General features: G+C 40.6%; 2 protein-coding genes across 3 annotated transcripts in view; one reads left to right on the top strand and one right to left on the bottom strand.

Annotated features, from left to right (window-relative positions):
• Positions 1-12,845: 12,845 nt before the first annotated feature.
• Positions 12,846-44,378, bottom strand: URH2 (uridine-ribohydrolase 2). 2 transcript variants are annotated; one of them, XM_078590997.1, is made up of 9 exons: positions 44,128-44,370; positions 43,923-44,038; positions 32,678-32,737; positions 27,720-27,905; positions 27,533-27,637; positions 23,679-23,775; positions 13,995-14,102; positions 13,554-13,689; positions 12,846-13,098 (listed from the first exon to the last, which is right to left on the bottom strand). In XM_078590997.1, exons 1-9 carry the CDS (start codon positions 44,180-44,182, stop codon positions 12,990-12,992), a joined length of 972 nt encoding a protein of 323 aa, XP_078447123.1. In that variant the 5' UTR covers positions 44,183-44,370; the 3' UTR covers positions 12,846-12,989. The 2 variants fall into 2 exon arrangements, with proteins under 2 accessions (XP_078447123.1, XP_078447124.1); XM_078590998.1 differs by lacking the exon at positions 27,720-27,905 and having other exon boundaries at positions 44,128-44,378.
• A 15,279-nt stretch (positions 44,379-59,657) lies between these two features.
• Positions 59,658-69,623, top strand: part of COS1 (6,7-dimethyl-8-ribityllumazine synthase / DMRL synthase / lumazine synthase / riboflavin synthase) — a 21,272-nt gene continuing 11,306 nt past the window's right edge. Inside the window, exons 1-3 of the mRNA XM_078591302.1 lie at positions 59,658-59,887; positions 59,989-60,104; positions 66,812-66,907. Of these exons, the coding sequence (XP_078447428.1) occupies positions 59,776-59,887; positions 59,989-60,104; positions 66,812-66,907 (324 nt within the window). The 5' untranslated portion in view covers positions 59,658-59,775. The remainder of the gene's footprint in view (positions 59,888-59,988; positions 60,105-66,811; positions 66,908-69,623) is intronic.

The raw sequence follows: 69,623 nt of genomic DNA, 5'->3' as shown, positions 1-69,623 counted from the left end.
GAATATCACATAAGAGTTCTTCAACAATTTTCAAATGCATCAGTACCAACTCGGATGATCTATTAGAATTTGACAGTTGATCATACCATAAGTCCTCCTAGCAATGTCAAGGGGATACAGAATTATATGTGCATAGTAACTGATGTTAGCTCCTCTCCCTTCTCGATATCATCAAGACGATGTAACAATGACGGTGGGACATGAATGGGGCTTGTTGAGGTGAAGGGGAAAATTCAACATGCTAAGGATTACATGGATATATCTACAAACTGTACCAAATAGGATACAATCCGCATTCTAGCCATTGAATAGGCTTCCAAGCCCCTACAAGGTGAGAACTACCATATCAATCAGCCACCGAGCTAAAGGCCCTGCCATGGTACCAGCTAGGTAGCTCCTAAGGATACTACTATAAGGAGCTCAACCAAGTCGAAAAGCTTATGTATAGTGGTTGTAACTTTGTGGGCATGTTCATGCATATCCTATGGATGTCCAGTATGGAGACCCATATTCATTATTTTCCCCCTATATCATCTGAATTTTTATCATAGTTAACAATGCCATTACTCTTAGGTACTGATAGCAATGATGATATCCAAGTGTTCATATGGGGAGAAACTTTTAGGAACTCACTAAAGATAATTGCTCAAAGGCTAGTGATAGAAATTAACTTCCATATCGGAAGTCTATGGTGATGGGATATTTCAACATGATTAAGCAATTAAACCTGTCTTGTGATTTGTGTCCAAATCAAAATAAGACAAACAAAGTGATATTGCATCAAATAAATAAATCACCATAATCACACTTTGAGGGATATAAATAAGTTTTTGGGTATAGGATCTTCATTGAGACAAAACTTCAATGAGTCACACAATGAAATACTTAAAATAAAGTCATAACAAACCTTTGAAACATGACGATCAAATCACCTTGGCATGTATCAAGTTTCCTCCATTTTAATGATACTTGTTATCACTTTACTTTCATTACCCTGTAGTAGCGCTTGAATCGGAAGTGAAGATGATCCATGGAGAGAAAGGAGAAGGGTATGCACAGAATTTTTTTCATGTTCTTCTCTTATTTATACATGATGGATATTTTCATAAACCCCTTTAACTTAAGAATCATTTATAATATCCAAAATACCATTGGTGTATGACCCTCTAGGCCCATTTATCAATCTCATTAATGATTAAAGTGGCCTACTAACTTGTATTGACCCTCTAAATTAATTCTATAAACTACCATATAGATCATTTAATAACGAGTTGATTTCACCCAATTGATTTTTGAGTTTCTAATCCCTTGGGTGTCGAGCTACACCTTTTGCTCCAAAAGATATAAAGGAGTATATTAACTCACTCATGGAACCTTTCTGTAATTCATTACTATGTACATCTAGTCTTCATCCACTTGGCACTCCAAGGATGGTCAACTATCAAATCCTAATCAGTCTATTAAGTTAGTATTGATGTGTTTGGAAATCATTAGAGAACTCTTCTCTAATGTCTACTATCTTGGACAAGGACCTAACTGCATCATCTTCCGTAAGATATGTCATCTGATACAGAGGGTGGAGGATGCCATCTTGACCACTAAATCATCTTCGTAAACTTCTTGATCATTGTAAGCTAAGATAATTTAGAATTCCATGAATAAGATAGCTCATTATTCTTAGTCAACGTAAACCACTTACAGAACCATGACATAATCAACATGATTTTCAGCTTGGTATAATATCATTCAGGAATTCATAAGGATAAATTCATTTAACCCTTTTTGCTGAAGAGCACCTACAATCTACTTTTGTGTTTCCACACTAATTGGTACTGGATCAGCCATACTCATCATATGAGTAGGACCAGATAGCGACATTTTATTTGAATACTTCAAAGTAGTTGTTGAGTAGTATTTGAATAAGGATATTTAGAACACATGCTTAAGAATTAACCATATCTATGTTGTGATCTCATCATGACTTATTAAGTTGGACCATATATTAATGGAGTCCACTAAAAGCATTATACATGCACTATAATCAATAGAATGTCTTAATGAACATCCAACGAGATATGGAACATGTGATTGGATTTATGGCAGCCCATATTTCCTTTAGAAATTATATGATGAAGTTAAATGGTCATTGATAAATGAGAAGTTATCAAACAACCTCATACTAAGATGATGGCACAACCTCATTCAACATAAGATGATGGCACAACCCACACACCTCATACACATGACTTATCAGTTGTGGAGTTTTTCCAACAAACAAAACCTCATAAGATAGCTTCATTAATATGCCTAGAGATAAGAAAACATGTTCAGCATTATCTCTCCATGAAAAGAGGTGATCCAAAAACATTAAAATCAATTAACACCCACTATGGGGTGTTGGTGTGAAATATGGTTTTGTTTGGATTGTTAAGTCTATTTGTGAAGATAATATGATTAATTATTAAAAAATATTAGTTTAAAGCATATAAAAACAAATGGATAAACTATATGTCTGAAAAATACACTACAATATAACTAGGTATTGGGTGAATTCTAACCTAGACTACTCTTCATGCTAATACCATGGATAGTGTGCTTGGTGATGATACTTTGTTACCTCTATATTCAACATCAAAAATGTTTTGAACGATCACCCTCACCAGAATTTATCATCAACATAAATTATTGTTGTCACCATTTTAACTAGTTTGGTATATACTACCTTTGATGTTGTTCACAAGCAGTAAATCAGTTTTATCTAAAAACATTTACATGTATTATATATTGTGGCCACACTAGTTTAACGACAAAGTGAGCCTTAAGATTATGATGGCGACCACGACAACGCACCATTACCAGACGTGCCTCCACCTTCTCATGAGACGTCTCGTGTCATGACACGTCACCAACGCCAACTTCAGAACCATCCTTTGACCTGACACGTCGCCAAAGTCGATTAATATTAGGTTTTTAAATTTACGGTTATCTTATTTTTCTTTCCTCCAAGGCCTATACATAGGCAAATCTTGTAAGAAAAACTTGGTGAATTTCTTTTGGAATTGAAGTTTCTTCTTCTAAAAGGAAGTTTGCCCTAGCCGTCTTTCGTCCGAGCTGCCGCCGTCGCCGTCGAGAGAAGGCCACCTGTCTTCCTACACCCGTGTGCACTGCCAACGATGCGGTCAAGAATTACCCACATTGCTATGGTGCATTGCTCTAGTGTCTTTTATGTGACAAGGTGTTCAATCTTTGCAATCTTCTCAAAGGCCACACTAGGGGCGATATGGTTGACATTGTTTGATAAATCCTAAGGTAACTTGGCTTCAAATTGCAGTCACATGTGAATGTATTTCTTAATTTTAAAGTTAATTAGAACATTTTTTCCAGGTCTATGCAATTACGACTGGAATTGGCTCTTGCAAGACAATTGACATGACTATTGGCACACAAAATGAAATAGAACATAACTGATGTTCATTTTTTTCCAATATGGCCTTCCCATGACAATAATCATTAGATACAAAGAAAAAAGAGAGAGTGGATGAACAAATTGATGATGCACCCACATGACATCCTTAAGTAAAGTTACTTCAACCATCTGTAGCCCACTTCATACAAGTGATTTATTTGATATGAAATTATAAATCATGGAAAATAAATTATCTACATGTGCAAAATATTGGATGCCTTGATAGAGAAACACATTGCTTTATTTCTCATTGCAATGGAATACCAGATTTGACTTGTTGGTCACTACACTAGAACAAGGGAAGTGTTTTCAGGTGTGTTGGTGGCTATGTGCCTAAACATGGTCACTAGAAAGGGTGGATGTTATGGTTTACTTTAAAGTCTTGTGTTCATTAGGTACTGACACTAATTTCTCTAGAAATATAGGTGCTTACTAGGACCAAGATCCTAGACATCTTGTGATAACAAATAAATTTACTAGTTGGGGGGTTGTACTCTTGGGAGATGTCATATTTTAAGGAAAGTAAAATGCTCACTTTTAGACGATGCAATGCAAAAAAAAAACTAGACAAGTATGTGGCCATAAAATCATGTTACCGAGCTGTCATAATATATGCCCAACTACATCCTAATGAAAACCTTATCTAGATAACTTATAACATGCATTTTCAGTACCTTAATCTAACCATGTTCACAAGTTTATTTGCATTAAATTAATTATATATGCATGTTATCAAGCTTAAAATGATTAAATATATTTTTAGAATGATATTCTGAATTTTCTGCACTTTTATGTACTTATGGGAATTTTTCTGACATCAAATTCTGAAACAATATAATTTTTGAATCAGAATATAATTTTTTTGAAAATTATCAACATTAATTTATAAAGATGTTATATTTCTAAGTCAAAAAATATATTTATTTACATTTTTTGGGCTTCTTATTTTATTTAATGTGAACTTTAGAACATATTTTAAGTCCTTTATTTTTGCGACGCCACATGTCACTGTTTGATTTGTGGAACACTACCAATCAAGAAAAAAAGGAGAATACTTGATGATGTGGCACGACAACGCGACATCACGTAATCAAATAATCCATTAAGGAATAAGAAGAAGAAAAACATCTTTTGTCATTTTCCTGCGATAGCTACACTTCGCGCCTTTGAAAGGCACATGCGTCGAAGACGATGCGATGAGGAATCTCAATAATTTGACAGTTCAATCGAAACGGAGAAAGAGGAAGTGTCAATGCCAATGACGAGGAGAGAGAAAAAATAAGTGCTAGGATTCCTCCGAACTCGAACCGCAATGTCTTATGATCTAGAGGTTCGACTGAGCTGAAATGTTCAGGATTGCTTCGTCTCCTCTCCTCTTTCCATAACCTATGATCTATAAAAAGAAGCATGGATCACTGTAACATTCATCCTTGAACTTACTTTCTACTTGTGTGGATTATTGAAAGATAGTGAGTTTTGAGATCCATCAAGTGTGTTCTTGGTGCCTTGGGTGTGTGGGAAGAAGCATTAGAGAAGAGGGGGAGCTGACCCGCCCTCGTAAATCACTATCATCCTGGAAAAACTTAAAGATATATGGTAAGTGTCTTCGCCTTACGTTGTTCTTTCCCGACACCATTGTTCCCATAATTAGAGTTTATTATCATCTTTTCACTATCACACCATCTCCTTATTTCCCCATAATCCCATCTCTCTATCATTATACCATTTAGACACTCGATCATTATCGTATCAAACATGTTCTCTACCTCATTCACATAATGCATCACGACATGTTCGCGACTTTCATGTCCTCTTTTCTTTGCCAATTTTAAGCTTAAATTTAAATTGTTTACAATCTTTGACTCAATATCACTATCTCAAATATTATATTATCGTCTTTATCTCTTTTCATATCGATAATCACTATAGTAAGAAAATTGAATCATTAATCATTGTTCCTTGTGGACACGATCCGTACTCATCACTAGCTAAATACTCATCTGTAAGTTCTCATATAAATTTATTGAATAATCTCAATTAGAGACGATGAGTTAAAACCCTAAATTGAGATTATCAATAATGTCAACTACCAACAGGAAGTTGTGACATTTACTTGGTCACTCCTATGAGCAACATCTGGTGACACGGTTGATGACAAAAAAGTCAAAGATGGAGAAACCAAGAAGCCATCACCACATGCTACAAGTCCTTGGCTGCTAAGTCCTTATAGAAGATGACTAAGTATCAACACTATCCTCTGTTTAGGAAACCATTGTCAACTAATGAAGTGGAGCATTACTAACAATACCAATGATTCATTTTCATGTTGAATGATAATGGAGAAAGGTTTTTTACAGATGGAAAATATTTTTAAAAATTTCCTCTCCATCAGCCATAGAATTCCACCATTAGAACATCTATTATTTATCCCAAGCAACATCATAGGAATTATTGGCTACAGAAAGAAAAAAATCATTCTACACATTTAAACTTGATAATTGAATACATAAATATTGCGCCAGGTTTAGTAGAGGGTAAACAAGTATGTCGACAATATTAACTATCCTTGCTTATGTGAAGCTGATATGTAAAAATGTAGCACTCTTTTCTCTTCATAGGTGATGATTAGGACAAACATAGATGTGGGAGATGGTAAAGACCATGCTCCATAAGTTTTAACAAACAATTACCTTGAATTATCATACAAATTGAGCTAGCAAAGCATCTTTATAGGATCCAACCCAACTGTATGGGAAACTAGGCAGCTCTTAGGATATCCAAGAAGGCAGCCAACCTATATGTCTTTGATCTGGGTACCTAGCTAGCAAGAAAACTTGGTGACTAGACAAATTGAGGACCAGCCTACAAGGCATCCTAGCTCCCTGCTAGGCACCTAGAAAGGTGTATCACAAGTTTTTAATAATGTCAATGTATGAACCAAATAAGAAATTCATTAGACGGCTGATAAAGTCAAATAAGGGTAGTCATTGCATGCATTCTTCATCATAACTACCCTGAAATTCAGTTCAACGATACCAAAAACTATTATTTTACGTAATAATGAGATCATGCCTTCCACTTTTTCCAATATTTAAAAAGCTACATTTTTTACTCAATTGAGGTTTCCATCAATGCTCTGACATATATTTTACAAAGTTACATAGTTTGGGATTTATGGGATATTTTTAAACCCCACTAGACTCAATGAGTCAAGTGGGACATGAATCTAACAATTTCCCTAGTATGTAGACTTTTCAGGTCAAAGGTTGACTTTTGGTGGTCATAAAATTACGCAATTTTATGATGAAGTCAAGACATGAATCTTGAGTGTTGGGACGGAATTTCATATCAAAAGGAGCTATGAATAAGAAGATGCATGTTAATCAGTGGAGAAGAGTCAACCGATAGGCTTGTTGTGAAGGAGCATGAAGAACACCTTCTAGAAGGTCCTTGGAGGCTTTCAGGATGATCAAGACACCTAAGGGGGACTCCATCTGGCAGTTATTGGTTGGTGGAGAGCCCAGGGTTGGGATCCAGTCAAGGATTCATGAGGTGGAACCCATCCATCCATCCATTCCAGCTCAAATCCAAGGGCTAGGGATGATTTGTAACTAACTCTAACCAACTTCTTCTTTTCCCTCCAAATTTGACCTGGAGGGAAAGAATCTGGTTGGTTGGGGCCTGATCACCTGGATTGAGGCCTCAAGAACTCAATCCTGGACGTTCATCCATGATCAAACCACCAAGAATGGCTAAAACAAACACATGTACCCCTATAAAAGGGCCCCCTCACCCTCCTTGGAGGTATCCAAGAATTGAGTATTATTTTGTTACACTTTCTTTCTTTCTTGAGCTTTTTCCTGGGTCCACCTTCATCCTGAAGGTGCAAGGAGTCTTCTGGGAGTGTCCTAGATCTTGAAGACAGTTGGTAGGGAGCTGAAGAAACCACCTTGGTCCCCTTGGGTGTGACAAAAGAGGTTCCTTTCTTCTTCTCATAATACTTCATCCTACTCTTTTCAGATAGTCAACGTCTTAAGCTTTCCAACGCCTACTCACACGTGTCAAAACGATATCTGGAACTCCAGATATCATCATTTTGGTCCACTACACGTGAGAGCACCTCCGTTTGTGCAACCAACGGTGGAGCGCCAAAGCCCAGCGCACAAGTGGCACTTCCGCCCCCACAATCAGTGGCGGAGCACCCACGACTGTGCGCTCTCTCTCTCTCTCTCTCTCTCTCTCTTCACTCAAACTGTCGTGAATCATTCTCGAACTGAGTTAACTCAGATCGGTAACGATTCGGACAGTTCTCTCTCATCCAGTTGAATGACTTTGAACCGGATAAGGGAATTACAGCCTAATTAATTTCAGAATTTTTTATCTCTCCCAAGAGACGATAGAAAATTCTGAGAAAAATCTTTAAAATCATTCTCTGTCTAGGTTTTTCATGTAAAATTTTCCATACCTAGTAAAAATCGTATGCATCTTTTTTCGTTGAAATAAACCATCTTAACAACTAAAAACATTATGAAAGAGACTTATAAAATCTCAAATTTAAAATTCTAATTGAAATTCATCCTAACTAGCTACCTAGCTCCGTGAGGGATTGACCCTTACTAAGTACTACTAGTAAGGTAATAAAATTGTTGATTGGTACATAACTACCCTTACAAACGACTTAGTTAGTGATCTTTTTATCATCAACTTTCAACCCCTAGGTTGGACCAATCAACGGCTACACACACACAAGCAGCCAATCACCAGACTTCTAAGTGGACAGCATGCCACCCAAATTAATCATATCTCCCTTTTCGATAAGATCCAAAATAGAATTGATGTTTCATCAAAATATATTTTGATCGTATAGAATTTCTTAATTTAGTTTGTCTTTGGAACACATCTAAAAAATTTGATGATACAAAACTTCTATTGTGGCTTTGAAAACCATCATTAAAGCCTTTATTTTTAGATAATATTTTCTTCAATTTCATTAAATATTCACTCCCTTGTACGTGTGGAAAAAATTCCAGGGTGGAAGAAGATTATCAAAACAAAGTAAATGATGAATACCAGTCAAGGTTTTGCTCTTACCTAGAATTTGGAACATGACATTACTTTTAAAATTTTTAATTAGTTTTTCATGCTTTTCAATAAATGTTAAATATTTTTCGTTTGAAAACTAATAGGGTCAGCCTTCTTAAAATTATCATGAAACTAATAAGGTAATTAATTTAAAGTAGATCACATAAAAACATTATAAATTACTTTTGCGGTTAAAATTATTCATTTATTTTTAATCAATCAATACTGTAGTCATTCAAACCATTAATGATAATATTTTTAAATATCACTTCATAATTATACGTTCACATTATACAATATTTTTCAGCTCAAAATAATATTATGAATTAACACTTCACTGTGTTATTTAGTTAGATGAAGTATTTATTCAATGGTTCACATGCTACGTATATGGATGATAAGAGCTAAAGTACGATAAAAATTGTCAGATAATTGCTTTAAACTAACTCACTTCATCAATATATGATATTTCTTAGGAAACTAAAATTTTCTACATATTTTCTTATCCATCCATAGTGTAGTAAATATAATAATTAATCAGGTGATGGTTATTAAAAATACACCAAAATTTTTGGTTTACATCATAAAGGTTTTTAACTTCAAATAATATTATGACTTAACATTCTACTTTTATTTTTACTTAACTTAACACTATTAACTTAATAGATAATGTGTCATTTATGTGGTTAATAACGTCTACATTTTGATGAAATAATATAATTATTTTCAATTTACTCAATGTATAAATACTACTTGGGACGTCAACCTTTTTTAAATATTTTATAATACATTAATAGTATGATGATTTAAATTATTGGAGATATGACATTCAACAAATGATACATCATCATTTTATGTTTACATTATTAATTAAAAAACTCAAATATTGAGCTATACTTAAATTTTAAAATATATTACTGATAAGTCCAAATTTAGGGGATTTATGTTTTCATTTTAGTTCAGACCTAGCCAACAATATTTATGAAGATTTCCATTTAAATACTCTATAATTCATATAGAGAAACTAAGGGGTTGATCTATAGAGAGGCAGAAATTTAATATCAGAATTTGTTTCCCAAGCTTGAAATGAAGAAAATGAGTTCAAAAGTGAAAAATACAATTTCTGGGATTTTTCGGAATTTTTAGTTAATCTATATAATTTCTTATTATTTAAATTGAAGCATACAAACAAACACTAAAAATATTTTACACTAGTTTTCCTAATTTTTCATAAAAATATAAATAAAAATAAATATTTTTAGAATTTTATGGAATTTAATTGACACAAAAAACTATTAGAAATATTCAAAACGAGAGTTAGAGATTTTTTATAATTTTTTAGATGTTAAAATCACTGGATATTGATTATAAGAATTTTGGGACTTTTCCTGATTTTTTTGGAATTTTTAAATGCAGAAATTAATTTTTCCTAATTTTTTCTCATTTCCCCTGATTTTTTAATAATTTAAATGCTAAAAACTAGAGAATTTTACATGCTTTGGCGATCGCTAGTGGCGGCGGAGGAGTGGCGGCGACGGCAACGATGACGGACCTCTCTACGGGTCGGGCTTGGGTCGGCCTATTAGGCATTGCTCAATAGCGTCGGCCCAATAAAAAAAAAAGTTTTTTTTCTTGAATGGGACGGTTTGACCCAGTTGGACCGGTTCTACCCTGTTGAACCCCTCTAGGACTTTGCCAATTTTGGGCTAAGTCCCCAGAGAGGGCGCACCCTTCTGTCTGTTTGGCACGCAGCTGCCAGGATCCTTATAACTTAGCCAAGATCAAGCATTTTTCAATGCAAACCAGAGATGAGATTAAGAGAAAACTTCAATAAACTTACATTAAGCAGGTTGAACAACCTGGGTTCTAAAAGGTGCCTTGTCATACTGACCAACCACTTGCTAGAGCACATCTAGAATGAGGGGAAATTAGGGAGAGAAAAAATATTTTTACACTTGAAGAATTACTAAAATACCCCTTTGGGCATTTTCTATTCTCTTTCCTTGCCATTTTGCCTCTTTTTCTCCATTTGTTAAGAGTTTCCCCTTGTAATCTTTAGCTTCGTTCTTTGTAAGGCTTTTGAGAGCCCCATGGGCATGCTAGGTTGTGGCCCATCTCCCTCATAACTCTCTTTGAAGGCCCACAACACCTTTTTGTCCTTTCAAGCCCCTTTTGAGAATCACATAATTCTCAAAAATTCTCCAACTCTTTAAGAATTACCATCTTCTCATTCCGGTAAATTTTTGCACATGTGAAAAAATAGAATAGTCATCATTACTACAATTACTTTACTCCAAAGAAGTCAAGGAGTTTAGTCAAAAAATAACCATAATGTGCAAAAAATAGAATTTATAGCTAGTACATGAATATTTAGTTAATTCAAGTTATAACATGATAAATTATAAATTAATAAAACCAAAAAATCTAAAATGAATGGAGATACACATGCATTTATCATTTTATCAGTTACTCAACTGCTTAGCATTATAAAAGTCTATAACTTTTCACTTTTTAATAGTGCTCATATCCATAAATGATTCGGTATATAATTTAAAAATAAATGATTTAAATGGGATACAGTACTCTGTCAAAGAGACTGATGACAGATCAGCTGACGTGGAAATAATCAAATTTCTGTTCAACGACCAGGCCCCTAATTGGATTTTCCATCATTAATCACTCAAAATTTCTGATAATCAATGTGGTTGAGTGGGTGAAGGCAAATTGTGTATTTATTTTTAATGTCATTATAATTTTAATTTGCCAATGACGGAGGCAAATCGCGGTGTTGATTTTAAATATCGTTGTAAATTAACTTCCCTACAATCAAATAAATTTTTTAACTATGGAAACTTACTCAAGTTTATGGCATGAGTAAGGTCGTCTCCAAAAGGACTGGCCTTTAGAGAGATGTTCAATATTTGAGTTACTAGTTAATAAAAAAATATAATGATAGCAAAACTATTAATGAGATAGTGTGTGTAGTGGCACATCAATATCTAGTAAGTGATAGAGTATTTATGGTGGCGCACATGACCACACCATCATCAGACGTGACACCACTACCGCATGAGACGCTAAGTGTCATGACATACCGCCAACATCAACTTCAGATCAATGATCCGAGCATCGTTTAAATTATATTTGAATTTTACTGTTATTTTAAATTTTCTCTTTCCTCCAAGGTCTATACATAGGCCAATGATCTACTGAATTACTTGGTGATTATCTTTGGAATTGAAGTTTTTTCTTCTGAAGAAATTGCCCTAGTTTCCTCTCCGCCACCGCCGTCGCTGTCATCGCCGCCGCCGTTAAGAGGAGGCTGCCCTCCCCTATGCTCTGGTCTGATCGCCATGATGCACGATGAATAGGACTGACACGGGTAGGATAGGCTAATTCAACTAGGGATGGATAAAACAGACCACAAATCAACAAGAATGATTTCAAACATTTAAATATGGTGAAAATGTTGATGGTGCAGCCCCTTTCCTCGGTCGAGGCCGAGAGGACTGTCTTACAACCACCGCGGTGAAAACAAAGCTCCAAATCCAATATCTTGAACGGTCGATCACGAGAAGATTCAAACCTATTCAACTAAGTCTGACGGCCGTGGAAAAACAGACGAGAAACACTGGACAAAAAACACCGACACCAAAGAGGGAAGAATGGACCTTTGGCACAAGAGTAGTGCGAAGAGGCGATGTAGGTAATTCTCGATGCGTCGTTGGAGGGGGCGAGTGACGTGCGCTCCGACACGGTGTTGCGGCTCCAACTGCGGGGTCAGTTGGTTGGGGGGTCAAGGGGGGAGTCGTCCCCTTGCTGGATTCGGGGCAGCGCCCCAAAACCTAAACAGTAAATGAGGCGCGCCGATGTAGGACGAATGGTCTGAAGCACGTTGATGCAGAATGGGGCACAGGTAGCGGCTGTGCGCAGGGAACCGTGCGGGCGATGATGCGCTCGATGGCAGAGCGAGTAGGAGGCTACGCACGCAGCGGTCGTGCGCGCAGGCGGGCGCGGGCGGTTGTGCGCACGGTAGGCGGGGCCATGAACCTAGTGACGTTGCAAATGTCTGATAGGAATACCAATATCTAGAAGTGGTATTTTTCGCATTTGCCTTTAGATTAGTTTCCATTTAAGTTCCTTTGCCGCTCCCCTCAGGAGGCCAGACAAGAAGCAGAATTGGGTTGATTAGGGAAGAGGCCAAAGGCGCCCATACGGGTTCATAGATATTGGCATCTTATCTTTCAGTCTTGCCTTCCTAAGTACTGAAGGAACCACTAAGGCATCATACATGCAATACAAGAAAAGAGCCGTGTCACATTTTGTATTTCTGAAGTTTGTTTTCACATGTCACTGGATAATCATCCAAATGTGCGTTGATGGATTGGATGAAATTCACACTATCAGAAATGAAGACATAACTCTTAAATCAAAGCTAGCTTTATTCTTGCATTAACCGATCCATGACCAGCCTGACAACAGCGGGAGCAGCGACTGTCACGGCCACCTTCACTTTTGGCTTGTGGAGCCATTCATTGAGTTCCCCATACCTGATTATATTTAGGTGAAATGAATAAAGTAAAATTTATGCTAAAATACAGATGTAACACAAGGAGATAAGGTTAATGATAAAGTAATCCGAATTTCTTTCATGGATTCAAATATTTTCTTTTAATTTTTACTTCTTATAAAAATCAGGACCTTATTTAAAAGCAACATCTGATTAAGACATTAAATTGAAAATAAGATTTGGACAGAACGTAGCAACTTGAAAAAATGATAAATATAGATAAACACATAACACTTAGTCTAATGATTAAGTAATCAGATTTTTGGTAGGGAATCCAAAGAATTTGTTTTAGTTTTACTTCATATGAACATCAAGTCTTTCTTTATAAATTCATTCACCAATATACTCCATGTGATTAAGAAACCAGAAGGAAACTAAGACTTGAAATGATTCAAACATCTTCAAACAGCAATATACAATAAGTCAAAATCTTACTTTTTCTTGCAGTTGTCAAACAGAGTCAAGCCCCGGGTAATGCCACTTGTCTGCACTCTTACCACGCCCTCGGTGTAAGTTAGCAAGGATGGATCTACAGCTGCCAGAAGTGCAGTAGGATCATGAAGGTAGACTCCTGCACCGATGAATTAATTAAGCAAAAACCATCGTTGGAAAATATAGACTGCCTCTTTAGATCGCAGGGGCAGTTGTTGAGAATCCAAGGATAAATAGTGGACACAAGAGAGAGATAGAGGTAGGAGCAGAGGGTAAGGCATGGGAATAAGAGAAAAGAGAAGCAGGCAGGACCCCTGCTGCCCAGTGCATCGGCTGATGGAAGAGAGAAAATACCAAACTTACTTAACAGTAAGGTTACCTACTTAACAAAACCGAGGGCAAATTACATTGCAGACTCTACTTCCAGTTTATGTAAATACTAACCTTGCATGGAATATGCCTCATGGTGATAAGAAAAATAAACTCCCAGGATTTTACAGACATATTGAGCGAATTTAGCTTTGGAATGAGCAAGCTGATTGAGATCCTCGTCTACAAATATTTGAAGCAAACGAGAACAAACATGTTGAGTAAATCAGTAAAAATAACTCAGATACAAAGCCAAGGAAATGATCAGAACAAGTACATTTTTGTCTTAAAATAACAAAATCATCAAAAGAGTGCAAGAAGATGCATTTTCCTGGAACAGACAGTAAATACTTTATTTTACTTATTTCTAATATCAGTATAAAATTATTTTGACAGTCCATGAATTTTCAGTCTTGGAACTGAATGTAATATTTTTCCATAAGGGACAAATAGTGACTTAAGATGCTAATGACATTCTGAGTAGGAAGTAGTCTGTTATGTTAAACTTCAAGGGCTACTTCAAGGTTGTTCAGCTCACAAATGAGCCACTCGTTACAGCAGGGTCCAGTCAACTGGATATTGGGAGAGTTAGGACACCCGACTGCTTCATTATCTATTTGATTATATGGAGCCCAATTTTGAGATTATTGTCTCATCTGGACTCATGTGATAAGATATTGTATCTTTGTGGGAATTTTGCTTTAAAGAAATCTGAATTTCCTCTCTTACTCAGATCGATAACAATAGAATAATGTGCAAGAATTCAATAGCAATCCTACTTCACACTGGATATTGGTTGAGTTGAATTAGAAAGAAGTAGAGAATATTCGGGAGAATATCTGGACGAATCAGTCACACTTATAGCTAAGAGGATCTCCCGCTCCTGCCGGGTCGTCACACACCTTCTTGGGAAGCAAATGAATCGTTGATCCCCTTTGTCCATCTGTGACTTCTTTATAGGTTAGTTGTTTTCATGCCTATAATTTACTCAGATTTATAGGCCTGAATAGACATGCGCTGGCTCCAACCCACATACTGGCTCCGAAGCATGTGATAGATGATGCCTTTTTTATCCGTATGATAGGTGTGTGTTTAGACCCTATCATCATGCAATCAGATATGCAGCTGCCTCTCACTTATGTTCTCCAAGGACCCCTTTCTCACATGTATGATTTGACATATAACTACTATAGATGAAAGAAAGGGCATCATAGCCTGGTTGAGGATTTTAGATATTCTTTTTGGTTTTAGGAAGGCATACTTGATTTTTTTTTGCAAATGATCCGATGATGCCGAAGCAGCAGGAGTGGCTCACTCTACTGAACTTTCTCAAGAGCTTCTCACCCAAGTATGAGATTGTTAGCAGCTAGATCTTGTCAGTGGTGGATCTTTCTTCATTGTGTTTCATTAGATTTCCAGCACCATCACTGTGGCAAATAACATCTTTTCATCTTCCATAAGTGATACCACAGCATTGGCCTCCACAACTCTGTCTAATCACCCTGATGCCACAGTTGTGGGACAATGTTGTTGCCTTGTGGTGTGGCAGAAAAAAACTGCACAAATGGAGCTGTCATGATTTACATAGATGTCCGTTGAGGGTGAACACAACTATCAGGATGGTGCAGAATTTTTCCCTCCCCAAATAATTACTTTAAGTAATGAGATTTGAACATACTTCAGTCGTGACTGACATAGGAGACTGGTAAGAAGATAAACCAGCAAATGACGATGTCGATTGCCTAATTGACACAGCAATACTACTTGTCCTTCTCAACCCCAGTCTTCGATATTGTGGTAAGAACCTTTTCCTTCTCAAAAGAATCATACTTCAAATTGAACAGTCCAATCCCAACTGTGAACAACTCGGAAGGGGAATGGAGAATGCAATCAAGATTAGGGCACTGCTGTCCATGCAATCATCCAATGTGGCGTTAACAATCTGCCAAGTCCATGCAGATTAGGGCACTGCTGGAGAGACACAAACGGGAAGTTAAGGCAAGGTGAGGGTTGAGAGTAGAGGAAGAGAGAGAGAGCTTATGGGTAATTTTCCTGTCAATCTCCGGCGCAGGATGTCCCCATGTTGTGGCTAACAGGATCTGTGTGAGTCATGTTTCATGATGAGCTCAAGCCTGGCTTGTCCTCCAAGTGGGATGAGAATAAAGGGGGTCATTTGGGTCCTTTTTCCTCTTGTAAGATCGGATTTGGGCCTGAAAATGTTGCCTCTGCAAACTCCAACTAATGTTCCCATCCTCCATTTCACAAGTACTTCTTATTATGGTTATGTCCGAAGTTCCTCAATCTGATCTTCCAAGTAATAGCCTTACTGTTGACATTATTGTCTCCTTTCCTTTTCTTTTCTTCTTTCTATTATTAGCTCCTTTCTATTATTAGCCCATTAGGGCTCCCTATAAAACCCCTTGTAATCTCTTTGTTTGAGTATCAAGAATTGTTCTTTCTTCTTGTCTTCATGGTATCAGAGCCCTAACCCTAACCCTAATCCGGGTTCCCGGGCTCGACCGTAGCTCCGATCTCTGGCGTTTCTACATTCGCCACGATCTTGAGCTCCTTCTCCTTCCGGTTGGCTACCTGCTCCTGGCAGCGCAGCTTCTTTCCGGCCACATTTCCGGCTTCCCGCACCGCGCTCCCTCCTCGGCTGTGCTTCTCTCTCGGCAGCGTACGCTTCCCTCTCGACCGCGCGCTCTCCTCTCGGTCGCGGCCGTGCTCCCTCCTCGACTCTTCAGCCGCGCACGCAGCCAATAGCCGCGGGCGTTCCTGCAGCTGTGTGCTCCTCGTGCGACACTTCATTCTGTGATCAAGATGACGGAGCCTGTATCGGTTTCCGGTGTGACGCCAGCATCAACGCCAGCTTCGACGCCACCCAGTGTGGGTCAAACGTCAAATGATTCGGAGGCACCTCTTGAGTCGGGGAATTGGTCGGCTTCACCTGGACCGTTTTCTCTACCTCGGATGCCTCCAGATGGGATGTTCACCGGCTTTAACCTTCTTCAGTGGCAGCAATATGTCCAGATTACTCTCAAGGGACGACTGATGCGTCATTTACTTGAAGAAGGGCCTTCCAAGACAGACTCCAAGTACTATGACTGGCTAGACGTTGAAGGGGTGGTCCATCGATGGCTTTTGGATAGTATTTCACCGAGTATCAAGGGTGAATTTCTGTCTCTTGAGTCTGCCCGGGCCGTGTGGGAAGCGGCCCTTGACAGCCACTCCAAGAAAAATAATATTGCCACACTGTATGAGCTAGTGCATCGGGCCGCCAATCTGCGTCAAGGAGACAGGACGATCATGGAGTACAGCACAGAACTCATTTCTCTGTGGAATGAGATTGATCACTACATGCCTCCGGACCCTCACTCGGTGGATCGCAAGTACACTCTTCAACTTCGGGTTTTTCAGTTCCTTATAGGACTTAACCCGGAATATGAAGCGGTACGGGCTCAGCTTATACACCGGGAGAAAGAGCTTTCCTTCAAGGATGCGCTTCGCAGAGCGAGAATTGAAGAATCTCGCTTTCAGCAGTCCCAGACCCCGGCTTCTGCACTTGTAGCACATTCGTCTTCCTCCACGCGCTCCTCGGTGACGACCACATCGACTGGAGCAGGAGCTTCGTCTCGTGGTCCATCTACTCGGACTGAGGAATCCTCCAAAGGTGATCCTTCCCTTTTCTGCAATTACTGCAAAAAGCGGGGTCACTCCAAGGAGACGTGCTTTAAGCTTCAACGGAAGCGAACACAACAGAGCAATCTCGCTATAGTTGCACCTTCTGTCAACCAAGTATCGATGCCTGGTCAAATGCCTCTGTCCTATGGTCTTCTTCCAAGTGGAGCGTCTTCGGCGAGTGCTTCTCTTCCCGGCTTTACACCTGAAGAAGTGGAACGTCTTCGGCGATTGCTTGACCCTCCAGTCGTGGGCTCGTGCTCTCTAGCAAACGCGGGTATGTCCACCATTCCTTCTCCTCCTCCTTCACCATCTCCGTCGTCATCATCATCCACTTGGCTTCTTGACTCTGGTGCCACTGCCCACATGACACCCAATCCTAGAGCTTTTGTGACCTATGAACCCGTTTCCGGCTCCTCCAAAGTTAAAACAGCTTCCGGTGATCTTCTCACTGTGGCTGGGATTGGTCGTGTGCCTCTCTCTCCTTCGATGAACCTCACTAAAGTCCTTCATGTTCCACGGCTTGCTCATCATCTTCTTTCTTTATCCCGCCTTGTTCGTGATCTGAACCAAGATCTTACATTCACTCCTAATACCTGTTTTTATCGTGATAAGGTGTCGGGGAGGACGATTTCCATTGCTGAGGAGCATGAGGGTCTCTATCTTGTTTGATCTCCCTTGTCTCCCCTCGCTGTTGCTGCCGCTGCAGTTCCCCTTTCGGCGTCTCATGAGCGTTTGTGGCTTCTCCATCGACGCCTCAGCCATCCATCCTTTGCTACTCTTTATCGTTTATTTCCAAAACTTTTCCAAGGCCACTCTGTGGACCGCTTTGTTTGTGATGCTTGTCGAATTGCTAAACATCATCATTACTCGTATCCTATTTCTTCTTCCCATTTGACGACTCCTTTTGCTCTCGTTCACACCGACGTGTGGGGACCCTCCCCTGTTCATAGCACGTCCGGTGCTCGGTGGTTATGTATATTCATTGATGACGCTACTCGTTTCACGTGGGCCTATCTCTTGAAAAATAAATCAGAGATCTCCCTTGTTATTCCTCAGTTCTACTCTCTCATTCAAACTCAATTCTGCACTTCTATTAAATCGCTTCGCTCTGACAATGCCCGAGACTATGTCAATTCCACGTTAAGTACTTTCTTCCAAGAAAAATGCATCATCCATGAAACCACATGTCCTTACACCCCCCAGCAAAATGGAGTTGCAGAACGAAAATTTCGTCAAATTTTTGAAATGGCTCGGAGCCTCTTATTTCACATGCATGTGCCAAAGTATTTTTGGCTGAAGCTGTCCTAACTGCCATTCATCTTCTCAACCGTCTTCCGTCTCGCGTACTTAACTACTCTACTCCCATTGATTGTCTCCAGCATTCCTTCCCCAACATTTCTCTCCGAACCAATCTTACCCCTCGTGTCTTTGGGTGCGTTTGCTTTGCTCCTAACCACCATCTTGGTCGTGACAAGCTTGATCCTCGGGCCATCCAATGTGTCTTCGTCGGCTATGCTTCTACTCAAAAGGGTTATCGATGTTATCATCCACCCTCTCGTCGATTTATTGTCACCAAGGATGCTACCTTTGACGAATTCACTCCGTATTACCCCTCTTCTTCTCCACCTTCTCCTTCTTTACCACCTCAATCAGATCCCCTTGAATTTCTTATTCTTCCTAACTCATCTCCCTCGTCACCAGTCCCAAGTCCTTCCTTGCCTGTTCCTCTCGAAGAGCCTCCATCTGATATTCCCATGAACACCTTGTCCTCTGATCCTCTGCCTGCACCAATCCCAAATCCACCTGTCCTTACTAAAGATCCATCCTCTGCTTCATCGAACCCTCCTGCAGAGTCCCCATCGGATCCCTCTATCCCACTATGTTGTGCCCCTTTACCTATACGCCGTTGCCCGCCAGAAAAACGCTATGGTATCACTCTTGCTCGTCGCAAGCCTCGTGTTCCTCCTACCCCTGAAGTTCCCTCATCCTCCTCATCCACTCCTCTTGAAAATCCTTCATTAGCACTTGTGTCTTGCCCTCATCCTTCTCCATTGTATCCATTAGCCGCATCCATCTCATCTCATCGTCTTTCCCCATCCTACCACGCTCTTCTCACCTCCCTTGACACTATCTCCCTTCCAAAGACGGTGGACGTAGCCCTCTCTCTTCCTCATTGGCGTCGGGCAATGGAGGAGGAGCTATAAGCACTTGCCCTAAATGACACATGGGATCTGGTTCCACTACCGCCGGGCAAGCAATTGGTTGGCAGTCGTTGGGTTTATGCTGTAAAGCACAATTCCGACGGCTCTATTGAAATGCACAAGGCACGTGTTGTGGCGCAAGGGTTCACCCAACAGTATGGCATTGATTATCAGGAAACGTTTGCCCCTGTGGCCAAGATGAACACTATCCGGATTCTCTTGGCTCTTGCCGCCGATCGGGGCTGGATATTGCAGCAATATGATGTCAAGAATGCTTTTCTTCATGGTGATTTGACTGAGGAGATCTAAATGGCCTTACCTCCTGGATATGCCTCCTTAGTGCCGTCTACTCCGAGTTCAGTTGTTTGTCGCCTGAAGAAAGCTCTGTATGGTTTGAAGCAATCTCCTCGTGCTTGGTTTGGCCGTTTCACCATGGCCATGAAGAACCGGGGATACCGTCAGTGTAATGGAGATCACACGCTTTTCTACCGTCATTCCACGTCCGGGGGAGTGGCTATTCTTCTCGTGTACGTGGATGACATTATCATCACGGGTGATGATACGGAGTCCATTACTCAGCTGGCTATGTATCTGTCGTCGGACTTTGCCATACGTCATCTTGGCCCGTTACGATATTTTCTTGGTATTGAGGTGGCTTATTCTTCGAGTGGGATTTTCATCTGTCAGCGGAAATATACAGTGGATCTTCTTTGCGAGCTGGGAAAGGAAGACTCCAAGCCTATTTCTACACCGATTGATGTGAGTCATCGACTTGGTGCGGATGAGAATGAAGATCCGGCTGAGCCCGGACAATATCGAAGACTTGTGGGCAAACTGCTCTATCTCACCCACACCCGTCCCGACATTGCATATACAGTGGGTGTTCTAAGTCAGTTTATGCAAAACCCTCGAATGAGTCATCTTCATGCTGCCCATCGCCTCCTCCGTTTCTTGAAGGGCACCATTGGCCGTGGATTAATGTTTCGTCGTCACAGTGGTCTGCGTCTAGAAGTCTACACTGATGCCGATTATGCAGGATCTGTGGTTGATCGTCGGTCGACCTCTGGGTACTGCACCTTCTTGGGAGGCAATCTTATTACTTGGAGTAAGAAACAGAAAGTGGTCTCTCGATCAAGTGCTGAAGCGGAGTTCCGTGCCCTTGCGCATGGTCTTTGTGAAGCACTTTGGATTACCCAACTGCTTCGTGAACTAAGGTGTCCGGTTTCTTCCCCTGTTCAGCTGTTCTGTGACAACAAATCGGCTATCAGCATTGCTCATGATCCCGTCCAGCATGATCGTACAAAACACATTGAGATCGATCGACATTTCATTAAAGAGAAGCTTGAGTCGGGAAATTTCTGCACGCCATATGTTCCGTCAGCTGAACAGCTTGCAGACATCTTCACCAAAGGGCTTCATGCCCCTCGGTTTGAGGAGCTCTGTTCCAAGCTGGGTGTGGAAAACATCCACGCTCCAGCTTGAGGGGGAGTGTTGACATTATTGCCTCCTTTCCTTTCTTGTCTTCTTTCTATTATTAGCCCCTTTCTATTATTAGCCCATTAAGGGCCCTTTCTATTATTAGCCCATTAGGGCTCCCTATAAAACCCCTTTTAATCTCTTTGTTTGAGTATCAAGAATTGTTCTTTCTTCTTGTCTTCAGATTATACAAGATCTGAACGAGGACACAGAAGATAAATCTGTCGCCGTTCAATTATTTCTCCTTTACTATGCTTTATTTTCTGGTATAGTGTTACGTTCCTCAGTATGTGGCAATCTGCTTCAAGAACTTCAATCGAATAGAGACTTCACACCGTACAGAAGAATTTTTCATGAATTAAGTTTTTAATGTCTTTTCTGTAGTACATTTATATAGCGTAATTTGCTATAAATTAAAGCTGATCCCTAAAGTTAAGTGTGTTATTGGATATAATACACAATATCTGAACGATGAAACAGTTTACCTTGATTTCTGATCCCTTATTGATGTGAAATTCGCAGAAGAGAACTTGCTGTCTCTCTTAGGACATTTATTTTATAATTTATATTGTATCTGATGAATTCCTTATCTGGTCCTTCTTGTGAAATGGCCAACTTCCAAGGACATTCTTAAATGAATTTATAATGCCTTTTTCTGCATTATGAAAAGGACATTATAAATTTTCTCTTAAAAAAGCCATCTTCTGCAGCGCAAGTATATAAAATTAAATATAACTGAAATTTAACTTTATTAGATAGAATATAAAAGCTTCTCATTGATAGGACCTCAGATCCTATAAAGAATAGACCTCAAAGAAAAACCAAAACCTTTATTGGATCTCCAATTCAGGAAGGATGGAATCCCAGAATATGAAACAATGTAATGATTTGGATCCTGCAGAAGATAATGTGTAATAAATGAGAAGGAAATAGGAAGAGAATGAGAGGAGAGGGATTGCCCAAATCGTTTGTGCGCCCTTCCTTGACCCGGAGTGTCTCCGCTCCGCTGCAACCTCTCAAGTTCTTGATTTTCCAAAAGTATCCTGATGAGTAGTCTTCCACCTTTATCTATAACCTTCTTGCGGTGCTGTTAATTTGAAGACGCACGTGCTGCTCCCACGGCATGTGCGGATTCCGTTATATGACGCCTCCTATTCGCTTGTTGATAGGTCTGAGTAAGGACTCTATCACTCATTACTTTTTTATGTGAATTTTGGGTCTCTCTTGAATTCTTTTCCTCTTAAATGTTTTATTTTCTACCAGCTTAGGAAAGGAGCCATATGTTCCGTCAGCTGAACAGCTTGCAGACATCTTCACCAAAGGGCTTCATGCTCCTCGGTTTGAGGAGCTCTGTTCCAAGCTGGGTGTGGAAAACATCCACGCTCCAGCTTGAGGGGGAGTGTTGACATTATTGTCTCCTTTCCTTTTCTTTTCTTCTTTCTATTATTAGCTCCTTTCTATTATTAGCCCATTAGGGCTCCCTATAAAACCCCTTGTAATCTCTTTGTTTGAGTATCAAGAATTGTTCTTTCTTCTTGTCTTCACTTACTAATGGTTGTAGACCCCCCGAAACTCTAGAAACCATCTTCTTCTAGCCTACAACTTACACGCATAGGATTGTTCCCTTTTAAAAACTAATTCTTCCCTAAGGGGCCAATAAAGAAGTTGTAGAAATTGAAACAAATATCCTCACCAGGGGGAGCAGGTGTTGACCTTGACTTGTCATTGGTTTCTGATAACTTTCTGTATCTCTTTCATTCTTCCCTCCCATGAACCCTTCTAAATAGAAATACATAAGCTCTGTATGGTGAAGTTACTTATACCAGCTTATAAGTTTCTCTCAACAAAGCAGCGCAGTTCAAGACCAGAGACAATTAATTTCAGAGGTCAGTGAAGTGAGGGTCACAATCAAAGAGATCAACCCTTGAAATGGATGTTTTCAGAAAAGATCATCAATATCAGCTATACTTGATTTGGGTATCCCACTATGGCTTACTGTTCCCTGTTGAAAATATTTTTGACTTCTTGGGCACTAAAAAAGGTGGCTGTAACTAGGGAGGCAGTCAAGCACAATATTACTCCTGATATTTTCTATTCCCCACAATTCATCTTCAACCCAGATTGGTGAAATATTCGAGGGTGATTGTAGAGTGGCTCATGCAATACCACTGTGTATTCCAACATTGAAAACAGACCTTCCAACTTTCTATGAATGAAAAAATAACGTAAATTATTTATTTTAGAGTAACTATGAAAACACACTGTAAATTGATGTAAAGGAAGTCATTATGAGAATACTCTCCAAGTGGCAGAACATGTGCAGAACAAGTGGCACAACATGTGCAGAACATGATAGTGAACAAAAAATAAGTACGTATTTAAGAGTATCCAAAATATTTACCAGTTAAAACAACTTGGTGCGTCACATTGATCCCAACAGCCAATATGTCTGAGCCACTAGTGAAAACGATATCAGCAGCATCAGGGTCCCCAAATATCTGCGTGTGAGGTTCAAAACAATAGATCATAAGTAAATAAATTCCCCACCAAAACTATGGAAGATCCCAGATAGAGACCCCTGAATCAACAAAGAATCCCTAAAGAATAAACAAAGAGCAATAGAAAACCATGCCACATACCCCACATGAATGTCTCATAACTATGAAATAGAAAACACGATACCATTCATAATGGAGAAGTGGTAGCTTTTGGATGCATTCACACAGTTAGAAGTTTTGTATCTCCCAATAGAATTTGTAACAGGTTCAACATGAAAAGAGATGTGATACCCTCGAGACCCGAAGAGTACCTTTAGAAGAGAAGGATGTAGTTCTTACTTCAAATAAGGATAAGTCCGAGGGGAACCCTCACCAAATAACCGGGAACACGAGAGTTAGAGTTCGAAGGGAAGAGGAAGAAGGTGGTTAGGAAGGAGGGCAGAAGTGGAAGAACAACAGCTCGGCTGAGCTATTACCCTCTGGACGCGGCCTGCTCCGCCCCCAGCCTCAGCTGCTGCTGCAACTGCCCGGTCGACAAAAACATTCTGCTCCCTACTTCTTGTCGCCCGCTTCTTTAATAGACATTTAGCACGCACGGGCTTCTCTCTCACGTGCGACTTCAGTCCTTCAGCTTCCGCTTCCTTCATTGATATTTGTTGGCGAAGAACCGATTGGTACAAGATGGCTCAGGCAAAGAACAGAGATGACATGAGGAGGTATGAGATCCGTATAAAGATATAAGACAACCATCAGCAAAAATCAGATGAAGAATCAGGGAGAGAAATCGATGTAGATTCACAATTGCCAAAATTTTCATGCCTTATAAGACCGCTGAACCATAAATGTCTTGGGCTCATGAACTGTGCCCCTTAGGGGAATGGGCCTGTATTAGACACATTCTGAGACCTCAGTTTGTTTCTTTATACATGATCATGATAATGAATAAAAAACTTGTAAAGAACTGTTAGTGCTGCAGGGAAGGAGTACCGATACCATCCCAATAACCTACCTGGATTAGCTGTGGATGCCTTTGCCACAAGCACAACAGAGCCTTGCTCCAACAGCCTACTGAAGTTATTTCAGAACCCTAGTTTCCCAGAAAGTATCCCTCTACTTTAATAGGCAGATGACACGACATTCTTTATGGAGGGCTCAGAGAAGACCAGGAACCTATCCATATTGTTGGACTTATCCGCAGATTGTTCCGGGCTACATATTAACCGTTCCTAGTCAGCCTTTGCTGGCTTTGGATTATCACAAGAGGAAGCCATATGTTTAGAGCCTTGGGGATGGCGAGCAGTACACTATCCATGAAGTATTTGGGTCTGCCATTGATGGGGGGGTCGTTTATAAAAAACACAGATTGGAAACCAGAACTAGAGAAGTAGAGCAAAAGTTAGAGGGATAGAAAGCTAGAATGCTGTCAAGGTGGGACGATTGATGTTACTACGACGCATGCACTCAGCGATACCCATCTTCTATCTCTGCATATTGCAATTACCTGCGGGTATTGGCAAGCGCCTGGAAGGTATGCTGATATGATTCTTATGGAAAAGCTCGAGATCAGAGGAGGGGCGGGGATGGCCCTTGTATCATGGGAAATAGCGTGTAGACGAGTCCATTTGGGGGCCTAGGAGTACTCAAAATGCAAGATTTGGACATAGCATTACTGTCTCAGTGGATGAGTAGACTTATGAGACCAAATACAGATGTGGCTACACAGTTTTCGAAGGACATCTATGGATCTAGCTTAGATTGGGTGAGTCGAGCGGCTCCAATTTGCGCGTCTTCTGCATTTTGAAAAGGGTCAAGGAAAGTGTTTCCAAAGGTGGAAATTTTTCGTAGCCATGCTGGGAGACAGCACCCAACATTCCGATTTTGGCTAGATGCATGGTCATCTCTGAGAAATCTAAAGTCAGAATTCCCATGCATGTTTGCCCTTGCACAGCCCCCCATACCACGGTTTCAGAGTGTTAGGATAGCGCATGGAATCCATGCTTGGTACAGAGCCTGTCTGGCCAAAGAGTGAGGGAATATATGAGGATACAGCAGACCCTAATCCACTTACATCCACTGGGAGGGACACAAGACGGATGGGGGAAGATAGGCGCATCCTTCTCTATTTGGAACGCATACGCAAGGCTAGATGCAGATACATCGGGGAAGTATTGAGGATCCTCAGAGAGTATTGCACGATATGGAGACAAGCGATCCCCCTTAAGGTGAGGTTTTTCTGTTGGCTGCTACTTTGACGAAGTCTAGTGACAAAGGTCCTCAGGAGGAAGTGGCTCCTAAAAGACTCGCCAAAGCGTGCTATGTGCGTAAGCGGCGAAGAAGACAGCCCCCATCTCTTCTTTGAATGCTCTCCTCCGAGGAGGCCTTTTGGGATTTTATATAGGGTGGTGCACTTAGGAGGCAAGAGGGTCATGGTTGACCCTTCGAGGTGAGTTGGGCAATATGGTTGCACAGGAATGAGGTCATCTTGAACAAACAGGAAGCATCGATGGACGCTGTCGTACAAGCAGTGGCAACTTTTTCCTCTACATGGTTTAAAGGACCATGGCCATGGCAGGGCTCGACCTTTTAGGCCTTATGTATACTTAATAATTATTTTCATTTATCACATCAGGATGGTCGAAAAAATTTGTGTGATATCCCCAATGTTTCTTAAAAAAATAACCTATGCAGCTCATAGGAGTCTCGTGATCAGGTTCATAATGACCTTGTGTAGGTTCTGTTGGTGAAGAAAAGAGGAAGGAACTGTAGACAGAAAATAAAGAGTTAACAACGGTTACAGAACCGTACGAGCACAAACAGCCCCTCCTGAAGGATCTCCTATATAATTCAACAACTTTCTTGATCGTCTTAATTAAGTTAGGGCTATATGTATCTAAAAGAAAACCATCCTCTAGGAAAAATGGTGGAATAACCCATATAGGGTTGGGATCCTAGCACAGGTCCACCAAGAAGTGGCTCAATTACAATTATTTTTATGGATTGCCAATTCTATTGGTTTTATCGATTTTTTCTAAAACTTGATTCAACAGGTAATATGTACACGGGATATTCACAGATTCCTCAGGTGTTCATCCCTTTTATTATTCAAAAAAATGTAATATGTGCTTTCTATTATAGTTATTGAATCAGTATGGAGGAAGATATTTTTGGGAAGCAATTAATCATATGAATCACTTGCTTTTATCAAACACATCTTTCACTTTCCTTATGAAAATCATCACAATAAAAACTCCTGTTTTAACTTTAAAAGCTTTCTGGATATTTCTGGATACTTTCCTCTCTCTCTCAATAACAAAGATAACCTAAAAGTTTGATTCATCTTTATGGTTGTAAGACCCTAATTGATAATATATTTATCAGGCATATTATATAAAAGTTGAAGAAAATAAAATAAAATAATACTTTGAGCAGAACTCAATAATTATAAAAGATGAGAAAGTCAAAAAAAACTGGACACAAAATATTATGTAAAAAGGAATCCTTTACAGAAAACAAATTTTAGAATATTGGTCTCACCGAAAAAAGGAAAATGTAACCAAAAGCAAATATGCTCAGTAGTGAGTCAGTCATGAAGATTCTCTCAATCAAAGGATCAATAGTAATTCAGTCTTTCATTTTGCTAAGACCAACAGAAATTTGTGCAGATAACCTCTAAATAACATTTTTCTTTAGAAAAAATCCAATTCCAAGGTGCATTCATACATCACGAAAATGCCATCAACATTCAAACATCTCTTACATTGGCTTCTGCCGCAGGATTGACATTTCCATTAACGGAGAATGCACCTCCAAGAATAACAATTTGCCCAATCTTTCTAGGAAATTCAGGATCTAGCTGAATGGCCTGTATCAAAAACAACATATTGATGTGCACAGGGTATCAATGCAACAAATTGAAAGCTATGGAAAACATTATAATAACAGACCAAGGCCAGGTTTGTCAAAGGTCCAAGAGCGACAACAGTTATTTCACCCGGGTATAAATTTGCTAGATGAATGAGGAAATCAGCAGCAGACTGGTCAACTTTAGATCCTCGTGGAGTAGGAAAATTTTGGTTTCCAAGGCCGTCAGCTCCATGAACAAAGTCAGCAATACGGAGCTTGTTACCGTTCTTCATTAGAAGACAAAAGAGAAACAGCCGTGAGAAACATAAAGCTGGTTATACACGCTAAGAAAACTAACCCACTTCTACATAAGTGTAATGAGCCACTAACTAGACAATAATTATAGCTCATGAAAAAATATATCATAATAAATGACGGACGTCATCTCTGATTCTTGAATTACTTTAGCTTAACTGAATCAAGATAAAAAAAATTCTTAAAGCTGTGTTTGTCTAAATAAAGACAGCCACAAAAGAGTAAACATACTTCTGTGTTTTAATGAGTATTAGCATGTCCAAGAGGCAGAAAGAATGAATTCACCTGCTAATTTCACTTTGTCTCCCAAATGCTATATGAAGGTGATAGCGATTGCGATACTACCCTACCCCAAGAATAACTTTGGAGGAAACGTGCAATATTTGCACCTACTGACTAAAACGGAATATGAATAAAGGGGGTGACTGGCCTGAGCATCCGCCTTTAAATAAAGGGGAAATGGATGGGGAATGAATGAAGCTTTATTGAAGTCAGTTTCTGCAGTGACACCAGCTGCAGTGAGGAATATCCTCCCAATCCCAAGTGAGACTAGGCAGATCCAGTTAATCTCTGATTTTTCCTTCCACTATTCTTTCAAAAACAATAATTCTTGTGTTGACCTTCTTTCTTGCTATTCTCTCTACTTCTTGAATTCTTCTGTTCTTGAAAGTCTATATCTTTTTTCGGCAGTTCCTGGAATTCTCGGCTCAGATTATCTTCACTCAAGTTCAATCTCCAAAGGAGCATATTAGATCGTCATTTGATGAGGATGTCAACACCAGTGGTCTGTCTCAATCTGAGGGAAGACCTCCTTGCGTTTCATGGAGATGTTAAGCAGTTCATCTAGTGCCAATGGAACTAGATCGGTGATCGTGTCTTTGATCATGTATTGAGCAGAGAACGGCCTTTTGGGAATTCTGAAACAGTGGGATGTGACAGCCTGAGTGACAATGCTCAGCCACATGCCACCTGTCATGGGCTTGTCTCTCATACTTGAAGGGGTCTAAACTCTTCTAATGTCTCATCATCTAGGAGTAGTATTTTCCATGTTCAATAACTTCACACCTAGTGAGAACTGTTATGGTTACGGCTCAGGTCACCATGTACAAAAACATGGGATCTGCCCAACCCCCCAATCATCTTGAGCATCATGTCATGCTAAATCCAGTCGACATGGATCTGAGGGTCCAAACACACTTCATCCCAGTATAGGGTCAGTATTGCCCAATTGATTCGGTAAATAGAGATATTTGATGCCAAACTCATGTAGATCCATGATCATCCCCTTGAGAACCCCCAACTGCAGACTGATGCTCCAATTCCATGACCTTTTAAGCAACAAAGTTGAGTGCCACCCAGCAATTTATCAAGTTATGATCTTAAGACCAATATGTCCTCAGAGATTGATAGTTTTTACTCAAGGAAATATAGAAGAAGAAACAAGTACAAAACAAGTCAGCGGTCTGTTGACCCTAACTGTTGACCAAAGTCAAGCCAAGGGAAGATGGATGCCTATATATAAGGAGGGGAGTGCGATCGGTAACTATCTTGTTTTTTTCTTTCTTTCCTAAAGCGGAAGGGGCAATGGTTGCACTGTCGAGAGGCCGGAGCAGCAGATCGAGCCGTTGATCTGGAGGTGACATTCACAAGGAGGCGAGGGCTGTCCGAAATCCATGGAAGGAGCTTCTATAGTCGACAAGAAGCCGTCCCGATCCCGTTCTACATTCTCTCCCGTATTCTCCAGTTCTTGTTGAATCCACATTGACAGTTATATTGATAATTCTTGGATTTTGGCCAATATCTGCATTGATACAAATTAGTGCATATCAGAGTCTCATCTTGTTTGCTTTCATAAGGCCAAACATAATAAGGAGAAGTCTGTTCTGCTATCTCCAGGCCCTCTGATGTTCTTCTCCTTTGGCTCGTGTTCCATTATATCCTCAAAGTTGCTTTCCTCAAGGATGATCAGATGTAACTCCCTGTGCCAAGATCCTCATGGAACTTGTCATCGCAGGAGAAACACTGGAGAAACCTGCCAACCTTGGACCTTGGCTGGAGTGCGGGTTGAACTGAACTTTGTTCTACACTCACTGAAGGTGGTTTGGCTAGGACCCATAGTTTTCATCTCCTTGCTGCAAAAATTCTAGTGCTCAGAAGAAGTTGACCTAATTCTCCTACAGAAAATAGCAATCCCAAACTCTAATAGTTCTTGGCTCCATCATCCTGATGTATGATCATAGGCTTCATCCCCATGGGTTCCCCCATTGTCCCATTGCAGTATTCTTTGCCCCAATTCCCTATGACATGTGCATAATATTGCCGAGGATGGTGGGAATGTGGAGCTCCAAGTCAACAAATATTTCAATCTGAAGACCTTACATAAAGGTTCCTCCAACGTTGTTATGGGTGTATAGTCGATGACTAATGATAATTCCCTCTTTTATGCTGTGATAATCATGATTTGACCCAAGTCGAGGAGCTGCTCCAAGGGGATTGTGGTCGTAGTGTCCACAATATATCATCACAGTTACAACTTGATGACCTTGGAAAGGGAATTTCTATGTGGCCACCAGTACCTAAGTAGTATTTCATCTTGCCAGCTCAATTCTCTTGTTAGTAGCTTGTGAGTGTTTAGTGTCTTATGGATCCAGCACAAACTTGGGCATCACAAGCAGCAGTACCCCCATTGTGATGCCTTCATCAGGAGACATGATTATTCCACTTATAGGAACCTCGATCTAGGCTCGTATTGGAGGGGAGTAGCGGGCAAGGCAAGGTAGAAGTTCCCAAGGGAGAGAGGAGTAAGGGGAAAGATCTGAGAGGAGGTCGAGCAGAGGGGTAGGGATCAGCCGAGGACGAGCTGCCTGAAGATGCGATGAGGTAAAGACAATCACAGGGGTTGGGGATCGTCGAGAGAGAGAGAGAGAGAGAGAGAGAGAGAGAGAGAGAGAGAGAGAGAGAGAGAGAGAGAGAGAGAGAGGGGGGACCTAGACGTGGAGAGGGGAGACAAGAGGCCTTACTTCATTCTTCCTGGCTGCTCTCCTAAAGGGAGGGCTTCTCTATTTAAAGGAAATACACAATAGCCAAATGACTGAAATGCCACTTTGGGCTAATATGACGAAACTACCCCCTAGATAGGTTGAGGATCCTATCATCCAACCAGATGTTTGATGCTGACAATTCTGCATCTTCTTGTTAATATGCAAGATGGAGCCTTCCGTTGGCTTGATTCATCCTATGGATCTAGCAGCAGTGGTGATGGTGATCTGCCCCATGGAAGCACAGGGAAAACACAACATGTTATGGGTTAAGGCTTCTGGTACGATCTCGGCCAAGATTATCGATCCAAGCTCGATCCTCCCGAGTGCGACGCTATTCACGGAACGTAGATAAACCAGGAGCTCCGTTGAATTCGAAAAACGAGAGTAATTGGATGAACAATACAATGTACCTTCAATCCGTAGAAAGATTATCCAGAGTTTGGGGAACAGAGAGAAAAGGGAACAAGACTGCAACAAGGCGCATCGCTCTCGTCGCCCACTGAGCAGGAGAATCTCCAACCTGAGCTGAAGGCGCCAACTAACTTCTTGATCTGACCTTCGCCGCCTTCTTATTTATAGGCTAATCACCCGCCTAAGGGTCTTCGTGAGAGTCATCCGACGTGGCCGATCTAGTTCTCCTCTTCTTTCTTCTCTTTTCCAAATATGTACGAGGGAGACTCATATCAGCTTCCACCATCTGTTCCAGCGCCATATGCTTCTCCATCATGGGGAGAATTCCTTTCTCTAGGAATGTCAGCAGGACAACCATACAATTTTGAGACCATCAGTTTCAGGTTGATCTTCTTGATTCTCTTTGTCCAAGTACCCCATTTTTTAATGAGGATTGTTCTGCACAAATTGATAAAAGTAGAAATTCATGTCAACTACACCCCCAAAAATGATTACACCATCTCTGATATGACACAAAAAGTTTCACCAAATACTAAGAGAAATGGGGAACTTTTGATGACAGTACAGAATGGGAAGTGAATGCAAAGAGATCACAGGGGAGAGAGAGGGAGGAAGTGATTATCGAGAGGAATCTGATACGATGGAAAAGTATCAATGTTTGATTCCAATATATTTTTCCCAAAATTGTTGTTCGATTCCGAAATACAAGTCCTTGATACTATCTGATACAGATCTATGCAGATCGGGACCCTCCTATCTCCCACAGAGGTGCTCCTTCTGGATCGTGCAAGATCCCTCGGGCGATGCCTCTCGCAATCCTCAGTCTTCAGCTCGCTCCCAAGCTCCACGGGCGGCCCGACGAATTGAGCTCCTCCCTCCGATCAACAGTCAGAATCCCCTCCTGCTGCCTTGGCCTCCCCGACCGTAACTGTCGAGTTATCTTCCAACAAAAAGAACTAACTTTCCATACCTGGACCGCCATCTTATTTATAGGGGAGCTACTTCTCCCCCTATATTTGGTCCACCTCATGGTCAACGCTTCTAGTCAACAAGACGCCGACCTGTTGTATGCTTGCTTCTTCTTTTGTATTTCTTGGCATAGAATCTATCAGAATCCTACAGGGAGTTGAGCAAAGGTTGAACGATATAAAACCTAAGTCATTTTACCCAGAGGCTTTCTCCTTCATTATATAGTAAAGGAAGACATTAATACAAATGACATATAAACCCCTATCTCCAACAGAAAGAACTAAAATAAGGAGTGAAAACAAAAAATTAAGAAAGGTACATACTGTGATTGTCACATGCGAGCCCTCAGCGACAGGAATGTCACTTCTTTCAGCAACTTCCAACTAGACAAGCAAATTAAGGTAACTAGATTTAGATAAATGAAAATAAACACCAGCATATAGCTTAGAGATGTAGAATATATGAAATCTTCCATCAGCACATAACAAAACCAATGCATGCTAATTATTAAAGAGAAATTATTTTACAAAGAAGATAAAGAAAGACTATTGTTTCTAGTCACACTTCATCTATCTACCTTTTTTCTTTGCCTCAGAATTGTGGTCCGCATAATTTTTTCAAGTACAAAACAAAAATACTTCATTGAAGTGAGGAAAATAGAATTAGTTAACATCAACCCAGGTTTCTGCTAGAAATCACACCACTCCCTTTGTAGGTTGCTGACATAAAATGCAGCAGGGATACTTAAGGTTAACTTCATAGCCATCTTTGCATTCTACTGTAGAGTCTTTGCAAAGACAGCCTTGCTACACTGTTCAACTTCTCTTTTGATGTTATACATGATGCCCTACAGAAGGTTCATATTTCAACCCCTTAGCACTTTAGAATGCTTACCTTATTAGCCAAATGATACGACTCTTGCGCAAACTTACCAAAGCAAACGACATAGGTGGGATGCCAGGTCAAGTGCAAGACACACCTGCACCAGTTTAAACGCCAACAGGTGGGAATTTGATATCAATCCAAGAATCCCATGTGAAATTTGATTGATATCTGTCCTCTATAATGCGGAATCTTGCAATAACGATTGATGAATGTAGATGAATAGAAAAACAACTTGATGAATGTAGATCGAATCCGTGGAGATCTCCTCGAGCTCTCCACTCTGGTTGGCAGGCCCGATCCTGCTCCCCCAGCCCTCAGCCTGCTCCGGCAACAGAATTCTTGAAAAAGCTTGTCTCCTCTTATTTCCTGCTTCTCTTTATTTATACCAATCTCGCGCGTGCTTAGTCAACGTGGGGTCCTCTCACACGTGCCTCCTTTTCTTCCTTTGGTATTGCTTGGAGAAGTATCATTGCATATCAGAAATTGGGTCTATAAATAAAGAAGATCGGGATGGAGGAGGGACATTCTTGAAACAGTTACAAGGGCGGAAGATCCACTCAATCGTGGGAGTAGTTGATCCGATTGTTCCGAATTTCAGCAACACAGGATGGTACTGATCAGGATTGTCCCAGCCCAGTAGTCATTCATCTCTACATCATCAATCATCCTGGCCAAGTCATCTCTGTATATTTTCTCCAGCAAGATCCCTTCATTTCATATATAATCCTACAAACGTTCTGATGTCATACTGATGTGTTCTATCCAAAGAAATACAGAAGAAGGAATAGGCAGAGAGCCGGTCAACGGCCTGTTGACCGCACATGCTAACCAAGCTGGGGGACAAAACCCATATAAATAAGGGAAGCGGAGATCGGGTAAGCATCAGGTCTTTTCTTGAGAACAGAGAGATGACGGTTGCACCCATCAGAGGCTGGAGCAGCAGGAATCGGCCTGCTGATTTGGAGGAAGGAGCTTCACCAAGGAAGGAGGAGTCACCTCTACGTCTCACCGTTCTTACTTCTCATCTATTTCTTCCCAGCAATCAAATCCAAACTTCAGTTTGATCATTTCTGTTGTTTTCTTGAATTCAAGCTGAGAACTATTTCATCGCTACTACCAAGGTGTATCACATAGATTCTGAATCACTTTTGATTCTCACTCATCTTCAACTCTTATCGAATGAATTCAAAATTCTTTTTCCCCCATCACCTATTTTTGAGGGAGTCGCGACACCAGCCCCTCCAAAGGAACCATCTGTCTTATCTGTTATTATTTTCATACTCTTTTTTGTTGAGAAATGACAGTTGACCGTTGACCATTCAAGTCTTGACTTACACACCAGATGGAACATTAGGCTCAAATTGGGAGACTCAAGTGGCTCAGACTACATGGCTGATACCTAGTTGGACCAGGTAGCTAGGGTGGCTCAGGTCAAGAGATTTGTACCTAGTTCAAGCTAGTGAGCTGATGCAATCCACACCAAGATACACGGGATTGTATCATGAGCCAACTCAGGCGCAAACTGAACATTCACTAGAACAGAGATGACTGAGTGGTTTAGTGAGGATGAGACAATAGTGACCTGAAACTCGTTGGCAGTACATTGTCTTCATTGTAACTCAGGGCAATGGAATGCCATAGGTATTAACATAAAGGATGTGGAGGATAAGGTTTGCCATCCAGAGACAAATCCATCATCATCATCATCTTAAAATTTCATTCTCATTATTATCATTGAGGATGGCATGTGCAATGACAGGGATGATGAAGAGTTGCAATGGTGAAAACAATGACAATGATAATCTCTCCTTTTACATCTTGCTCAATAGCTCTCTGCCCTTGTCGATGGCAGTGCTATGGTAGTGGGGGTTGGACAGAGAGTGAGGGGGGCAGAGAGAGAAAATAATTTACATTTCAGGGTCATTGTGATGCCACATTTGGCATGCAGCTGGAAATCTGTTAGACAAGCGGATTTACAGCCTCCAGTTATTGGGGTGGAGACAATTTGCTTTGGTTTAAACCATCCCATGGACTTGAAAATGGCATTGCCTTTCTACCAGCACAGTTAGGAAAGTTACCCCGATGGCAGCAGAGGCTTCACCAATGGCGGGGGACAGTAGTGTAACTAAACACGGCAGGCAGAGGTGGTATAAACAGTGACAAGCAGTTATAGTGGCCGCAAGCACAGAGAGAGAGCATGAGAGAGAGAGAGAGGGGAGAAAAAGACATGGGAGAGATATTGGGTTTCACCTCCTTGTTCCTTCCTTGGGCATTGTCATTATCCTCGTCATTGTCTGACCATGATGAGGATGAAGATGATCCTTCCTTCTCAGCCACAGATGAGTGAAGTCGACAATTTCATCACGGTCTCTGTCCTCTTCGTCAGGACACAAAACCGTAGTGGTGATAATGCAAGTCAACAGCATGCCAGACTATCCAGCAGCCTTGGTTAGCATCACCTCACGGTTTTGAATACGAACCTTTTTTTCATAATTGCGATACCAGATGATATGGTTCTGGAAAAATCAATGTCATCCATAAAGTAAGATTCAGCAAAATAGCCAACATATCCAGGTACAATGGATAGGGAAAAAGAAAGAACTTGTAGGGTGGAGAGAGGATGATAGAGAGAGTGTGTCGATAACTTGGGATTCCCGAGGTTGAGCTTCTCCCATCTGAATCACACGCCTGCCCCTGCTCCCCAGCCTCCAGTTTCAGCCTGCAACTGATTCTTAAATAAAAATACCAAGTGCCTCTCCCTCCCTGCTAGGGCTTTATTTACAACTTTTCTCACATGTCCTATTAGTCAGCACATGTTATTCTCATTGGTTGAGTCTTCTTTGCCGTCTTTGATTGTTTTTGGAGAATAATTGTTGGGTATCACCATGTAAGAAAGTAAAAACCATTCAACTAAAAAGAGTAATGTCTTGCATCCTATATCAGGAGAGAGAGAAGATAAATAGGCTTAGCCCATAGAGTCCAATTTTCGACAAAATCTACCAGAAGTGATAAGATAAACTTGATGCGACAAACTGGACCCAACTGATGATGCCAACCAACTGATAGGTGTGATACGGACATATCTGAAATGTTACATTCATTATTGTTGAGGGACCTCACATCCCCTGGAGACCCACAGCCACAGCTTGGAGACAAGGCACAAGGGAACCCACGGTTGAAGAAGAAAGCAATCTGTTAGGACCCTTCTCCTTTGCAGGAATGATTAGCTCGAAACTTAGTTTCAGGGGTCAATGTCTCATACAAAATCATGAAGTCAAGAGCAATAGAAAGAAAGGGGAAAACGGGAGAAGATTTTGCTGTTGATCGGCCGCAGCGCCGCCGCTATCTATTGATTCTGTTTTGCTGGCGTCTCCACTGAAGGGTCACAAAGGGAAGAAGGGGTTAGGGTCAAGTAGGAGAGAGATGAGGGAAGAAGAGAGAAGGGTAGGGAGAGAGCTTATGAGGAGTCTTTTCTGCCTCGTTATCCTCTGCACTTGCCATTTTATGACTCTTTGTAGAGCATTGAGTCTCATTTCCTATTTGCCCTGGGCCTGAATTAGCCCTTTTTGGGCCGAAAACGATGGAGGTCGTTAGGGCCCCCGTTGCCGATGATAAGACCTGATGAGGGCCTTAACAATTTTCCCCCCTTGAAGACACAACTTGCCTCAACTTGAAATTCTGGGAAGCAATCTACAATTTGTCTCGCCTCCTCCCAGGTAGCCTCAAACTCTGGTACGTCTTGCCATTTAACCAGAACTTGAGTGCCTAAATTAGCCCCATGTCGAGCCAAAAACAATAGACGTTGTTTGGGCCCCCGTTACTGCTGATAAAACTTGACTGGGGTCTTAACACAATCTTTTCATTTCTCAACACGAGTATACATACAGAAAATTGTGGCCCTTTTGCTCAGCAAGCCCAGAACAGAAAGGCACAACTTTATTTCCTCAAACTATGCATAGCATGAGACACATACACATGAAACACCAGTAAAAAATCTGTATTTCATAAGATTCAAGGATACCTGAGGTAATATGTTCATTCTTATCTCTTTAACAAGTAGCTTAGCATACTTTTCAAACTGCTATATCCCAGTGGGCAGTGCATAATGGTTACTGGACCTTAATAAATAGCTTTGAAAATAGTATTCTAGTCATGTCATAGAACATCCGAGGGTACCCCAGGTATAATCAGAGACAAGAATCATAGAATAATCCCTGTCCACCAATGAAATGCATATCAACTATTCCAAGAGGCAATCCATCACTTGTGACGTTAATTTGTTGTGTGTTGAGTGGTTGGACATTGTATTTCACAGATCTTTCCCACAAAATTTGATGAATTTTTCACTTCTCTTTGATAGGATCTTCAACCTATCTAGGGGTAGTCTCGTTGTGTTAGACCACAAGGGTATTTCAGTCTTTTTTTCATTGTCTATTTCCTTTAAATAGGGATACCCATCCGTTACTAGGGCAGCCAAGAAGAATGAAGTAAGGTGCCCTGCATCTACTCTCCAAGTTTATGGTCCCTCTCTCCCTCTACGATCCCCATCCCTCGTTATCGTCTCTACCTCACTGCTTCCTCAGGCAGCGCGTCATTGGTCGATCCCTACCTCATCAGTTAGACCTTCCTTCGGATCATTCCCGTTTCTCCTCTCTACCCTGGACACATCTCTCTCCACCTTTCTCCCTCGTCCCTCTGTGAACTGTTGAACTCCAGCTGTTGAGCTGTGGTGGCTGTCTAGGGTTTTTTGGAAAAAACAACAACAATTAAAGTAATGAATAGTGTTTTCCCCTTTTATGGGGTTACAAGTGGGCCCGGAGATTACAGGGCCCATTAAGGCATAAGTGGGCCCAAAAGTAAAGAAAAAAGGAATTAACATAAAATAAAACTGGGCCTGGTTGCTTCCAACATGAATGATTTGAGATCTTGAATTATCATTTCATGTTGAACATCACAGTACAGTATGCAATGATTACAATCCCAACCCGGGGATTGTATCATTGGAATCACAGCCAAACTCTATCACGCTTCCACTACCTCCATTGCTTCCCATGGAGACAAAATCAGAACGCTCTTCATCGACGGAGGGTGACCACGCATTGGCTAATGCTGTAGCCGAGACCCGGGAGGGCCATCTCTCTCCCATCACCAAGCATGTGAAAGTCCTGATGCTCGCGCACCGGGAATGGCAAGCCACACCAACAATACCGCCACTCTAGGGCGCCAATCGTGACTCGCAGGCCACCACTGCAGTGACGGAACTCAGTGCTATGAACTCCCTGTCCGACAATGGCAATGCAGGCCTCCTCCCGCTGTTTCCACGACTGTCATACTGCCGCCATTCGGCAACAGGCCCTCTGCCCAAGGCGCTGTCCTGACGCCCTTGTGCGACCAGGGAGGGTGTGAGAACCCCATGCCAGCCAACCCTTATGGGCCGTCGATGTGGAGGAAGGTGGTCGCCGACCCCTGGCCCAGGGTGCCTGGCCTAGGCACCCTCCACCCCCTAGCCGAGCATGGCCGACTCTGCCCCAGGTTCAGAGGCAGTGGGAGTGGGCCCACCACTTATGGGGATGGGCCCAACACCTCTCACCCACCTGAGGAGGGTGGCCCATCACGGCCCAGGCCCAACCCCCTCTGGGACAAGCCCGACTGGTTCGGATTGCCTTCTCCGTTGAGGGAGGGTGGGCCACCCCACTCAGGGCCCTATCCTCAATGGGGCAGGCCTGCCCTGCACATGGACGGGCCGAGCTACTCTGCTGCAAGGCCTTAAGAGCTTGATCAGGCATATCCCTCTGCTCACCACCCATGCAGACTGGTTGGGACAAGGGCCCATGGGCCCACCTTGCCCGTCACCACCTCCTTGCCATCCTTCCCCGCCACGATTGTGAAGCTGGAGTTCTGTGGGTTGTGGCGAATGACGAATGGGACATTCAATCGGACTCTCCATGGCGGGCACCGTGTCCAGAGGGGTCATCCCCTTCGCCCCAGCACTAACCATGATCATGGTCGCCCTCGCCACTGCACCGCCTAGCCCCCCATTTTCTCTATAGGGGACCCCATTACTAAGTTGAGGCGCATCGAGCAATATTTTCATGTCACCCCGGCTGGCAATGTGGAACTCCTGCATATTGCCTCTTCATACTTGAACAGGAAGGGTGAAGGGAATGGCAAAGGATTGCCGACGAGCAGTCATTGCTCAACAAGGGGATGACATTGGGCCTGCAAGCACAGAGAAGGGGAGAGTCATGACTAAAAAGGGGGAAGTAGGAGGGAACTAGAGAGACTCACAGTAAAACATACTTCTTACCCTTCCTTCCTAGAGGTAGGGGCATAAGTAGCAGCCGAAGTGGGCTGGGCCCGCACATCCAAACTCGGCTGCTGCTGGGTCTTTCGGGCACAAACCTGTTGGTGAATCATATCAATAATCCCTCCTATTTTGACCAGCTCATCCTCAAGCTGGAAATCAGGAAAGTGGTCGCCGAGGACAGTGGCAAGTTACCATGAAGCTTCGGAAACCGGTAGTCTGTGCCAATGGGTGTGGACTTCACAACCTACAAGGGAGTGTCAAATGGTGGTTATCTTTTCTGGCACAGCTTGCCATACGGGGTCTTCCATGAGTGCCGAAGAGAGCAATTGGGGTTGGGTGGTGGTAGATGCAGCACGCTTGAGCTGGGAGGCATGGAAGACTGGGTGGCTGCGGACGTCTACTAGAAGAACGAGCTTGTAGGCAATCGGGCCAGTAGTTGGATGATGGGGTATGGGCCGAAGTAGCAAGGAGTGTGCTTCTTGAAGGCCTGTGCAGCGAGCGATATTAGGCGATAGGGATGACACTTGAGGTACACGAGATCTTCGACAGCAAAGTCCACAGGGCAGCGGTGCTTGTTGGCCTGGATCTTCATAGTGGCCTTAGTGCAGTCCAAGTGTTGGCCGAGTAAATATCTCTGTTTCTCTCCCCTACTCGTGTTACTGCTACTTTGGAACGTTTCTATTATTTCATTGAGCTTTGGCATTACATTCGACTATTGATCCATCCCCGACGCAGGAACGTATCAGTGCCTTGGAGGGAGTGTAACTCCTACCAAAAGCCACTCATGACGACGCTGCCCGAATAAGAAACGATGGTGCTTGGTGTTTCATGCAGCTTGACGACGTTGCGGGTGAATATCTCGACCACGTCCTTGGTAGGCAAATGGATGAAGGAGACTGAGGAAGTGGGCGTACTTGCTGAGTCGATTCGCCACTACCAAGAGATGTCCTCCCAAACCCCCATGGGCATCAGGAGTGAGTGGAGTAGCTCCGCCGGGGTGAGTGTGAAGGCTTTGTTTTGATGGCAGATGTGACACCCATTGACGAAGGCTTTGATGTTGCGCTTCACGCCCGTCCAAAATAACTGCGAGGCAATGCGTTTGTAGGTTTTGAGGAACCCCCCATGGCCTCCCACAGCCTTGTTATGGAGTTCGTCAAGGACGACGTCGATGAACAGAGAGGACTTGGCCAACACCACCCTGCCATCATAGAGTAAAGTGCCATTAGAGAGGGAAAAGTGTAGAGGGGTTGGTTGGCCTCCTTAATAGCACAAACAATGGGTAACAATTCGGGATCCTCCAACACTGGCTGACAAATGGCAAGGAGGTCATCTCAATGGGACCACGGGATGGCGTTTTTGGTGAGAGTCTCATGCGGAGGGACGCGAGAGACGGTGTTTGTAGCCACGTTCGTGTGCCCGGTCTGTATTGAATGGTGAAGCAATATCCCAAGAGACTTCGAGAGCCGTTTGTTGTAGTTGCCTTGGACCTTACGCTGCTCCAATAGGTACTTGAGGCTTTGTTGATCTGCCTGGAAGACAAAAGGTTGGAAGAGAAGGTAGTGACACTACTTGCGGACGGCGAGGACAATGGCCATCAGTTCCTGCTCATAGGCCGAGTGAGCACGATCCGTGGAGGGGAAAGCTTGGCTGAAGTATGCCATTTGCTGATGGTGCTGCATGAGCACGGCTGTCACTCTTGCTCAAGAAGCATTTGTTTCCAGCACAAACTCTTGAGAGAAATCAAGAAGGGTGAGAACCGGCCCTGTGGAAAGGGTGTGCTTAAGATGATCCAATGCCGCTTTAGCCGCGGTGGACCACTGGAACATACCCTTCTTTGAGGAAGTGGTTGAGGGGCCAGGCCAGGGAAGCGTATCCTGCCACGAACTACTTATAGTACCCGACCAGCCCAAGAAACCCCTGGCGGTGCTGTAGAGTTAGTGGGGTCAGCCATTCTTGGATGGCATGCACCTTGTCAGCATCCTTGGCAACATCTGCATACGACAGCTAGTGACCCAGGTACTCCAGCTGGGATTCGAGGAAGAAACACTTGTTGGGCTTCACATGGAGGGAGTGGACCTCCAAGAGTTGCAAGACCTGAGTGAGGTGGTCCAGGTGCTTGTCCTGAGTGCAGCTATAAACCAAAATGTCATCAAAGAAGACCAACACAAACCTCCGGAGCAGGGACTGGAAAACGAGATTCATCAAAGCATGGCAGGTTGCAGGCGCATTCGACAGGCCAAATGGCATGATGACTTGTACTGTCCCAGGTGGGTACGGATGTTGTCTTGTCGACGGTGTATTTGTGCATCCGAATTTGGTGGTAGCCCAATTTGAGGTCAATTTTTGAGAAATAACCCATGTTGTGCAGTTTTTCAAGGAACTCGTAGACCACAGGGATCGGGAATCGGTCGGGGACTGTGATTTTGTTGAGAGCCCGATAGTCGATGCAGAACTGCCAAGCATTGTCCATTTTGCAGAACTGCTCAATTGAGGGGTGCACGACGGGCGAATAATGCATTTGTCTAGTTGCTCCCACGCTAGCCATTCCAACTCATTCTTTTGGGAATGAGACTAGCAATATGTGCAGGAATTGACAAGGCCCGTATTTGGAAGGAGAGTGATCTGGTGCTCGAGGGCATGTTGAGGAGGGAGTCCCCCTGGGGGGTCTAAGACCCGAGGAAACCGATGTGCCATGAGAGCTTTCACTTCAACAAACACAGAAGAGGACGGGATAGGGCTCATCGGCGAAATGTACATGACGCTCAAGGTGCCAGGAGCTCTATCAAGGTGGTGTCATGCAGTGCCCGCGCGACTAGTGTCTGAATCTCCTTTCAGGGTGTGCCACACCCCAACCACCTGAAATTTCAAGAGGAAGAGCTCCCAGTGCGCCTAAGTCCAGCCGAGGGTGTGACGCCACGAATACCTCAAAATAAGTATTGATGATCAGTTAGTTCTTTCCCACAAAATTTGATGAATTTTTCACTTCTCTTCGATTTAGGAATGCCATCATCAGACATATATTCGATTTTGGAAATATATGACCTCGAAAATTGACATTTCTTGGCTTTTACGTAAGAACTGTGATAATTCCTGATTTTTTTTTCTGTACAGGCCCTCTATCCACTTTTCGTTCACCTTTACAGCTGTGATCCTGGATGTTGAAGATCAGACGAGATCTTGGCTGATTCAGCTCCCCATTCATTTAATTTAATTCCGTGATCATCTTCTCTTCCAGCAGCTAATAATACATTGACTTTCCTTCCAGCATTTTTTACTCCATGCAGTCTCTGGTCCATACCCTCTTTTTACCTTGTCAAGTTGTTCTTCCTTCAAGTTCTGTCTTTTCGTGAGATACGTTCCAAGGCATAATTCCAAGTGATCAGTATAATACCAACAGACTTTGCTTTGATCCTCATTCTTGACGTACTTTTACTACAATTTACTCTTTCCCTGATTATTTTCACCAGGCCTCGCGGTAAATATTTGTTTAAAAGGAGAAAATTATAATTTAGATCAAACTGTCCACTGTCTCCTTGAATTGTCCATTGCTTCCTCTCGTAAAACATCATCTGCATTTTTTCTCAGAGAGCAGACCCAAATCAGAAGCTTCCTGGTCAAGTTTTGTTCACTCTTCCCCCTCCTTGAACTTCATGTTCATCGCTCAGTCTTGAACTTTCTGACTTCTACTTGTTCAACCTTCGTTTGTCATGATGTGCTGGGGATGTCAACTGTTCTTATTGATTTTGGACTAACTTCATCAGATCGTGATTGAGTGATCACAAAAAGTAGTTCATTTTCTTCAAAAAACGTCAATGTAATAAATGTCAGCCTACAACTCCTGCGCGATTTGAAATTAACTAATCATCCTCATTCACAGGATTAATAAATTTAGGATACTTTAGAATAATTCAGAAGTTCTCGTCATCCCAAGATATCAGTGCCCGATTCATTTTCCAGATTCAGAATCAAAGAAAACTTTATCCAATCGTCCTTAAGCGCAGGATTAATAAAATTAAGATGCTTAAGAATAATTCAAAAGTTTTCGTCATCCCAAGAAATCAGTGCCCGATTCATTTTTCAAATTCAGAATCAAAGAAACTTTATCCAATCGTCCTCAAGCGCAGGATTAATAAAACTAAGATGCTAAAGAATAATTCAAAAGTTTTCGTCATCCCAAGAAATCAGTGCCCGATTCCTTTTTCAAATTCAGAATCAAAGAAAACTTTAACCACTGCCAACATCCGCAGGATTAATAAAATTAAGAAACTTAAGAATACTTCAAAAGTTTTCGTCATCCGAAACAATCAGTGCCGGATTCATTTTCCAATTTCAGAGTCACAGAAAACTAGAGCGTTACGATAATCAAGAAATCTTACCAAATGCAAAGCGTTCCTCGTTGCCAAAGTGGTGTATACGTTGCCGTATATGGTGGTGAGTCCCACAACCTCAATTTCCGGGGAATTCAGGGCAACAAAGATAGCGAGGGCATCATCTGAGAAACACAGAAGATCAACCTGAATCGATCATCCTAGGAAGAAATTGAAGAAAAATCTGGTGGAAATCTGGTTGAATTAAGTCTACCGATTCCTGGGTCGGTGTCGATGATGATCTTCTTCCTTGCTGGCGCCTCTCCCATTGTTCTTACTCAGAACAACAGGATTTTACTGCAGAAGTTGTAGAATGTTTTCACAAATCGAAGGATTTATAGCTGCGATTTCAGAATTGCAGCTATAACTCAAGAAAATATTCCAACTTTAAGCCTCTTTCTCACAATCTTTTGTGTGCCTCTTAAGATGAATTATCACATGGGATTCCAAAATTGCAGCTACAAATCAAGAAAATATTCCAACTTTAAGCCTCAATCTCACAATCTTTTGTATGCCTCTTAAGATGAATTATCACATGAGATTGCAGAATTGCAGGTATAAATCAATAAAACATTTAAAGTTTAATAATCTTTCTCAAAATCTTGAATATGTCTTTTTACATGAATTCCCACATGGGACTTCAAAATTGCTGCAATAAATCAGTAAAATAGTCCAAGTTTAATACTCTTTCTCAGAATCTTGAATATGACTTTCTAAGATGAATTTCCACATGGGACTTCAAATTTGCTGCAATAAATCAGTAAAATGGTCCGAGTTTAATACTCTTTTCTCACAATCTTGAATATGACTTTTAAGATGAATTTCCACATGGGATTTCAAATTTGCTGCTATAAATCAATAAGATAGTCCAAGTTTAATCCTCTTATTCACAATCTTGAAATATGAGTTTTAAGATGAATTCCCACATGGGACTTCAAATTTGCTGCTATAAATCAATAAAATAGCCCAAGTTTAATCCTCTTATTCACAATCTTGAGTATGACTTTCTAAGATGAATTCCCACATGGGACTCACAAATTTTCTGCTATAAATCAATAAAACATTCCAAGTTTAATACTCTTTCTCACAATCTTGAACATGACGTTTAAGGCTTGGTTTGATTTAATATTGATTGAGAGATATCCTAGGTTGGAAATTTTGTTTTCAAGAGAAATGTTTTTAAGAGAATACGGCCAAGTAGAGCCTGTGACCCAAGACCATCTGGATGTTGAATTAATAAAATAAATATGATCTATATGGTCTTTAAATGGGAGGTTGTTACCAGCCAGGATCATGTCTCAACTTGGCCACACATCCAATTTATCCTGCTCCTGATAATTTTAAATTCAGGTTACTAAGCTTGTGAACATGACCATATAGCATGACTATATATGATATCTGGTGAAACCCTTAAAGAGAGAGAAAGGAGAGGCATGAAAATGAGGATTTATGTTAGGAGAATAAAAGGTAAAATTTGGGATTAAGGGATATATGTAAAACACTTTTTATCTCTCTCCCATTTTGTCAGTGCCCCATTAATGAAGTATTGAGTAAACAGCCTTTAGAATTTTCCATATGTGATTGTATTTCAATAATTTAAATATGTATTTGTTTCTTTCAATGCTTGATGAATTTGGGGGATAGTTGGAAAGTGAAGAGTGAAAAACCTGGCCATAGAGGGAGGTAGAAGCTACTAAAGAACTGGATCTTAGGATTGGCACAACATTAATACTTGGAATTATCATAATCCCCTGTAGAGTTATCAACCTTAAAGCTGAAATTGGGAACTATTAGGATATTACAGTAGAATTTCTTAGGTATAAATAGATTCTCACATTGACCTTGTTCTCAAAACCTGTCTTTATAAAGGTACTGTTACAGAATCTCTCCCTGTCAAAATTTTCTGTTATGAGACAAGTTATCGAGTTGCAATAGCCATAAAATTATCAATCTTCATAATCAATAGAAAAAAATAAACGTGGATTATAAACGTGTTTCTGAGAGGCTCCCCTTATAACCTGTATTCGCATTTTTTGGTGTACATGATAAACGTGGATTATAAACGTCGTATTGTGAAAAAAATCTGAAGTAGGATTAATAAATGATTATTCTTACCCTTTGACATAAAAAATATTTTTACTGCTTTGACATATTTTTAGTCTGAATTAGGATTAATATTTTTAATGCTTTGACATATTTTGATATAAAATATTCTTTATTTTTATGTTTTGATCTAAGATTATATGGTTGGCATTCCATAATTTTATAATAAATAAGAGTAAATGAAAAGGTGAGGGGATATCATGAATTTTCATGGTGATAAATCTCATAAGACAGCTATCCACTTCCTGTAAAGCCTCTCTTTGTTAGAAGATATTTGGAAACATATTAATCATCTACAATGCGTGGATTGTAAATGCATAAAATTTAAGTAAACATAAAATAATTCAATTCTGTTTTTATCATTTCTTAATCATACAAAAATATTACCTTAAAGTCTATTTTGGGTTTTTAAACTATCAGTTGACAGATAATATATTGAAATATTTTTTTAAAAAGGAGAGTTTGAAATAAGTGGATTGACATTTGGAATAAGTTCAAATAATTTAGGTTTTTTTCTAGTTTATGTTATTAAGTCTTCGAAAAAGAGATATCTAGCTAATGAGATACACCACATTAATTGACTTAGAGTACATATTTTATGCGATCCATAACCTTTGTAATCCATGCACCAAATACCACAGGGTAATATTATATAAGTATATAATCTTACGACCCTGCTACGCGGGCAACTGGTTGCCCCAAAGGAATCTTGGGCAACCGGGACACGTGGAAAAAGAACTCCGGAAAAATATGGTTTATTTCATTTCTCCGGCGAAAATACGCTCGTCCAGCGATTCTCCAAGGCCCGGCGATTCTCCGGCGAAACAACCCTGGCGATTCTCCGGCGAAACAACTGTGGCGATTCTCCGGCGAAACAACTGTGGCGATTCTCCGGCGAAACAACCCTGGCGATTCTCCGGCGATTCTCCAGCCTCTGGAAAGCCCCATTTCATTTCCCGATATTCTCTCTCTTGCCCATTTCATTTTCCTTATTCTTTCTTCCCGGCGGTCCTCCGGCGATCCTCCGGTGACTCTGTCTTCATTTTCCTATATTCTTCTTCACATCGTTCTTCTTCTTCACCATAACGTTCTTCTTATTCTTATTCTTCTTACTCTCTCGCTTTCTCTATTCGAATTGTGTGCTGCACTCCGCTCTCTACTTTGTGTGCGTCTCACTCCTCTTCCCGCGCCTCACTCCTCGCATTGTTCTTCTTCTTCTCCGTCTTCTTCGTCTTTTTCTGTGTAGCATTTCTTTTCTTTTTCTTCTTCACCGCGTTCTTCTTCTTTACCATAACATTCTTCTTAGCTTATTCTTTGTACTCCTCTCTCTCTTCTCTCTCTATACATGGCATGGAAATTGGTGTGGAAATCTCTATACCATGAACGGCGGCGTGTCTCTGTAGCAATCTCTATACCAATCTGCAGATCAGAGTCTACAGAGTGAAGAAGATTTGGGGATTCGAGGCTATGGAGGCGTCGGTGGAAGGGGAAGAGAGGGTGAGGAGCCTGGGCACCTCGAAGAACATGAATTCGGCGTCCCGAAGATGATGAAGCTTTCCGCAGAATAACTCAACTTGTGTCCAGAAAAATGTGATTTCCAACTCAAGAACGATTTGAAACAGGCGCAGACCCCAAAGATGAGGAATCTCTCCACAGACTGACTCAAATTTATCGAGAAAAATTCCACTTCCAACCGCAAGAACGATTCCAAAGACTCGGATCTCAAAGATGACGGATTTTTCCGCAGGAAACCTAGAATTCGGCGTCCCGAAGATGACGAAGCTTTCCGCAGAATAACTCAAATTGTGTCCAGAAAAATGTGATTTCCAACTCAAGAACGATTCGAAACAGGCGCAGATTCGAGAAAATTTCCACTTCCAACCACAAGAACGATTCCAAAGACTAGGATCTCAAAGAAGACGGATTTCAGACAGAGGAAAAACACCGAGATATGGAAGAACTTGTTGACGCGGAAATTCTTGCTCTTTGCACCGGACTCACAACTAACATCAGATGGTCGTGACCTGTGTGGGTGACACGTGTGAACCTTCAACCCTGGACCTTTCAGAAGAATAAAAAACGGGCAGAGTGCTCGACCCCGATGAGGCATCGCCGAAGAACAAGTCGGAGAGATAGTTGCCGAGCTCGTTGGGTGTGAACCGCAAGACGAAGGACAAATCTCTGTCCTCGATCTGCATGTTCGCAGCGGCCTCGTGCAAGCTTTCGTATGCAGGGATCAGCTTACAGTGATGCCGGAGTGGTGATTTCGTATGCAGGAGTGGTGATGCCGACGGTGATGTCACCCTCGACGGTGTTGGAGAAGAAGGCGGCGGCTGCGGTGACTGGTGGCAGGGCTTTCTGGAGGCTGGAGAATCGCCGGGAAGAGAGAGAGAACATATAGTAAAATGAAATGGGCGAGAGAGAGAGCGCGAAAGAAGAGCGCCAAAAAAAATTGGCCAACCGGTTGGTCCAATCCTGGGACAACACGTAGTTTTTTTTCCACGTGTCCCGGTTGCCCAAGATTCGATGGGGGCAACCGGTTGCCCGCGTAGCAGAGTCGTATATATATGTGTGTGTGTGTGCACAGTGGCTGTGGCTGCAGCTACATGTGCGCACACTTGTGTGGTGGCTGTGCGCTCACAGGCAGTTGTGTATAAAAACACAGATTTAAGAATAGACCAACAGGAAACGTTGGATATGTTGGAAAGTTATAACTTGATACTTTCAAATACAATTTAACTTGTCTAAAAGTGATTTAACAATTACTGTATTCTATGAAATCACACATACCTTATGTCACGCCCCTTCACGGCTAGGAAGCGATCCGTCTCCTTAGAATCTTCTCAGCTTTGTTTCTTCACTTGGCTCAATTGCTCATCAACAACAGAGGGTCTAAAGAACTTTGATTTCAACGAACACTTGCACTCTTCAAAACAAAAATTCTAGACAACCTTATCATTGTTCATGAGATAGTATTAATAGAAATTCATCTCTCTAAACTGCCTGGAACTTTTGAATGGTCTGTATTAATCCATAATCGCCATTTGACTTGGTTCATATTGATCCATAACCGCCGTCTGACTTGGTTCATATTAATCCATAACCGCCATTTGACTTGGTCCAGGCGCTCTCCTTGATTCATTTTTGTACTTGTGCATTATCTCTAATTCAATATCTGTGCTCGTTTAAACCAAGATGAGATCTAATCCACTTGATTCATAGAATCAAGTGGGGTTAGTTAAAAGAAACGTATATGGAGCAGTAAAATGTAAAAACTGATCATTTCATGATATTATATATGCGTAAATGATGGTATAATTTATGATAAAATTATGTTCATCAAATACCCCCCAAATTAGATCATTACTAGTCCCATAGTAATCAAATATAAGTGAAGATAAATGATGAGCAATAATTGACTCCTTGTTTTTGATAGCTCCTGCTTTTAGCTCATCAATGGAAGTTCTTTGTCAATTGAACATGGTCAGCTTTCAGAAAAATTTCCAGAAGATATATTTCAGCCTTAACCAAAACTAAATGCACTTCTGATCTATGGAATACATATAAGTAAGTACATATATATGAGATAAGGTTGAGTTAACACCCCAAGCACATTACTGAACAGAGTGTGGAGAGCAGTCCTAGTATTTTCTCCATACTAACAGCTATAATAGAATCAGCTCAAGCATATGGGAGACAGGTTTTCCACTTTTTTTTATTGCACATTTTCCTGCATTTTTGTCCTTTTTGAGATGACATATCAACTTTGTGCAGCTTTTCTTGATTTCTAAATTTTTAGTGGCACTTATCCACCACCCATATGCTGTCCTTAGTAGATTGGCAGCTTATTTCCCCAAAGAGGTTTTGTATCCTCTATAGCTTAAGGAGCTTCACTCACATCAGTGATTATTATTGCCTTTGAGTCAATACTAGCCCTTCCTTCCACTAAAGCGAAAACTTTCATGCATGTAAGTGTGAACTCAAGCTGATGTAGGTGATAAGGTGAGAGAAATATAATGATAAGAATTGCGGAATCAAACTAGTATGAACATCCATGCTCTTAGTTAGGCTTAATTCACCATGGGTTTCCTTTGGCTGTCAAGTCTTGTAACTCCAAACATCCTTGATAAGATATTTAGTACTCGGTCTATCATTACTTAGATATCAACTGAGATCATCATTCTTGTTGTTAGATAAAAAATAATCTATTGATATCCCCCCCCTATCTAAATTATGGCATGGTCCTACATGCTTATGATAAATATATTTGAAACAATCAGAGAGAGAAAGCTAACTGAGGATGTGGAGTCAGTGAAGATACTGGATTGAGTTAAGTTGGTGAAGATGTTGTCTGATCTATTATTCTGTTGATGCTTTGGATAGCTTAACATGGAAACTTAACCAAAGAAAAACAAAACGAAAAGGAAAAGAAAGCAGTAAAAACTAAATCATGCTAGCATTACTTGGTGACTTATCTAGGGGTATATTAATAGGTCCATATAAATCCTCATTTTGCAAATATGGCTTAAGTCTTTGTCCATTTACTGTGAAGCATTTTTGAGATTGGGGATCTATAATCACAACTGCTCCATTCTCAAAGACTTGCTTGACAATAAATGGTCTATCCCACCTTGTTTTAAATTTTCCAGGAAATAATTTCAACCTTGAATTATAAAGCCAAACTTTCTGATTTTCTAAAAATATCCTTCTCCTACGACTTTTATCATGAAATACTTTCATTTTGGCTTTATATATTTTAGAGTTCTCATATACTTCATTCCTAATTTCTTCCAGCTCATGTAATTGAAGTATTCTATGTTTTCCTGCTTTATCCAAAGAAACATTAAGCCTCCTTATTGCCCACAAAGCTTTATGTTCTAATTCCAAAGGTAGATGACAAGCTTTTCCATAAATCATTTGAAAGGGATAGATTCCTAAAGGAGTTTTATAAGCTGTCCTATAAGCCCATAATGCCTCTTCTAATTTCTTTGACCAATCTTTCCCATCAGGATATATTATTTTTTAAAGTATTTTTTTAATCTCTCTATTACTCAACTCTACCTGACTATTAGCTTGAGGGTGATAGGGAGTTGTGACTCTATGATGTACTCCAAATTTTTTCAGAAGGTTTCTGAAATTATAATTTGTAAAATGAGAACCTCCATCACTAATTACAGCTCTAGGAAATCCATATCTATAAAAGATATTATTTTCTACGAAATTCACCACTACTTTACTATCATTGTTCTTGGTAGGTATAGCTTCTACCCATTTTGACACATAACCAACTGCCATCAAAATATACTCATAACAATAAGAGGTTAGGAATGGCCCCATTACATCTAGTCCCCATCGATCAAAGATTTCTACTTCTAAAATAGGCTTTAAAGGCATACGGTCTCTCTTATTAATATTAATCGAGGCTTGACAAATTAAGCGTGTAGCGTAAAATTTTTGAGCATCTTGAAATAAGGAAGGCCAGAAAAATCCTGATTCTAAAATTTTATGAGCTGTTATCATAGAAGAGTAGTGTCCTCCTCCTGGTTTTGCATGACAAAATTCCAAAATACTCTTGTGCTCTGTTTTTGGTACACACCTTCTTAAGATTTGATCGATTCCTTGATGAAATAACTTTGGCTCCTCCCAGAAATAAAATCTGCTGTCTTTGATAAGTTTCTTTCTTTCATGTGATGTCCATCCTGCAAGTATTTTTCCTGAAACAAGAAAAATTCACCATATGTGCAAACCAAGGAAGATCTGTTCCTTGTGCTGTTAGAACATGTTCATCAGGAAAATAGTCATTTATTAAAGTTGGTTGAGTACCACTTATCCTAGAAAGATGATCAGCAACTACATTTTCACACCCTTTTTTATCCTTGATTTCTAAATCAAATTCTTGGAGCAATAGAATGCTGCATGATCTAATCAACGTAGGTTTAGCTTCTTTCTTTGATAACACATATTTAATTGCTGCATGATCAGAAAATACAGTAATTTTACTTCCTCGAAGATAAGATCTAAACTTTTCTAAAGCAAATATAATTGCTAGAAATTCCTTTTCTGTAGTTGTATAAATAAGTTGTGCATCCATTAAGGTTCTACTAGCATAATAAATAGCCACAGGTTTCTTGTTTTTTCTTTGGCCTAAAACTGCTCCTACAGCATAATCTAAAGCATCACACATCAATTTAAATGGCAAGGTCCACTCAGGACCTTGCAAGATGGGTGCTTGTATGAGTGTTACCTTTAATTTTTCAAAAGCAGATTTTGCCTCAACATTGAATGCAAAATCATTATGTTTAGATGACAGAAGGTCTTGGCATTGACCGTGGTCGATGATGACTGCACGGACGCATATATTGCCTCTTGGACAAAACATATTGTGTCGAACGATGACTTTTCGATAACTCTCCCTGCTCTAAGTCACATTCAGCTGCTTTTGTAGTAGATGCATAATCCAAGAGACCGCCAAGATAGGAAAACACACTTTGGCAACATGACGGATGCACAACCTCTAATGTCACCGCTGTAGTGACGGTATTGTCGCCCCAAAGTATCAGTGCGTACTACATCAACTTGTTATGCATAGCACCACACACAGACCGCAGGGCATCCCGTCGCTCAACATCCAATGCTTCTCCTGCATTGTTCGTAGCCTGCTCAAGGTGATTCTTCTGCTCAGTTACCAATAATGTTACTTCAGTAATTGGAAATATCTTTGCCGAACATACAAAGTCAGTTCCCTGGCATAGTGGGCCGAGGATGCCCAGATTTTCATCAATCAACATCCAGTCCTCCTGACATAGGCCGTAATCTTTAGTCGACGTCAAAAGGAACCTCACAGTCCTCCGGCGCGTTGGGCAGTCAACCTTTATCTTGTTCGAATCGGGGAGCTAAAACATTTTGCACATATCAACATATTTCTCCATACGCTGTGTGGATCCCTAAATGGAATTGAAAATGTCTCTCACGCGTGAAAGTGCTTGTCCCAAACGTGCAATTGTCGTTGTAGTATCTTCGTCGACATGTGAATCGGTTGGCTCATTCGTGTCCAACAATGTACCTGGGCGAAGATCTCAGACACATAGTGTATTACTTCTAGGAGGTTCTAGATTGCGAATGACCTTGAGTCCAACCTAGACTACGAGGTTCAGCACATGGGCAACACATGGGACATGTCGGTCCATAGTGAATTGGGGGTTTACAGTCTTCAGTTGATCCATAATGGAGGTCATCATTGTTCTGTTGTTGAACACATTGTCCATGGTGATGGCACATAGCTTCGACTCGATGCCGTATTCATATGCAACTTCCACGACGATCCTCGCTAAGTTCGTGCCACAATGGGGTCCCTTGTTCTGTCGTAGACCAAGTAGAAGCTCACAGAGCTTCCAATCGGTGTCGATCCAGTGGGCAGTGACTTCGAGAAGGGCAAGGTTATTTTGGGATGTCCAAGCATCCACAATAAGTGAGATGCTGGAGACATCGGCAAACATCTCCACTAGCTTCCCTTGGACTTACAACCGTTGCCTTGACCGCATCTGGACCAGGGATGTGCCCGACCACCTGTGTCCCATAGAACCACAATCTTCAAAAAGATTTCTTCTTCACAAGATGCCAAGGAAGATCATTATCGTAGATGAGCTTTACGAACTCTTCCTTCGTCTGCGCCTTGGTGATGTCGCGTAAGTAAAACTTGTGGGAGAGTATTTTGTGCTGGAGAATGGTTCTCTGCTTCATCTTGAGTCCCTTAATTTCATCGTGAAATTTACGGGGCACCTTCTCCATATGTCTCCAAAATACATTTGTGCTTTATCTTTATTCCTCTTGATGATGACCTTACGGGTGCGGTTCTCTGCTTGACATAGCATGCATTGGTACTCGTCTGGGGCAACTTCAACAAATCAATCTAAATTTTTAGACCGATTGCATCTTCCGCTACGAGTTGAGATGTGGTCATCAACATCTACTGGGATGCACTCCACGGACATCAACGGCGTAGCCCTAGTCGTTGATTTTGGGGTAGTAGCAGATGTAGACTCCGTTACTCTACCAAGTTAATTCACAAGACACAATCTTTTGTAAAATACATGTCACTTACATTTACAATTAAAATCCGTCAAACTGGAATTTAAGAAACAAATACGAATTACATGAAATAATGCTGTTGTATTATTCTTAACAACTAATATTTACAATTACCATGGTTGGTTCACTAACATTTACACCAATCCTATAAAATCATAATTTTTTTTAAAAAGGCAAACAACTTAACACGTACTTAAAAAAATTTCTAGTTTTTTACCAGTTTAAAGTTTTAATAACCCTAGGACAAATTTAATTAGTTTACTTAAGCACATGCCTTCATACAACCATTTAGAGTCTTTTTCATGTTAAATAAAGTCATAACTAGTATTATTCCTAAAGTATAAAAATACATGCAACTCAAAATTTCAAAACACCACAATAAATATCAAAACTAATAGTATCAAAAATTTAAAATACAGTTCTCCATAGAAAATAAATCCACCAAAAGTAGATAATCATTATTTGAACAATTATTTGAACAATTTTATTGTTACATCGTAAGAACTGGCTCTCAACAAATAACTTATTTAAAAAAAACAAAAAACGATCAACATACAAACCACCAAAGAACATACAAACCATCAGAGAACGTGAACAAGAATGCACATACCTGATTACAAAACAATTTCAGTCCCTTAAGAGGCCACAAGAATGGGGAGCCAATACCACTCAGCTTGCTAAAGAGCGTGACCAAGACCCGGCGGTACCCCCGGAAGGGGAAGACTGCATAAGTCAGAATAAATTAATAAATTGATTTACCACAACATCATTACATTAATTTACATGGAAGTAGTTCATTCTTAAATTGTCAATTTTAATGATGAAAGATACAAATCCTACACATCAGTTCATCCACAACGAACATTAAACTTAGATAGAATGAATTAATACATTTAATTTTTTAGAGAAAAGTACAACGCAAAGAGAAGATAAGTGGGCTACCTCTACCTCTGGTTTATGATTTCAGAAGATAATGCGTTACATGATTTGAGAAGGTATGGCTCCTTATGTACTATCCCAAATCTATGAACCAGAGAGAGAAATTAAATAAAATAGGAAATATGATAAAGATTACATGACTAAAATCAACTGAAGCCATTTAACCTGCATGTCAAGTTTCATAAATTGAGAAGTGGACGAGGAATAGCAAAATGCAAAAGCAGTACATGACTAAAATTGTCGATTTTAATAATGAAAGATTAAAGTCCCACACATCAGTTCGTCCACAACGAACATTAAACTTAGGTAGAATGAATTAATACGTTTAATTTTTTAGAGAAAAGTGAAACGCAAAAAGAAGATAAGTGGGTGGTCTCTACTTCTGGTTTATGATTTGAGAAGATAATGTGTTAAACAATTTGAGAAGGTACGCCTCCTTAGGAGCCATACCTAAGGCTGCCAGTTTATCCACTGAGATATGAAAGGTAATATTATCCAAGATCTATGAACCACACAAAAAATAAGAAATAGAATAGGAAATAGGAAAAAGAGTACACGACCAAAATCAACTGAAGCCATTAACCTGCATGTCAAGTTTCATAAATTGAGAAGTGGACGAGGAATAGAAAAACGCAAAAAGCAGTACATGACTAAAATTGTCGATTTTAATAATGCAAGATTAAAGTCCTACACATCAGTTCATCCACAACGAAAATTAAACTTAGATAGAATGAATTAATACGTTTACTCTTTTAGAGAAAAGTAAAATGCAAAAAGAAGAAAATTGGGCAGTCTCTACCTCTGGTTTATGATTTGAGAGAATAATGCGTTAAACGATTTGAGAAGGTATGCCTCCTTAGGGAGCCATACCTAAGTCTGACCGTTTATCCACTGAGATATGAAAGGTAGTATTATCCAAGATCTATGAACCACACAAAAAATAAGAAATAGAATAGGAAATAGGAAAAAGGGTACATGACTAAAATCAACCGGAGCCATTAACCTGCATGTCAAGTTTCATAAATTGAAAAGGCGAGATTAGGAGATGAGTTAAGGATTTGAGAAGATAATGTGTTAAATTATATTTAAAATGCTCCAACGACAGTAAATAAATAGAGTTCGTTTATATGTCCATCGGATCTACCCTATCTCTTTTTAGAAGTTAGGATTGAATACACTGAAGATTATTTGCAAATTATTCAACAAATGAATACAAAAGCAGGGTGTAGAATACATTTGATTACACCGCTCCATAGAATACCGATCTTAAAAAAAATGAATAAAGAGGGTGTAGGATGGGTGAAAATATTTCTTTCACAACATACCTGGACATCGGAGAAGTGGTGGAGGATCGCCCAGCACCGGAAGGGGTTGGTCTTCTTCTTCCTTCGGAGAATCAGAGACTCAAAGTTCCTTCAGAGAATCAGAAATTGCCTTAAATCTTTCAAGCGCGGGAGCCCTTATGAAATATTGAAGATATAGATATTAATATATTATATTTTTTTCATCCAGGACGAAGGACGGGACGATTTTTAGCCTGGACGGGATGAAAAACCGTCCCGAAATTATTGGACGGGATGGTTTTTTTGTTAGTGGACGAAAAACCGTCCCATCCTTCGTCCCTATGCTAACAATGGACGTAGGGCGGGACAAAATTTGTCCCGTGTCGTCCTTCATGCACGTCTGGGACGATCCGGAACTATAATTACACATGAAAACTAGGGTAATTTTGTTTCTAATATGAGAGAATTGTCATATGAATGCATTTAATAAAAAATTCTTAAAATAATACTACACGTATGAAAAATTTTAGGGACATATTCAGGAAATATAATATTATAATTAGGGACATCTAAATGTTTTATATTTAAATAATATTAAATTATGATAAAATTAGTTTAACTCAATTTTTTTCATATGTAGTGAGAGATCAGCATTATGAAGCTAACATATTCTAATATTCTTCTTTTTTTCCATAAAAATTGTAAAGATAATTTCACATACTACGAAAGCTTATAATAAAACATTATAATTATAAAGGGATACCACAAAAGTTCATATTATTGTAAAAGTATGACTGTCATTTTTTGTGAATAGATCAGAAATATTGAAGCTTCTTAAAATATTATTATAATTTTTTTATGAGAAGTATGCCACCATACAGGAGAGAATACAAAAAAATGGATTGAAGGTAGGACAATGTTTATATTACAACAACACTATGAAATCAATGTTTTCAAGCTTACTTCTTAAAATAATTATGTTTGTGAAATAATGACCTAATATGTAATCATGATAAGGAAATATAAGTTAAAATGTACTATAAGGAACATTAAATATTAAAATCATAACAAAATGACATAAATTATTTTTTAATTAAAATCATAACAAAATAAGAAATATTAACATTATGAAAATTTATTATGTAAATATTTTCCTAAATTTCCAAATAATCTTAAAGAAATATTTTGCATGATACAAACGTCCAAACATATAAAATCATTATGTTCATATAGTTGGTATAGAAATTGAAAATGATACACATGCCGTAACGTTTTACGAATAAAACTATGCAGTATCGACACTATGAAACTTATAAAAATCATGCATATTATTTTTAGATATCGGCACAGAAATGAACATATTTTCTTGGTATCAGGGATGAAAATGATTTAACTATCATTCAGTATAATTTACCATTTTCCATATTTTACTCTTTAAAACATTTTTTTGAACTATTAAATGAATTTATTTATATTTTTTATATTTTTCTGTATTTTTACTTATTTTGAATTTGGATTCATTAAGAATTAAAAATAGAAGTCAAAAATACATTTTTATGTTTATCAAACATATTTCTTGAAAAAAATCCCACTATTAAATTGCAATTCAGTAAGTGAATCATGAAACTCAGTGTCTAATGGGAAATATGTAGGGACTGGAAATAGGAGAAATCCCCCCTTTTATCAATGAATGAGAGTTATGGTAATGGGGTTTGTTTTTTTGCAAAAATGTGACTAAAATGCATTGGTACTTGAGCCAAAGAAATACATGATTTTTAGAGCATTTAATGCCAGTAGAAACTCGACACACTAGTACATATGCCTGGTGATGAGGGATGAGAAATCTTGAGTGTCATCTACTGATTGGTGAGGCACCATTCCGAATTAAATGATAAAGTAGCCTATCCTTCTTTTCTTCTTCCTTCACAGACCTAGGTTACATCATGTCTCATTAATCGGCAAAGAAAATATGGAGAAGGCCGAGGGCCAATCAAATTGGGGGAACGTGATCCCCCAGGCGGTTACATGGAGAAGTGGTAAAATGATCTGGAGATTTTCCAAAATTAAAAGTGATATATCCGGAGATCCAGCCATCCGATTGGGCCCAAGTTTCATGACACACTTTCATGTTTTACCTTGTATCTAACAATTCTGTTGGTTTGATTTTGAGATCTGAAGAAGAGACACGTAAAACAAAATTGAAGCTTGTCCCCAACTCAGTTGGTGAAGAATGACCCCACTTGGTTCTAGTCAAAATTTCTTTGGATCTTGAAGTGAATTTGTAAGCTCCTTCTCACTCACTAGATTTCTTTATGGAATGTTTCCAAAGTGCCACGTCAGCGGGGCCGCATGTACGTGCCCTTGAAAGATCTTGACGGTTAAGGGCTATGAGTCTTACTCAGAAAACATGATTAAAACACTTAAATATTAGCCATATTTCTGATCAACAACCACATCTTTCTCAAATTCTCACTCAAAATCATTTTTATTCCAATTTTTCTCCCTCTAGATTGATTATCTAGTTTCTCTCTATGGATTCAAATCCCTTTGCCTTATCTGTCTCATAAAAATATCCTCTTTCTCTTCCGATATCTCATTCTATTTTTTTGCCTCAAAATGTTGTCTAATTTATCCCATTAAAAATTTGATGTAGCATTCTTTGGTGTATTCTCTGAATTAGGCTAAATTGGTCAAGTGTGTGTATTCACTTCCTCTTCTGATATCTCATTCTATTTTTCCCCTCAAAATTTTGTCTAATATCCCATTAAAAATTTGATGTAGGATTCTTCTGTTTGCTCTTTGAATTGGTCAAGTTTATATATATATATATACACACTTTACTAATTATGCCTAATCTCTCTCATGTAAAAAATATTCACTTCCTCTTCCGATATCTCATTCTATTTTTTCCCCTCAAAATTGTCTAATTATCCCATTAAAAAATTGATGTAGCCATTCTTTTGTGTGCTCTTTGAAGGAAGCTAAATTGGTCAATATATATATATATATATATATATATATATATATATATATATATATATATAATTACTTGACCAATTTAGCCTGATCTCTCTCATAAAAAAATATTCACTTCCTCTTTCCAATATCTCATTCTATTTTTCCCCCATTTTTTTGGTCTAATTATCCCATTAGGATTTTGATGCAGCATTCTTCTATGTGCTCTTCGTATTAGTCAAGTATATATATCAATATATATGTATATATATTTCTGTGTAGCATTTTTCTGTGTGCTCTTTGTATTGGTTAAGTATATATATAAATAAAAAAATATAAATATATATATGACGACTTAAACGCTTAAATTCAGCAAGTGAAGGTGGCGGAGTAGAGAGGGATTGGGTTCTGTCAGACCTCGCCAGAAGAAATCGAGATTGTTCGAGAACTGCAGTTCGATCTTGAGAATTCCTGCGGAAGAACAGGAGATTACAATGGCGTCGCTTACGGCAATCGCTCCTGTCCAGAACGCGCGTCTCGGATCTTCGTCCCGTTGCCGTTTGTCAGCTCTCAGGCCTAGCGCCACCTTCTCTACTTCAGTTCCCGGTGCGTTTGATTCTTGCGTTTTCTTCTTTGGGATGTGTTTTTTCGTTTGATATCTGTATCGCATTTTCATCCTGTGACGGTTTTGTTCTCGGCGATTGTAGTTTTTTCCTCGGGTATTGCTTGCTCGAATTCTAGGGGGACAAGATCTGTGGTCTGTGCAGCGAGGAAGCATTTGGTCGGTTCTCTGACGAAGTCTCAGGGATTGCGGTTTGCCGTGGTGAGTTGCTGGATTACCGGTGATCATCCTCAATTCCTGAATAATCGCTTCTTTACACGCGGGATTGCTTTCTAACCGTGATATCTGCCGTGGGTTTTCGCGGAATCCTCATTTCTCTGCGCTTATGATTTTTCATTGCTCTGAAAAATCCTTTCCCGTTGGGATGGGTCAGAGGGGACTTAAATTGTGGGAGTGTCTTTGCGCCATACTGAAATGATAGTAAAAAATAAGAATCTCACTTGACGTGCTGAAATCACATAGATTTGGGAGTTTCTCTGGAATTTTCGAAAGAACGGAATGAATACCTTCTATCAGATCAAAATCTAGTCCTTGTCATGACATGGGTTTTCCCCCAGAGGGCTGATGATCCTGTGAACTACAGCCGAAGATTCATCACGAGTGTAACTGATACGACTCTACCGCGTACGTATCAGAGGTCAAAGCGCCAAGGTCAACTCAGTAAGAAGTAGTCCCATACAAAGGCTATAAATAAAGCGCCAAAGAGAGGAAGGAGGCATCTTGAAAAGTTAGTTACACAATCGGGCTGGAGAGTGTGAGAGTCCCGGATCCAGAGGGAGGGAGAATCGTCGTCGATTCCCCTATTTTCTTTTCTGTTCTGTTCTACATTGTTCTTCCGTGAACGTTTCTACTCTTCCACCCCTCTTGAATTCTGGATTCGTGATGTTGGAAGCGTAAATCTTGAAGTTTGCACTTGTGATCTGCTTGGAGGCAGGGTCTTCTGAACTTCCCGATCCCGGAAGTATATCACTGGTATCAGAGCAGATCTTCTCGATCTTGATTCACCTTCTCGATGGAGCAAGATCCCAGGGCCGATCAAGGAACGTTGGAATTTCAACGTCGCACCACCAACGTGTTGGAGCATGTGATGAAGCAAATCGCTTCCATCAATTTGCGCCTGGAAGAATTCAAACAGATGACACCTAATGGCGAAAGGGGAAATTGTTATCATCACGTTCAACCAGATCTGCCACCCACCAATTCCAGGTCAGACCAGAATTTTCAGTTTAAACGTGGAGATTTGCCTTTTTTACAAGGTGAAAATGCAGAAGGCTGGGTCGCATGTGTGGATCGCTTCTTTTACTTGCATCCGATGGATGACAAGGATAAGCTGCATCTTGTTTCATTGCATCTAGATAATGTAGCTCAGAATTGGTTTGTTTATACAGAAAAAGAAGTAGGGTTTCGTGATTGGGAGCATTTCAAGATTCTGTTTGCAAATAGATACGGCATTTCCTTTAACAAACTTTACATGGAATTATTTGATGTGGGAAAAAATGGATCGGTTATTGATTATAGGGATGAGTTTGAACGAATTTTGTCCCAGCTTCCCAAAGTGGCAGCCGAAACCAAAGAATATGCCTATCTACATGGGTTAAAGCCGGAAATTCGTACGGAAGAGCGAAAATGCGGGCCGTTCGGTTTGCAGGAGATGACGGATATTTCAGTCCAAGTTGAAATAGACTTGGGAGTTCTTTACACGGCTTGGCAAAACTCTCCTACTTATCATCAACCAGCACAATACTCCAGATTATCAGCCACAATTCAAGTCAATGACAGGAGCTTCCAAATTATCAGCCAAATATTCAAAGGGTGTACACACATTCTAAGCAAAATTACCCTACAGTACCAGCACCAAGCAACCAGTCAACGCATACTCGGCACAACCATGTACGACCACAAAGAAAAAGAAATCTTCTACTCACCGTACCCGAGTTTCAACAGAGAAAGGAAAAAGGGCTTTGTTTTCATTGTAATGAAAAATTCTTGCCTGGACACCGATGCAAAAAAAATTTAGAACCTTATTATGGTAGTGGACAGGTCTGAGCTGGCCGAAGAGTCAGAAGATGAAGTTGTACCCATGCAGACTGATGACTCTCCAGTTACTGATAAATCAGCTTTCTCGGCTCAATTATCTGCGTTTATCTCCCAAGGACCGTCTCCCAACAACACTATCAAACTGTGGGGACATATAGCAGGGCATCCAGTAAGAATACTCGTCAATAGTGGAGCCTCACACTTCATTACACCTGAGATTATATCCGAAGCATCTCTCCAAATTGTTGCAGGTGCATGATTTGATGTACTACTGGCTAATGGGACCATGCAAACATCCTTGGGAATATGTCTGGACGTGCCCATTTATATGCAGGTGTAATAAATTGAAGGAAAAGATGAGATAGTGGACTGCAGAGAGAATTTCTGAGAATGTGGAGAAGAGACAGAAAAATTGGGGCAAAAATGAACTAACTTTTATTACTGAACAGATGCCCCTTTTATACAAATTTTCACAGAGAGAGAGAGAGAGGTTAATGCTTTTGTCCAACGGTCAAAAACTGACCCTTGGAAAAAGCTGCAGAAAAGATTCCTTTTTCAAAAAAGGACTTCCAACAGCTATATTTATAGCTGTCGGAGGCTGGGCCTGATATAAATCAGGCCCAGCATATATTAGGTCCTTAATGAGCCTAATATATTCCCTAAATAGGCCCCTCACTATTGGGCCCTTAATGGGTCCTTAGTGGGCCGTTAATGGGCCCTTATTGGGCCTTTATTTAAATCCATTTTAGGTAAGTTTTTCCATTAGATCCCTAGGATTAGTCTATTACACGTACATGGCCTCAGGCCCATAAGTTAGTAAAATTAGCCCTAACTGGGGCGTGATGATCTAACAGCAGGGTATAGACATTATTCAAGATTTTTACCTTTACCAATGGGAGCAATCGATGTGGTATTAGGGGCACAATGGCTTCGAACACTTGAATGGTTTCTAAGTAATTACAATCTGAGAACTCTGAAAATTCTATGGCAAGGAGTAGTTCACAAACTCCAGACGGATCCATACTTCTTATCGGTCTCCACTCCACTCCTTCCAAGTGTGCAGGATATTATCAACAGCAAGAGGCAATTCCGAGCACGTTATGCTGCTTGCGATCCGAAGCAGCCCACAGTATTCACTATTCTTAAATCTTCATATATTGATGCTTTCAGTATTCGTTATCCTTCTGTGTTTGAATCTGTTTTCCAATTACCACCGAAGAGAGATATAGATCATAAAATACACCTGAAGCCTGGAATACCACCTATTAATCTGAGGCCATATCGATATTCATATCTCCACAAAAATGAGCTAGAAAGCCTCACTCAGGATATGATCTCTACCCACATTATCCGACCTTCTAAAAGTCCATATTCCAGTCCTGCTCTCTTAGTCAGAAAAAAAGATGGGGGGTGGCGAATCTACATTGATTACAGAGCCCTAAACAAGGTCACTATCCCGAACAGATATCCTATTCCGGTAGTTGATGAATTATTTGAAGAGTTGCATGGGGCAACATTGTTCACTAAGTTAGACCTCAAATCCGGGTATTATCAGATCAGAATGCATGACCTTGACATTCATAAAACTGCATTTAAGACACATCAAGGACACTTTGAATTTCTGGTGCTGCCATTTGGGCTAAGCAATGCCCCCGCAACCTTCCAGGCTGATACAACTCTCTCCCGCACCTACGTGCTAAGGAAGAAACGCCTCCGCCTCGCACGTGCAGAGCAACGGAGGGAAGACGAAGAGGCACAAGTTTGATTCATAAGTAGAAGAGAAGGAGGCGGGAGGGGACATGAAGAGTCTTTTCCTTGGTGGACGTTGAGGCACTCCACGGTTTGCTTGGGAGATCCTCCCTCTCCTTCAAGAAAACGATCCCCGATTCGGTGCGATCGTGGTTATCCCCTTTTGTCTTATTTTCCTCAATGTTGTAGTGAGAACTGTTTGTGTTTCAACCCATCCACCTTCGAATTTGGTGTTTCAAGTTATTCCGATATTTCTTTTCTACACCGGGTTGTAACACAGGCCGTTATGAATTCTGTTTTCTGGAAGCAACTTAGGAAGTTTGTATTGGTATTTTTCGATGACATCCTGGTGTACAGCAAAACTGCAGAGGAGCACGAAGACCATTTACATAAGGTTTTCCAAATTTTGCAAGACAACAATGTACAAGTAAACCCATAAAAATGCCTATTTGCACAAAATTGTATTAAATTTCTGGGTCACAGGATTTCAAATCTGGGGTTGGCAACTGATCCTAGCAAAATTTCCACCATTGCTGCATGACCATCCCTAAAATACTTGAAACAACTCCGATCATTTCTGGTTTTAACCAACTATTACCGACGCTTTATTGCCCATTATGCCTCAAAATCTCACCCTTTGACATCACTACTGAAGAAAAATTCTTTTGTTTGGACCACAGAAGCTGATCGAGCCTTTTCAGAGTTAAAGACAGCACTCGTTACCGCTCCAATACTGAAACTACCCGACTACTCAAAGCCTTTCATTGTTGAAACTGATGCCTCTGGGTTTGGTCTGGGAGCAGTACTAATTCAAGATAAACATCCAATATCGTATTTCAGGAAGGTACTCAGTAATCATTCCAAGCTAAAATCAACATATGAATGAGAGTTAATGGCCGTGGTACTATCAGTCCATAAGTGGAAGCACTACTTATTGTTCCAAAAATTTTTCATTCATACGGACCAGTTTAGTCTGAAATTTTTGAATGACCAGAAAGAAGTTCCCTAGCATTACCACAAATGGGTATCCAAATTATTGGGATTCAACTTTGAAATTTGATTCAAAGCAGGAAGACACAACACAGTGGCAGATTCATTATCCAGATCTAAAGTGGATGAGCAAGTACAGTGCAACAGCATTTCACTGACACACTGGTTAGACAAAGTTGTGTTGGAAAAAGAGATTGACCAAGACCCAAGACTATCTAAGATCAAGCAAGCGTTACTTACCCAATCCTCCACAACACCACATTACTCATTATAGGGCAACGTGCTTTTATATACGGGTAAAATAGTATTACCTTCAGATTCATCTCTTATTCTGCTAATTTTACAAGAGTTTCATGATGCCAAGATTGGAGGACACGGGGGAGTACTTAAAACACAAAAACGTATTTCTCAACATCTACATTGGCAAGGTATGGAAAAGAAGATCAAGAAATATGTTGCCGCTTGAAAAATATGTCAACGACACAAGTCATCCACACTGTCCCCTGCTGGATTATTACAACCCCTTCCTATACCAAATCAAATATGGGAAGATATATCCATGGATTTCGTTGAAGGTTTGCCAAAATCGGATGGGTACAATTCAATACTAGTGGTAGTTTGCAGATTGAGCAAATACTGCCACTATATTGGAGTCAAACACCCTTTCACTGCATTCGATATTGCAGGCATTTTTATCAAAGAAATTATCAGATTACACGGTATTCCACGTTCTATTATTTCAGACAGAGGCAGTACTTTCACTAGTCAACTTTGGAAAGAATTACACAAACTTCACGGCACATCATTGAAACTCAGTTCCTCTTACCATCCTGAAACGGATGGACAAACCAAAGTTATGAACCGAAGCTTGGAATGTTATCTACGCTGCTTTGTTTCTGAAAATCCAAAGAAATGGGCACGCTGGTTACCATGGGCAGAATATAATTATAACAGTTCTTTTCACACATCCATCAAGATGACCCCATTCAAAGCCGTCTATGGAAGAGATCCTCCACCAATTATTCGCTACGGTTCACCACCATGTCCACTAGACTCGTTGGACTCATTACTCATTACAAAACCATCTCTCCAAGGCACAGATAATCATGAAAGGGAAAGTTGATCAGCATAGGCGAGATTTGGAACTTCAAGAGGGAGATAATGTATACTTAAAAATTCGTCCTTATAGAATGAAGTTCTTGGCAAAGCGCAAGTCGGAAAAACTTGCGCCAAAATACTTTGGTCCTTATACGATTATTAAAAGAATCGGACCAGTAGCTTATAAACTGGACCTTCCAGAAACTGCCTCTATCCACCTGGTTTTCCATATCTCAAACTTACGAAAAGTAGTGGGTGATAATGTTAATATTTTACCAGTCCCTACTAACATTTCTGATGAATGGGAATGGCAGGTATATCCAGAATCGGTGCTTAAGAGGCGTTTTACCAGGACAGGGATGCAACTTCTTATCAAGTGGAAAAACCTACCAAATTTTGAAGCAACATGGAAAGATGCTGACGTGATTACAAAGCAATTTCCAACTTTCCAAATTGAGGACAATTTGGATCTCCAGGGAGGGAGTATTGATAGGACTCTACCGCGTACGTATCAGAGGTCAAAGCGCCTCAGGTCGACTCAGTAAGAAGTAGTCCCATACAAAGGCTATAAATAAAGCGCCAAAGAGGGGAAGGAGGCATCTTCAAAAGTTAGTTACACGATCGGGCTGGATAGTGGGAGAGTCGTATCAATCTGGAAAGTTGGAAATTGCTTTGGATCTCCCTCTGGATTCTGGATTCGTGATGTTGGAAGCGTAAATCTTGAAGTTCGCACTTGCAATCTGCTTGGAGGCAGGGTCTTCTGAACTTCCCGATCCCGGAACTACAGCCAAAGATTCATCACAAGTGTAACAAAATGGAAATCACTAATGTCTCCATGACTGAGGCCATTCAATTTGGAGTAAAATGTTTTCAGAGAGAAAAATTTAAAGTTGTAATATAGGTTGACTTAAAACTCATTTTTTTGAGAGGGTTTAGTCTAGCTTCCGTTCCGATGAATAGCTTTTTCCTGGAGTTTTTCTTAGTTGTATTTGTTCTGGTTACATCTTTCGTATCGTAATTTTCCTTTCCTGTAGGTCGTGGCACGGTTTAATGAGCTCGTCACAAGGTTGCTCCTGGATGGAGCCCTAGAGGTCTTTTCACGCTATTCAGTAAATGAGGAAGACATTGATGTAAATTCAAAAATCTGACTTTTGCTCTCTTTTGGTGAAGTTAATCTTTTATTTTTCTTTTTGATTGTGATCTTGATTGAGCGATCCCAACATTTGATTGAGCGAATTGCTTTTTATAAAATAGCATAGCATTTCTATCTTCCGTTCTCTTTGCTGCACTAGTTTTATTTGAAATATGCAGTCAGATGAATAATTTGGGGAAGTGGCCACTATTATTAGCGAATAGAAATTCTGGTTGGTGTAAAAAGATAACTCATGATCTGGTTATGTGATAGGATCCTAGTGGGTAGTTTGGTCATGTCAGCCCACAGGGGCATTTCAATCATTTAGCTATCATTGTATTTCCTTTAAATACGGACGCCCTCCTTTTAGGAGGGAAGCCAAGAAGAAGAAGAAGAAAGAAGTGTTTTTGTCTCCCCTCTCCACATCTAGGTCTGGTCTCCCTCTCTCCCTCTATGGTCCCTGTCCCTTGTGATTGTCTCTTCGTCACCGCGTCTTCAGGCGGCTCGTCCCCGGTCGATCCCTGCCCCATCCGTTTGACCCTTCCTCAGATCATTCCCGTTTCTCCTCTCTACCCTGAGAACTTCTATCTCGCCTCGTCCTCTACCCACCTTCCGATACGAGCCTAGTTCCAGGTTCGTAACATTATGATTCCCATGGATATCTATAGAAGTCCAGAAATGAGATGAGGAAGAAAGAGGAGAATTGAAGAGATGGAAGAGGTAAGAGAAAAGAAGAGAGAGAGCAGTAGGGCAACAAATCCTCAAGAACTTCCGAATCGGGAGTTTTTGCCCTCACAACAGCCGGATGCAGCTACTCATGCGAATAAACCACAAGGTGATCATTCATCAAAAGTTGTTTCTGATGACCTTACAAATGGGTATTTATAACCCCAAGATTTTCGAGAATTGGTTATTTGCTCTCCTAAAACTCAGTTGTTGAGTGAGCTTGGTTGACCAGGTCGTCTGTGATGAGTCCTTATCAGGACACTAACAGATCTCTATCTAAATGCCCAAATTTTCTTTCAGCTGATCTATTCTGTCATGGAATATTAATACATGAAGCTCCATGAGGAGTCCAACAATCCTTATAGACTTGAAATGGATCATTGACATACTCTCTTGTATTCTCATTTTGGAATCACTTAAACAGGCAGCTAAATGTGCCTGTATCATGAAGCAGAAGAGTTCGAACAAGTTTGTTATCACGTATTTCTGCTTGAGGTGGTAAAAAATGAAGTCTAGTGCAACAGTCAGTTAGTACGAGAAACCACTGTCAGCAGGCGCCCGTCTTTTTCATTTATATGTTTTTTGTTAGTAAACCCTGTATTTCATTATTTTGCGCAAGTACCCTTATGAGGTCGGATCCACCATATTGGGTCTGGATAGACCCGACAGATGTAATCCAGTTGAAGTACTGGTTGACTCCTTTTTTATGAAATAAGTCATATTTTGGAGTGGTCCTCTCTCTCTTGGCGGCGAGGGTTGGGACTGGTGGAGAAAACAACAATGGGAAGAGCCATTCTCCTCATAGATCAGCTGGGAAGCTGACATGGTATCAGAGCACCGAGCGGAGTGACGTTAGCAGCTCCACGCAGTCAATCTACCATTGAACCCTAAGCATGGTTCTTGTTTCCTTCCACTCTGTCTGTACCAAAGCAGAGTAGGTTAGTCAAAGGAGAAGAACGCAGGACCAACTTGTTTTAACATATGGTCGACCATGAAGATCGAAGCAGCACTGGAACAACACAGGGAAGCAGAAGAAATCTGTACCCTACTCAAGAATATGACCAGTCAACTCAGATCTTTTTCCCCGGGTGCCAGAACAGCTGCGATATGATGGGCTCAATACCTTGCATTGGGGACAGTGTATTGAGCTTATCTTAGAAGGTATGAATCTCTCCGAACAGCTATTTGTCTCTAGGATTCATACAGAGCCGGGATACAATGTCTGGAAACAAGAAGATGCTCTGATCTGTGCATGGCTCCTACGGAGTATGGCTGGAGAGGAGTTTAAGAGTTTCTGTCTGTTGAAGACAGCGAAGGCTATATGGGATCACACACATAAAGGAAGCTCCAAAGGCAGGGACTGGAGGATATATCACTTGGGGACCTGGGCAGCTAATCTGGTTCAAGGTGAGAGAAATGTGACATCCTATGTAAACGAATTGCAGTCTATATGGAGAGAGATAGACCACTATTGACCTGTAAGAAACCCAAACTCTGAGGAGTGGGCCTATGTATTAAAGGATAGGTGGTGCAAATTTCTTATTGGTCCGAACAGCCATTATGAGGCAGTGAGGAGCCAGATTCTGAACTGAGAAAAAGTCCCAGACCTGTAGGAAGCAATTCAACTTATTTGGGAAGAAGAAGAGAGGTTCGGAGTAGCTTCAGAGCCACTTGCTGGTGATAGTGGCACCAGTCTTATGTCCAAAGCAGTGTCACAAAAATCTCAGGCAACCTAGAATAATCAGAACAATCAGAAGACACAGTCAAAGGATAGTTTATTCTGCAAATATTGTAAGAAGCACAACCATAACATTCATCAATACTGGAAACTTCATGGGAGACCAGCTTGTCTAGGTCAGGTGCATAATACAACTTCCCAGGAAGGTACCATGGATGATTTTGAAGAAGCACACCAAGAAGAATATAAGTGCAACCGAGCCACTAGGGGGAGAATTAACCGCCGTGCAGGAAGAAGTTGAACAGCTCAA

Source organism: Wolffia australiana, chromosome 20, assembly GCF_029677425.1.
Source record: "Wolffia australiana isolate 7733 chromosome 20, ASM2967742v1".
Classification (NCBI taxonomy): domain Eukaryota; kingdom Viridiplantae; phylum Streptophyta; class Magnoliopsida; order Alismatales; family Araceae; genus Wolffia; species Wolffia australiana.
The sequence above is the reverse complement of the archived record's forward strand: the minus strand, read 5'-3'. Positions and strand labels throughout refer to the sequence as shown.

Coding starts and splice junctions, on each gene's coding strand:
- URH2 (XM_078590997.1), bottom strand. CDS start 44,182: ATGGGAGAGGCGCCAGCAAGGAAGAAGATCATCATCGACACCGACCCA. Junction 27,638..27,719: donor CTTTGACAAACCTGGCCTTG/GTCTGTTATTAT, acceptor TTTTTGATACAG/GCCATTCAGCTAGATCCTGA. Junction 23,776..27,532: donor ATCCTGCGGCAGAAGCCAAT/GTAAGAGATGTT, acceptor CCTCACACGCAG/ATATTTGGGGACCCTGATGC.